Source organism: Benincasa hispida, chromosome 10, assembly GCF_009727055.1.
Source record: "Benincasa hispida cultivar B227 chromosome 10, ASM972705v1, whole genome shotgun sequence".
NCBI classification, from domain to species: Eukaryota; Viridiplantae; Streptophyta; class Magnoliopsida; order Cucurbitales; family Cucurbitaceae; genus Benincasa; species Benincasa hispida.
Genome location: NC_052358.1, coordinates 20,108,673 through 20,180,761, shown reverse-complemented (window position 1 = coordinate 20,180,761; position 72,089 = coordinate 20,108,673). Strand labels below are relative to the sequence as shown.

Genomic DNA, 72,089 nt, shown 5'->3' with positions numbered 1-72,089 from the left:
CTCTCTCAGTTGAATGTGTGTGCTTGACTTAAAGGAGCAGAGTACATGACGTTCTTGAAGTCGAAGTCTTGGAAGAGTCTTTGTATCTTCAGGAGACTTGTATCTTCAAAGAGTGTGCAGCTTCAAGAGTCTAGGAGTCTTCCAATTGTTTCCCCTTCTCTCTGGGATTTCTCCTCTACTTATAGAGTTCTTTAGTGGGCTTCGTGGGCTTGGGCTTGGCTGGTCCACGGGCCTGGCCCCTAAGCCCAAATAGTTAGTCTTAGACCTACTTTGGCTTTTTGGCCAAATTAAGCCTATTTTTGGGCTCGACTGGATTTAACCCAAATAAGTATATCAAATTGGGTCACATTAATCTTATTCGATTCAAAGACCATGATGAAACCACATGGCGTCATCGAAATTTATCTTCAACTTCAATTCGGGACACATGTCAATTCCTAATTGTTCCAAAATTTAATATTTTGGAATTTTATCATTAATTTAGTAAATGACTTGGAAATTTGTGATTGATCCAAAATTTCTCATTCAACAGTATGATCATAAAAAAATAGTTATTCTTCCTAAAGCTCGTTATGAGTTGATGCATTTGAGGCTACAAGATTTTAAATCAGTAAGTGATTACAATTCCGAATTATTTAAAATCAATTCAAAATTTTTGTTATACGGAGAGAAAATTATTGATGTTGGTATGTTAGAGAAGACATTTTCTACATTTCATGTCTCGAATATGCTCTTGCAGCAACAATACCGAGAGAAAGGTTTTAAACAATATTCTGAACTAAAAAGGTTTTAAACAATATTCTGAACTAAAATTATGACTTCTTGTGGCCGAAAAAAATAACGAGTTATTGATGAAGAACCACGAATCTCTACCAACTGAAACAACACCATTTCCTGAAGTGGATGCTGTCAATGTTAATAATCATGGTCGAGGTTGAGGTCGTGGCAGAGGAAGAAATGATTATTATTTTTGTGGTGGTCGTTCTGATCATTCAAATTTCAAAATAACCACACAAAATGATGATCACAAAGGAAAAGCTCCACAAGATAAGAGTCAAAGAGTGTTGGAAATAAATGCTTCCCATCGGAATGACTGGGCATTGGTCACATACCTATCGTACGTCAAAAAACTTAGTTTACTCTATCAAGCCTCTCTGAAGAAAAAACAGAAAAATGTGGAAGCAAATTTTGCATACCAGGATAAATTTGGATTTGGAAAACTTCTTTAGATCTCCTGAAGAGAAGATTGGCATAGTTGATGGAACTTCAAGTGTTTCTTTTGACTTTGAGAATATCTAAACTTAATGTTTTTGTTTTCTTTTATCTATCAACATGGTTTTTCTTAATAACTTTTGTATATTTTAAGTGTTGTTTTTCTTATTATAATTATTTTCTTTTAATGAAGAAACATGAATCATTCTCATTTGTTGGGTGATTAAAAAATGAGCAAAGAAGATCTATATCTAGCAGACAGTGTAACTACACACACAATACTTACAAATAGAAAATACTTTTCCAAAATGATAATGCTGAAAGCAAAAGTAAATACAATATCAGGTTCTGCAAACTTGATCAAAGGTTTTGGAGAAATAAACATTACTTTGCCTAGAGGAACAAAACTTATATTTGATAATGCATTGTTCTTAGTCAATCAAAGAGAAATCTTCTAAGTTTTAAAGATATACGTCGAAGTGGTTATCATATTGAGACCGATAATAAAAATAATATGGAATATCTATATATTACCTCTATTGTCTCAAATGAAAAACGTATATTGGAAAAGTTTCATGCTTTATCTTCTTGACTGTTTTATACTTACATACGAGTAATTGAAACATATACAACAATGAACCCGAAGTTCATAAATCCAGATATATTTGCTATTTGGCATGATGATTGGGCCAACCAGGGTCTATAATAATGAGAAGAATTATTGAGAACTCAAGTGAACACTCATTGAAGAGCAAGAAGATTCTTCAATCTAATGAATTATCATGTGATGTTTGCTCTCAAGGCAAATTAATAATTAAATGATCACCAGCTAAAGTGGGAACTGAATCACTTTCATTTTTAGAACGAATTCATGGTGATATATATGGATCTATTAACCCACAATGTGGACCGTTTAGATATTTTATAGTATTAATAAATTCATCAAGTAGATAGTCACACATGTGCTTATTATCAAATCGAAATCTTGCATTTGCAAGATTACTTGTTCAAATAATTAAGTTAAGAGCACAATTTCCTGATTATACAATTAAGACCATTCATCTTGATAATGTTAGTGAATTTACATCCCAAGTTTTTTATAATTATTGTATATAGGATAAATGTTGAACATTCTGTAGCTCATGTTTATTTACAAAATGGTTTAACAAAATCATTCATAAGATGTTTGCAATTAATTGCAAGACCACTACTTATGAAAGCTAAGCTTCCTTTATCTGTATGGGGATATGCTATTTTGCATGCAACATCACTTATACGCATTACGCCAGTAGCTTATTATAAATACTCACCATTACAATTAGCTTATGGTCATGAGTCAAATATTTATTAGCTAATAATACAAGACCATATATTGCATTTTCAGTAAATTTATTAGATAGATATAGTTCTTCTCCTACAAAAAACATTGGAACATAATTAAGCATATACTTCATTATCTCCGAGAAACAATCTATATGAGTTTGTTTTATTCAAATAAATCAAATTTTTACCTAGTTATGCATATTCTGGATATTTATCTAATCCACACAAAGCTAGATCTCAAACAGGTTATCTTGTAGAAGAATTGCTATATCATGGTAATCGATGGGACAGACCATAACAACTACTTCCTTAAATCATGCTGAAATTCTTGCAATACATGAGGCTAGTCGAGAATGTGTATGGCTAAGATCAATGACTCAACACATTCTTGAAACATGTGGCTTGTCTTCTAATAAAAATCTTCCAATATTTTACAAAGACAACATAACTTGCATAACCCAACTCAAAGAATGATATATTAAAGGAGGTAGAACAAAGTATATCTCACTGAAGCTTTTCTACACTCATAATCTTGAAGAAAATGACGACATTACTATACAACAAATTTGTTCGAAGGATAACCTGGTAGACTTATTTATAAAGGCATTATCAACCGCAACTTTTGAAAAATTGGTGCACAACATTGGAATGCAACGACTCAGAGATCTTAAGTGATGTTTTCACGAGCGGGAGTAAATATATTGTATTCTTTTAGGAGTATATATTATATGAAATATGTACTCTTTTTCCTTCATTAGGGTTTTTTTTCCATTGAATTTTTCCTAGTAAGGTTTTAACAAGGCATATTTCATATGTATATTGGCATCTAAGAAGGAGTATTTTAAATGTATTATAAATATTATATAAATAAATAGATGCCCATTGCTTAGTGTCCTAAAAGTCATGTGTCAATCTTCTTGTTGCTCATGTGCCTTGTAGTTATTCATGCTCGGTGTCCATATAAGACCACATTCTAATTGTCACTTTGCCTGTAAATAATGACATTTGATGGATCTTAAAAGCACATACATTGGTGAGAAATCCACTTCAAATTTTAACTAAATTTTCATAATTTTAATTATTATATTATATTATATTATATTTATTATTATATTATATTTTCTCTATATCCATTGTGTTCCTCAAATTTACAATATTTTGAAATAATTCAATTTTAAATTTTAAAAAATATTGAAAAAAAGACTAATTCATACTAGTGAGTTTGGGAGTTATTTCAATTAAAACATCAAACTAATAATTGTTTAATTTAAATTACTTTTTAGAATGTATCAATTTAAATTATAATTTTTCATAAGTAAATCAAATTATAACCTTAATTAGTAACTAATTGGAATATAAGTTCAAATTCTATCAAATATGTATTCAGCCTAAATTCTTTATCTTAATTAGTAATATAATTAAATTTTCATTAAATATGACGTGGATTTCTCTCTCTCTCTTTTTATGTGTAAATTTTAGTATTTAGATATGAAACAAAAACCGGACTTTTAATATTAATATTGTTGTTTTCAAAACTTATTAGAGAAATATTGTTATTTTGGGAGTTCGAGGCTAGAGGTCGAACGTTGAGAACCCGACTAATGTGGAGGTCAAACGTTGAGAACTCGACAAACAAAGAAAAACTTGGAAACAATACATAGGCTGAAACTTCAACCCTCGACAAGGGAAATCTCGCGAATCTCGCTTAGATTGTCGAAGGTTGAAGTTTCGACACACATCCACCCTCGACAAGGGACAGAAATCTCACTAATTTTGTATATTAAGTTGCCGAAGGTTGAAGACACATGTCGAAACTTCAACCTCGACAAGGAACATAAGTAGGCTGAAGCATATTAAGGAGAGAGCGAGATTCAAAGCGAGATAGTAGGAAAGAGCGAGATGTTGAGCGAGATTTTAGGAGGAAGCGAGATTCAGAGCGAGAATGTTGGAGAGAGCGAGATTTAGAGAGCGAGAATGTAATATAGTATAATAATCTAATATATTCAATTATAGTCTAATGATTATTCAATTATAGTATGATTATTAGCTCTTTTTTCTCATTAGTGAAGACTATCTCTTTTTTTATATATATTTCTATGGAAAGTTCAAATAAAGTGAAGACTATCGCTCTCTCCTAAGATTTCACTCTCTCAATCTCGCTCTCTCCTAAGATCTCGCTCTCTCTCAATATCTCGCTCTCTCTGTTATTGTTGTTATTTTTCCATTAATGATTACTAGCTTTTTTTCTCATTGGTCATGTATATATGGAAAGTAATGATTACAATCTCTCTCTATCTATGGAAAGTAAATAAATTTATTGTATATTCAATTTTTTTTATTATAAAGTTGTACATTTTTCTTTTATTTAACTTGTACATTATTATTTTAATTAACTTGTACATTATTCTTTTATTTTAATTAAGTTGTACATTATTCTTTTAATTAACTTGTACATTAATAATTAATTTGTACATTATTCTTTTAATTAACTTGTACATTAAAAATTAACTTGTACATTATTCTTTTAATTAAGTTGTACATTATTCTTTTAATTAACTTTTACATTATTCTTTTAATTAACTTTTACATTATTCGTTTAATTAAGTTGTACATTATTCTTCTAATTAAGTTGTACATTTTCTTAATTGAGAAATAAACATTTTTTTTTTCAGATCATGGCTTTAAACCCAAGACCTGTTGATCCCGATGTTTTGTACAACCAGTCCATTCATTGATCGTTTGTTGTATGGCGAGATCATACTACTGGAGAAATATCTTGCAGGCGTCGAGAGGTAGTTCTCTAGTGCACTATCCCGCTCCACCCTCGAATACTACCGCTACTGCGCACATCTGGATTCTATGAGGTTGCCATATTAGGATTTATTCAGTTGGACTGGCATCTGATCACAGCCTTGGTCGAGAGATGGAGGCCCGAGATGCATACATTCCATATTTCTGTTGGAGAGTGCACTATCACTCTATAAGACATAGAAGTGTTGTTGGGGTTACCTGTTGACGGTGAGTCGGTCACCAAAGTGATGTACGATGACTGGTTAGAAGTTTGTCAACTGTACCTCGGTGCGACCCCACCTGCCGACAAGATTAAAGGATCGAGGTTAAGTTTAATATGGTTAGGAACACAATTTCGTGAGCTCACAGATGATGCAGACGAGGAAACCGTCATAAGATATGCGCGAGCATATATACTACAAATGATGGGTGGAAGTCTGTTTTCAGATAAATCAATTCATTTTGTTCACTTGATGTTCCTGCCACTGTTAACTAACCTCCATGATACAGGGCGGTATTCGTGGGATGGAGCATGCTTGTTTAAAGCCTCCCATTATATTCACATACAAAAGGAGGGACAAAAAGGTAAAAACACCACAAGAGTTAGTTAGAGAGATAGTGAAGTATGAGAATATGGGAAAAAAGGGCAATTCTGTTGAGGATCCGTTGGGGGGTGGGACTACAAGGGGATTAAATAAATTGGAAGAGAAAGAGAAAGAAGACAGAGAAAATATTTTGTGTGCAAAGAAGTTCGTCTTTCCAGGAATGGATCCAGCACCTCTCGAATTGAAGGTTGGAAGCTACTGTTCTTAGTTTTCGAATTTTTCCCACTGAGTATTTTAGTTTTCTCTCCGGTTTGGTTATATTTCTTTTCATCTGTAATTCTGGGTTGAGAGGATTGATTTTCGGTAAATAAATAAAGATTGGAAGAAGTGTTGATTGCCATTATTTCTTTCTTTGTTTTTATTTACTTGTTCTTTCGATCTGGGAGAAGGGTAGGAAGAATCTGGGCTTAACAATTTGGTATCAGAGCCGCAACCCTGAGGAAAACGCGCACCATGGCCCAAAAATAATTAGAAGAGAGGATGGAGGCTACGGAGAAGGAAATGGTAGGGCTGAAGGATCTCTTTGTCGGCCTGTGCAAGAACTTGGAGAAGCTGACCAAGGAGGTTAGAGAGAATAACATGGCTCGAAAGAACGAAGAATCAATGCGAACTGAAGGAAGCAATCTCAAGTCGAAAGGAAAGACAGAGGAAGTCGAATCTTCTCATATTCCCAGCAGAGGCAGCTTGGACAGAGGTAAGTATAAACGTTTGGAAATGCCCTTGTTTGCAGGTGACAACCCGGAATCGTGGGTCTATCGAGCAGAGCATTTCTTTGAAATTCATGAGCTCTCTGATGCTGAGAAGGTGAAGGTGGTTGTGATTAGCTTTGCCCATGATGAAGTTGATTGGTTCCGATGGAGTAACAACCGGAGGGCCATTACTACATGGGAAGAGCTGAAGCATAGGTTATTTGAACACTACCGGAGGGTTGGAGAAGGAAGCTTATGTGCGAGGTTATTGAAAATTCGACAAGAGGGTTCATACCAAGAATATGTAAAAAAATTCGTCAACTATTCTGCTACATTGCCGGACTTATCAGAGGAAGTACTGAAGGATGCATTCTTGAACGGGTTAGAATCAGAGCTGCAAGCTGAAGTGGTTAGCTGGAATCCCAAAAATCTTGACGAATTTATGAAGGAAGCCCAATTGGTGAATGACCAGAACATCGCACTCAAGCTGGCCTTGAAAGAGTTGGACCGCAATGGGCTAAAACCAGAAGATGGGCCAAATGAACAGAGGGGAATCTAGTAATAAAAGTCAGGGAAAGCCTATGGACAAATCAACCATGAAACAAATCGCATTACCCATGAAGCCGTTAGTTCCCATTCCTGCAAAATAGAATCTTCCCATCAAGAAGGAGGTCCTAATGAAGAGACTAAGTGGCCTCGAATTCAAAGAACGACTTGATAAAAGACTTTGTTTCCATTGTAATGAAAAGTATGCCCCGGAACACTGCTGTAAGTTCAAAGAAAATAGACAACTCATGCTATTTATAGCCAATGAAGAGGAGGAAATGGAGGAAAAGAAGTTAATCAAAGGAGAAGGACCGGTGGAATTGAAGTATGGTGAAGTACAAGAAAAGGTGGAACTATCGTTGAACTCCCTACTTGGTTTTTCAGCAAAGGGAACAATGAAACTCAAGGGAAAAAACAGGGACAAGGAAGTGGTAGTCCTCATTGATTCGGGAGCTACTCACAACTTTATCCATCAAGAAACGGTTAGGGAGCTGGAATTACCATTGGAACAACAGAAGAGGTTTCGGGTGGTGATAGGAAATGGAAGTGAAATTAAGGGAAAGGGTATTTGCAAGGGGGTAGAGCTCACACTTCCAAATTTAATGGTGAAGGCTGATTTCTTGGCTATAGAGTTAGGAAGGATGAATTTAGTTCTTGGAATGCCCTGGCTATGTACCACTGAGTTCATGGGAATCCACTGGCCTTCATTAACAATAGCTTTTTGGTCGAATGGAGCACCTATCATGTTAAAAGGGGATCCCTCCCTCACTAAGGCTGAAATTTCCTTTAAAATGCTAAGTAAAAAGTGGAATGAGGAAGATATTTGCTTCTTGGTAGATTACCAGCATCTTGAGTTTGAAGACCTTGATGGCACGGAGGAAGGGAGAAAGAAAGAAGACCAACCTGCATTACCTGTCTTGATTCAAGCACTATTAGAGTAGAACCAAGATGTATTCAACTTACCAACTTCACTTCCCCCTAGAAGGGCAGAGATTGAACACTAAATATTGTCTAATTATTTTATAATTCACAGAGATCGAACAACTATAGACTCCATGAGATTGTGAATGATCCGAACCAGGTTCTTGCTATATGTAGTGACAACCAAAGCTATATGGAGGAAATTCATTATATGTACGATATACCTATTGTGCCTCTACCAGTTCCTAAACGTAGAGGACCTATTCGGGAAGAGGATAAGTTTGATGAGGTTGTACATGATGTGGAAGAGTTACCCCCTATGATGCAGACGTAGAGTCAAACTGATTATGCTAGTTCGATGATGCCAGCATTTGGTTCAAGACATTATGACTCAGAGGCTGGTCCTTCGTCTTCATACGTGCATGGACATGGTCGGGGTCGTGGAGAGCATAATGAATATTTATATTATGAAGCGCCTGCAAAGGTACCAGAGCAACATCAAAAAGAACCCGAGCAACCTCAAGTTCGAAATCGATGACGACAACCAGCTCGAAATCAGCGACGTCCACCTTGTAGGACACATTGATTTTTGTTATTATTTTTATATAAATGAGATATTTAATTTTAATTTTTTTTATTTTTATGAGATATTATTTTTTTAATTTATTCTTTTATATATTATGAATAGTAATTATTTTGATATAGAAGCTTTTAAATGTCATTGACATAAATAGTAACATCAGATAGTCTAAATCTAAAAAGTTAGGTAAAAAAAACTTCAATATTCAAATTTACATATTTTAGATAATAATTTGGGGACATAATAAATCAAATCAACACTCAAAACCTTCACATGCAAGTCTATAAATAAGACTGTATTATTGATATAAAGAACAGAAATTTTAATCACAGTAGTGAGGTCAAGATTTTGATGGAGTTTTTTTTTTTTAATTATAAATAATAATAATATCTTTATGATGTCAAGCAACAATCAAAAAGCATAAGAATATGATGAACCAAAAAGATGAAATGGCCTCATCTACGAGCAATAGCAGTTAAATTCTAAAAGATTTATCCAAATGAGTGTGTTTCTAAATGGGTTAGAAAGAATAAGATAACATATCAAGCTGGAAACTCCCAAGTTAAAAAGAAAAAAATTGGAAACTCTCGCTCTCTCTCAAAATCTCGCTCTCTCCGCTCTCGCTCTCTCTCGATTTCTCGCTCTCTTAGATTTCGCTCTCTCCGTTCTCACTCTCTCTCAATTTCTCACTCTCTCCGCTCTCGCTCTCTCTCAATATCCCATTCTCTCTCTTACTCTTCCCTCTTTCGTTCTCTCCGCTCCCGCTCTCACTCTCTCTCAATATCTCGTTCTCTCTGATCTCGCTCTCTTTCTTACTCTTCCCTCTTTCGTTCTCTCCTAATACAAAATTATTTTTAACACATCAAATAATTATGAGTGTTATGAGGAAGGTCTTTCGTTCTCTCCACATCAAATAATTATGATGAAGGTCTCCGGAATATTAAACAGACTCAATAATAATGTTAGGGCAAAGTCGAGGGTTTAAAGTTCGACGTACAAAAATAACGAAAAGGTCGAGCATTCAAAATTCAACCTATTTAAAAAAACCAACAACAATATTTTCCTAAATAGTTTCTAAAAGGACAATATCCTTTTAATTTTCTCAATCAAGTTTTGTACAAAATTAAAATGATTAATGGACAAAAATAACTATTACCAAATATATGCATTATAATTAATTAGATGCACATAAAATTACTTTTGTTTAGTAATTTCTCAAACGAAAACCTACCATAATATAGTATGTATAACATTTTTTGAAGTTGAAGTTAGAAATTGCAACAGTTATCTAAGTTTTAGGTAAAAATTGATATGCCTTTGTCAAGTTCAGATAATTCATGAATTTTTTTTTATTAATGAATTTTGAGATGTGATATATGATATACAATATGATGACTTCATAAAGAGAATCCAACCTGCAAATCAACAAAATCCATTTCTTCTAAATCTCATATAATAATTTAGGGTGTGTGTGGAAATATATATTTTTAAGTGTTCAATTTAAAAAATAAGTTATTTTAGAAGAAATTAGAGTGTTTGACAACCATTCGAAATAGTTTTTCAAATGTATTTAATCAGTTTTTATCAAAAGTATTTAGATAAAAATTAGTTTTTTGAAAAAAAAATCTCAAGTGAATCAAAATAGGCCCTTAATATAAATTTTAAGCATTGGTAAAAGAAAATTAAGGACGTGATTGGAAATTAACTAAAAATCAAAGGTGAACCAAACATTGAATATAATTTAGTGAATAAGACAGTCTTTACTTTTCTAATTAAGCCTGCCAAAATCATTACCATTAATAAGTTGGGACCATTTCAGTCTTATTATTTAGAATTAGACTCCTCGTCCACCAGTAAATTCACGAAATTCAATAGAACGTTTTTCACCCATATGACCAAAGCATGGTAGTTCAGATATATGCAATGAGTCTCTCTTACCACATGTAAATTATTTGTAAGGTCCCGTTTATCAATTCTTAATAAAAATTGATGTTATCATAATGGATCACAATCTTAAAGGTAATTGGATTGTTTTTTATTATGTTTATTTAGAACTATAAATTTGTTACCACTACACTTCAAACGGTTACCATAAATATGACAATGTCATAATTCTCATACTATAAGGGATTGTTTGGTTGGAGGGAAAAGAGGGTGGGAATGGAAATGGGCTTACAAAGTCTACAAAGTCTATGTTTGGTTGGTAGACTTTGTTTATTTATCTTGAAAAAGACATTTCCTAGGCATCTTTTAACCACAAAGTGAAGGAATTACATACCCATTGAGAAGTATGGGTTTTCACTTCTTCCCCTTCCTACCACCATTTTCCCTTAGTTATCTTTAATTCCCACACATGCTATTTCCAGACATTGTTTTCTCATGCACAACCAAACAGTCATCCTTGATTTTCAGTACTTTAATTCCTGAACATTGAAAAAACTTCAATTCAAACGGCTCCTAACAGTAATCATAACAGTAACATCAACATAATTTTTTAATGTAATTGGATAAAATATCCTTTACTCATCAATGATAAGATCATCTCTTAAGTGTCGGTCAGAATACAAATAAACAACATCAAACATAATAATCAAATGGAATCCACCTTTTAGATAACCATTGATTTAGTACGATTCCCTTAGGGTAAACACAACTCCGTATTGCCAACACTCGTACCCTTCACAAATCAGTCAAGAAAGGCTTCAGCTCAACTTGAACAAACAGGCCCAATAAGTAATTTTAATTCATTGATTAATCAAGTAATTTCATCCACTTTACTTTTGTAAACCATGAAAATAGAGATCCCATAAAAATCTCATCTCCATCTCATGGAACGAACAAACATTTAGAACTTGCACTTGCTGATGCAATCACAATCAACCAAGATACTAGAATGAGATAATTTCTTATTGCTGAATCAGAAATAGAACATGAATTCATAAAATCAGACATCAATAACTTTGTTTCTGTATTGGGATTTAGATAAGGTGTCACTTCCTGCTTTGAAGGGGGAGGCTATAGACAAAGCAAGAGACTGGGGGCTTACTACTCACAGTTTCCATGTACTGTGTACATTTTTTTTATAATCTTTTTTTGTTTCTAAGATACAGTTTTTTCTTATTACAGGCTAACTGTGCATTTAATATAACCTGATAAATCTAATTTCATGAGTGAGGCCACTAACCTCTCTCTTCCATCTCTATTACACACAAAGCAGCCGAGCCGACGGCCACCTTCCTCTGAGTTCTTGTTTCATCCATCCATGGCTTTTGCATCTGTATTGAGGAAGGATTACTTGCCAAAGCATCCGTCACTGATCAACTTATACATTTTATTAGTACATCTTCGTCATGCTAAATTGACCGGCAACCACCTTTCTGTGAGCAACCGATGTAGCGGTGGCTGTTGTTGCACTAAGTCCACCATATTGGGCGGCTTTGGCCTGTAGAAAGTTTGCATCGATGGATATTTGGTCCTTGAGTTCGACCTTGTTCACTCCAGCACGGGTCATGTAAAAGGGGTTTGAGTCGATGCTGATGGCTATATCTGATCCTAATTTGGAAGCCATGCCACATTGGGATGATTGCTTAGCAGCCCTTAAAGAAATATCAAGTTTCGTTTCTGCTGCAGATCTTTCTTGATTTCCAGCAATGGGTTTTTGGTGGTAGTGATATGCGGGAGGAAGAATGGCACCTCTGATCAACGTTCTTGGATCATATGGTTCCTTCACTAGCCTCCCATTCTCGTCTGCTATAACTGGTCCAACCACTCTTCCAGGCTTAGCTGCTGAAGTGAAACGGTCGAGGAATCAGTAAATCAAATCTGATGTTGGTAATGTCAAACATATAAAGACAAGAAAAGTTGCACACGTACCAAAAGGGATTTTTTGTTGAGCCTGCATGTTCCTCGATATATTTGTTAGCCGGCCTTCACTATCTCGAGAATTCTTGCCGTATGCCTCTTCGGAGATCTTCCCATCTTGGAGGGGTATATTGTTTACTTGGTCCTTAGAATAGACTGGGTTCGAGTGTACAACTGTTGACCTGGTTTTATCAAACGTCCATGTATGTACATCAATGATCAAACAAAGGAAACACAAACAACCATGTTGTACATTATAATTGTTACAAAACAATAATCCAGAAGTCAATGAAGTCTGAGCAGCAAAAGCACACTCTTTCCAGAAATAAAACATCAACCAAATCACGGTACAAAAAGGGATGGCATGTGTTTAGCACGGTGTGGTTGGAATAAGACTAATACATTAGTGAAGGGTATTCAAATGAATTGTGATGGCACGTGTTTAGGATGGTACTTGTTGAGATCCATCACCCACCAGGGTATAACGTCCATTCAGCATTTCGTTTTATGTTTGCATTTATAGAACACATGATCCATACAAAACCACACATCCTGAATTTTTAATACTAGCTAATCGATATAGATATTCCCAACAGCATCAAAGGTATTGTGCTATGTTGATGAAATGCTTTGTTTTTTTTTCACTAAGGGGGCGTGCAAAAAATTCTCTTGAGATCATATTTTACCTTGGAAGCGATACATGCTTTCTATCAAGAGGAATTACTGGCGCACTTTTACCACCATTTTCCTCCAGATGTGCAAACTGCTTTCTAAATTGGTCCACAGCACTGCACATACATTTGCAATAAATCATTAGTTGCGTGAATACTAAGTAAGAAGTACTTTAGAGGGAACCCCCCCAAAGAAAAAATAATTATTATGATCATTTGAACCTTGGATATAGAAAATTTGTTCTCTCAGTCCCATTCATGTAGTCTTTTAGTAGTTGAGGATGATATTCTAGTATCTCCCGGAAGATTAGCTCTTGAATGTCTTCTTTCGTGACCCTACGCCTCTCAAATTCAAATTCCATCTTTGTGATTGGCTGACAGGAAGGTTCCCTCTCAATTTTTGCCAATCCCTTGAAGTATGGATCAGCCAGTGCCTGACAGGAAAACCGGGCTAATGTTTCAACTTTCCCCAATATAACCATAAAAATCACTTTCCAAATAAGCGTATTCAAGAACGTCCAGCAAGGTAAAAGCTCATGCGTTGGCATTATGAGAGAAAGTACAATAGAAGTAAAACGATGATGAACTTTATAGGAAAATGCAATACCTCTTCCGCAGTTGGTCTATCTTTTGGATCGAAAGCAAGCAATCTTTCTAATAGCCTCAGCGCTAAAGGATCTGCATTTGGGAACTTTTGAGAAAATGGCACCGGCTGCTTTTTCCTCATAGTAGTTAAATATCTTCTGGCCTTGTCATTACGTACCTAAATTCAATAGAAGAACATTGTTAACTACAGAACATCATTGCACAACTATAATCGTGAATGGATATGGAAGAAAAGATATTTTGGATAAAAACCAAGGAATCTTTGACAATATAGTGCTGAGAATTGAATATTTTGCCTACCCTGGAGATTGTATCTAATGAAGGAGTTCCAAGGAGATCCGTCATCAAATCGAGCTGATGAACAACATTTTTACCAGGAAAAAGTGGCTTCCCCATTAATACTTCAGCAAATATGCAGCCAATACTCCATATATCAATTGCAGGTGTATACTGTAAATAAATAACAAATGATGAGTTCTAAAGAAGAATAAACGTCAAATTAACTCCAAAAATAAAAATGATAGAAGTGATGCTAATCCTCAGGAAGAAGAATAAAAGAGTTTAAAGACAGAAACCAAGTCGCCAGTAATAAATTAATAAATATTTGAACATTTAACAAGAAAAACATTGAATAGTGGTCTCACTTTTCATAAATGAACTGCAATTCTATGTACAACACCTGTACTCAAAAGGAGAATATCCAAACATTACCAATCCCACGGCCGTCTTCTAAGAAATAACCCACATACTAATTACAATACAGAGTTCCAACCCACAGCTGTCTTGGTATATATATTTCATCAAAGAAGCTACAAAAATGTTAATTTCCACTCCCAAAGGATATTACACGATTATATTAGCATAGCATGTTACGGACTTTCATACAAACTCTTCCATAGCAATGACCATACACAAATGAAGTAAATCAAGCAACATTCACACATGCAAAATATCCACTAGGCAAGTGGCAGTCTTGGCAGTCTTGTCTAGTCAATTACAGAAAAGAAACTTTAGATGAAGCATACCTTGGAGAAAAATGAACCACATAACTCTGGAGCTCGATACCATCTTGTAGCAACATAATCCTATGTTTCAATCAAATACAAAAGCCTTTTAGTTTTATTATTCAAACCAGGACAAAATAAATTATATTAAAAGTGTGGTAAATCTTTGATAAAATGACATACCGTCCAGAAAATTGTTGTTGGTGTGTCACTGAACGCAACTCTTGCCAATCCAAAATCACAAATTTTAAGTTTACAATTTGCATTTGCTAATATATTCTTTGGTTTTAAATCACGATGGTAGACATTAGCTGCAAAATGAAGCTTTGAGTCAGATGTGACCACCATAAGATCTTATGAAACCTTAAAACAGTCACAGTTCTCGAGTGTCATGGTAAAAAGAAAAAAAAGGTCAATCATGGAAGGAAACGAAGTAAAGAAACATATAAAGAAGATGAAAGCAATTAGCTTAAGACAGTAAGATCAAAACAACATTATAATGGTATCTTACATACAGTAAGCCCGCCCATTTTCAGTTATGCTAAGATTTTAGAAAGTCAACCCATATAGTAAAGTACCAAACAAATCAAAGCATGACAAGCACCTGTATGGATATATTTTAATGCACGAAGAAGTTGGTAAAGGAAAAACTGATAATGTTCTCGAGTCAGATCGTCGTTTGCTTTAATAACTTGGTGGAGATCCGATTCCATCAGCTCAAAAACAACGTAGATGTCTTTGAAATCCCTCCTTGAAGGTGGCAGCATAATGTGTTTAATTTCAACAATATCAGGATGGCGAAGAAGTCTAAGCAGCTTTATCTCACGAAGAATTCTAACCGCGTCAGATATATGCTCAAAAATATTATGTATCTTCTTTATTGCAACCTTGTCACCGGTGCGCGTGTCAATTGCAGAACAGACAACCCCATAGCTTCCTTTCCCGATTACTTCCTGAATTTTGTATCTACTGGCATCGCCATAATCAGAAAAGAACTCCACTTCGGTTGAATTCTGTTGCATAAACTGATTAGATAAGAATACCCCACTGTTTGGAAAATGCAATATACACTATAGTCTAGCCATGATGAATAAAGTCACAGAAAAGAAGGGAAAAGCTCATGTTTTCTACAACAGGACATTTGTAACGGTTACTTTCCACCATGAAACACCAAACCCCAAGCCAGAATCCAGAATGGTACAAATCAATTAACGAATTCGCTCATTTTGACCGTGATCAATCAACGAAATTAAAGATATTATGAGAAGTTCAATTACATTCCCAATTAAAGCAGCTAAAACAGATCATATTTACCCAGTTAACATGTCAATTGCACATCTGAATTCGGACAAACATCATGACTTCATCTAAATGTGATTTAACAGAAATCATAGAGATGAATAAACAACTAACTAAAGTTCATCCTTCTCTCAGAATCTACAAATCTTGCAAAAACCCACAAACTGAAACACCAAAAGCCTTCTCGTAACAAGAAACAAAAGGGGTTTCAAGTTTCATCAATCAGCTAGTCCAGAGAGAGAATCACCTTTTTGCCTTGATCTTGCTGCATTCTGGGCAAAATGGTGGGGGAAGTCCAAATTTCTGAAGCAAGAACAGTTTCAAAAGATTTTGAAAAAGGAAATACAGTCACTAACGGACCAAGCAGAAACCGATTGGTTCTCAAAAACTCAGCCACATTTGTGCTGCTGTTGCCCGTCTACCTACCGGATCACAAGTCCAGAAGCCCAGTTTTCCATCAACCTTCCCCAATCCTCCATCAAACCAAAACCCAATAAACCTAAAGCAAATCGACGACCCCCCTTCTATTTTTACACACAGAATACCAATGACACCTAGAAATCTACACCTCCTGTAACAGTCGACGGAAAATAGTCAATACAGATCTAGAAAAACAAAAATTATCTTCCAAATTCCACCACCTCGTATACCCAAATCTATCTGAATCCAAAGAAAAAAACTCAATCCCCTCAATCTCAAATTCCCTTAAAACTTATAGCGGCGAAATAACTCGGAATCGACCGATGAAATGGAAGCTCCAAGATCTGCACCGCACCGACAAAAAAAATGGGAAGAGAGAAAGAAGAAAGAGAGAGGAAATCCAGAAAGGAAATGGGAGGAGGAAAATCCGGAGGTGTAGAGAGGAATAAATCTAGCAGTAATGGAGGATATATGGAGGCTGGCCGATTTTTTTCTTTTTTCCTCTTTAATTTTAAATTTTTCAATTTCGAAAAAAAATAATTAATTTTGTAAGGACTAAATTTAATTTTAAAAAATTACACTTTTTTCAGAAAATTTTTTTTAAAAAAAATTAAAACTACACTTAAACCTTTATGTTTCATATTATTATCACACCATTTTAGTTCTCGATTTTTTTTTCTAAATGTATCACACATTTTTAATGATAATTTTGAAATGTTATGTATTATAAATATATTTAAAAATAGAGTATTTTGTAAGTAATCTTTTATTATTATTATTATTTTGTTCCCGTTAATTTCAATATTACGAAAGGCACGCACCATGCATGTTGAAAGGGGAAAAGGAAATGGGAGGGCATGATAGTAATATGAGGAGAAAGTGGGGTTATTTGGGAAGAATGGGTGTTTTCTTTTCTTTTCTTTTCTTTTTATTATTTATTTTTCTTTTTAATTTTTGAGTGAGAAGGGAGATTCTATAGTGCGATTCCATTGAGGTACCTGTGGATGTTCCCAGATTTAGGTGCAGATGGGGTTGGGGAAGTGGGCCCGCGTTATTGCCACGTCATTGTGACACGTGTTCTATTTCTAAATAATAGTCGTTGCTCAGTCCTTCATTCTGGGCCCACTTTGAACGTTCAGCTGTCATACACTTTCTCTACTCCCAACTCCTAGCAAAATATTTTGTTAACCAACAAAAAACTATATATTATTTCTTCATATTCTCTAATTAATTTCATCAACAATGCCAATAACAATAACGTCTTGCAATTAATTAAATTAAAAGAATTATCCACAAATGTAAGAGAATAATTATCAATTATTTTAAAATAAAGTCACATTTATTTGTGAAAAATGTAATAAATTTCAAGAAGTCATTTGATTTGTTTACTTGTGTTGATGACGAAATAAAATGTGGAGCACACTTCCAAATTTATAATCAAAAAATGCAATTCAATTTAAGCGTGGGAGATGATCAATTCAATTAAATTTAAAAAATATGTGAGATTTACTAGTCGATATCGTCAGCGTTACCATTATTGTACTATTACAAAACATGAGAATTGTGAATCTATCATATTTACTGTTGTCATTATCGTACTGTTACATTTAAGGGTCAAAACGATAATAGTGACGATAAATATGGCAGTTACATAACTTTTAAGTAAAATGCAATACAAAATTAATATAATTACATTTGCGATTCTGGTCATTGTGATTAGTCTATCAATAGAATTCATTACAAATACATGAATTCTCGTAACAAATTGGTAAACGTGAGCTAAGAATAATATATATATATATTAGACTGCATTTATTTGTCACTGTCCACTCTTATCACACAACAAATATCTTTTAAAAAATTATAGTTGGATTGATGGACGAACACAGACTACACATGAGATTGATATAACCAACGTACACATACACTAAACATTTTTCATTATTTCATTTTAAGACAAAAAAAGAAGAAGAATAAGTAAAATTAATAATACAATATTATAATTCGGTTGAACTAATTCTAGAAATCCACATTAAAATGAACATAATTCATTTGACATTAAGTATGTATGGTGTACTTCAAAATCAGAGTTTCTATCCTCCACTTCACATATTATTGATTAAAAAAAATCTTCAATTCCAACTATTCAATCCTCGATTCTCAATGACAATCATTAAAAAATTCAATTTAAGAAAAAATTAATATATATCTCGAAAAAAAAGAGGGTGGGGGGGCTTCCAAAAGGGTACGTTTAAGTAAACTGGACACGTGAAGCATATGTTTAGACTTTAGAGGCAATAAAGGCAGGAGGCCATTAATATATTTCTGTTACGTGTAAAAATACCCAATAATATAACATCTATTAAATCTCAACCCTGAAAAAAAAAGAAGAAGAAAAAAATACTAAAGTATGAAGTCTGCAACTGTCAGAAAAATGTAATATAATCCAAACGAAACAAATTTAATCATTTTAAATTTATTCCCGCATTGTCGGTAGCAAAAAGGAAATAATTATTATTATTATTATAATAATTAATAAGTAAAAGTGAATATATATATTATGTATATTTTGTCAAATAATATATTTTTTTTATTATTATTATTGACAAAGATGTTGAAGAAGAAGCATCCGTAGATAGAAACCAGCTAGCTGCAACACCTAATTCTAAACGTTGACGTTTCATCCAACGTGTTAATGGGCTTACTAATTAATTAACCTTACAATATCAACGCTCTTTAATTAACATTTAATTAATATTAGTAGTTAGTTTATTGGTGAGATACTTTTGCAGTTTTAAAGCTAATTGCCGACAGGTTTAGTATTGTTTAACTCTCTCTCTTTTTTTTTTTCTTCCGTTAATTTACATTAATAATTGTCCCTATGGATAATTAATTTTAAAAATAAAAAAATAAAAAAAAACTAACAAGGGTTTTGAGAATAAAGTTTAAATAGTTGGAGTTATTTATAATAATGTCTTGGTGGGAGTTTTGTAATTGGCATTTTGAATATTTATTTAGGAAGTTTTTATTTTGTATATTTATTTATCTATTTTGTATGGTAGGTTAATAGATGTTTTTTATTTCATTTATTAATTAATATTTCATAGCCATGACTATGAGATCTCTATTGAATCAAATCAGAAGTCCTGTTAGGTGGAGTTTAATGTCATCTCAAAAATTCTATGAAATTGTCAAGTCATATTTATTTTCAAGAGGAATATTTCAACTGATTAACTATACGATGTGCAGGGGTTGGAAGATTAAATATTTGTGAAATTTCATAAAGACCCATATATAGTGGTTCCAAAAATTCAATCAATTTTATAAGATACATTTTGTGGAGGAAAGACCTATCGTTACTACGAACTAAAAACACAATCCACGAAAAAAGAAATCCACTATATAAAAAATGTTACAACCACGTAGTATAATTATTTTTCACGATTCCAATTAAAAAACACTCACTCAAAACTTCTGTACCACTTATAACTTTTTCACTTCCAAACTAGAAAATACAATAATAGAAATTAACTAAAATTAACACACATGAATGTAAAATGTTTCTAACTGGGACAATGGAAAATTGAAATCATAGGCTTCTTTGATAGTACTTAGAGTTTATCACTTCCTTGAATCTGTCAGATGTGGGACAACCACTTTTCTAACAAATACATATTTGTAATTGACGGCGTTTCTAATAGGTTGTCAAAATTCAATTGTTTTTCAATAAACTTGTATTTCCTTACCATTAAATAGCCATTTTACTCTACTTAATAACAATTTTTAATCAATCCATCCAACCCACATACTAAAATAAATTAAATTAAGATTTCGCAATTATTTGGAGAGCTATCGATTTATTCTGAAAATTGTGTGAGGAATGATCTATTTAGGAATATGACTAATTGATAGCTATGCCTATGTTCAAATGGCAAGTTAACATTATTTTTATTGAGGGAAAAAAATGCCTATTATAAACTCTTTTTGTATATAATATTTTACTTTTTAAAAAAAAACAATCCATTTATATTGGGGAACTTAAAAATGGTATATTATTTTAAACCTCAAACTCATAATATTTCTATCGGTTAAAATTTTAAGGTCCGATTTGATAATAAATTATATATTATTTGGTAACAATTTGATTTTTTAGTTTTTGTTTCTTTTTTAAAAAAAATAATTAAATATATAGACACTATTTCTACATCCAAATTTATTTATTTGTTATTTGTTTTTTTTACTAATTATTTTTTAAAAAAAATCAGGCAAATTTTGAAAAATAGTTTTTAAAAAACTTGTTTTTGTTTTTAGAATTTAGCTAAGAATTCAACAATTATACTTAAGAAACATGCAAAACATGGTAAAAATGATTAAGAAAATAGGCTTAATTTAAAATAAAATAAAAGTGAAATTGTTACCAAATGGGACTTTAACTTTTCAAAGTTAAGATTAATTATAAGCATCACTTTGTCTATAATTCTCTTTATGTTGTTATTTACCGTTTACATAAATATTAATTTCAAACCTCAAACCAATTTTTTGAAAAACTATTGAAAAAAAGAGAGAGCAAAAAACAAAAAATTGTAATTGTTTTCAAAATTTGGAATCGGCTGAAACTACAAATCTTTCACTTAAGTAAGATGAAAATAATCTCAATTGTTAAAACTAAAAATCAAGGTTTTTTTTTTAAAAGGTCTTGTCTAATAACTATTTGGGTTTTTTTTTAATAATAATAAATAAATCTATAAACATCACTTTCATCTATTGATTATGGTTTATATGTTTAGAAGTGTTTCAACATGAAAGCCAAAATTCTAAAATTATAAAGAATAATTTTCAATTTTGTTTTTGTTTTTGGAAAATTAGATAAAAAATTAAAATATTTATATAGAAAATATGAAAACACAGATAATAAATTATGAGAACCAGCACAGTTTTAAAAAACGATTGGTTTTTGGTTTTTTATTTTTGGTTTTCAACTTTTTGTTTTTTAAAAACAAGCTTACTTGATATCCAATTGAGTTTTATATTTCTTCAAATTTAAAAACATTTTTAAAATGTTAAAAAATTCAAAAAATATGAAACTTTTTGATATAAAGGATAAATATTTTTAAATATTCTTTATATTTAAAAGGCCATTTTTTATTTTTTGAAAATACATAGCTTTTTATTTCAAGAAATATAGGGGTGTTTAAGCCCTAAATTCAAGTGAGTAGTGTGAGTTATTTAGCTTATTATAGCCCACTGAATATTTGATGCTCCAATTATAATAGTTGATATTTTTAACTATTATAATATACAATTAACTGCAATATTATTATTTCAAATATTGTTTTTCATGTTTACCATTTGTTACCGTATTTATTATTTTTTACACATCCTCTCTTATTATTTTTATTAGAGTGTTACCATCATCTACTAATAATCAAAATAGTTTGCACCCAAATACAGATTACTATAACATAGACTAAAGTAGTATGCACTTGAAATATGTACCATTATAATCTACGTAATATTATGTAAGGATACACGAGTACCCATTGCGGAAAAGATTGCCTAATTTTAATTTTACATAGCGCGCAAATAATATATGTAATGGAAAAAAAATACACATGATCAATTAAGCATACATACATACATGCATGCATGCATACACACACATACATGTTAAGAAGAAGAAAATATTCGAAAAATGTACCCTTGAAGACTAGTCTCTTCATGTATTCCTCTCCAAAAACTTCGAGCACGAACAATAAAAAACACAGCGGCAAGTGTTAAGAACAACAGACACCACCACCTAGAGACTTCGATATTCTCGGGTAGAAAATCGTAGAGAGTTTGTGGGCTTTTTTGAATAATTTGGAGAGTGAATGATTTTGTTTTGAGAGAATAAAATATTTTTCCAAAATTTTCAACAACTTCAATATTTCCAACACCTTACAAACCCAACACATTTTGGAATATTTATAATAGTGCAAGTGAAAGATGAAAAAACATTTCTTTTCATCCTTCGAGTAATAACTAGGGAATTTATTGAAAAAAATAAAACGATTATGTAATTAAACAATATAATTAAATAAAACTAATTTTTATTTAATTCTATATACACTTTAATTTAATGTTATGCATGTGTATATATACACATAAATATTTAATATGAATCAAATTCATATTGAGACTGTTTTTTTTTTTTCCTCTTAAATTATATCTCATTTAATTTTATATAAATAATTATATTTATTGATTTAAACAATTCAAATTAATCTGAATTAATTTTATTCTCATTTTATTCGAGCTAACGATGAGACCTTATGGACTTATAGTTTGAAGCTAATGGTGTTCAATTAATTAATCAAATTGTTTTATTAAATTAATCAATTTCCCTTAATTGTTAATCACTCTGACTAAGAGTTACACTATTCGCATTACATATATATTTATGTATCCATTGGATATAATCAATCAACGGTACATTGATCCTTCACAAATTGCTGATAAGTATAGTTGGGCCAAAATTACCGCTTTGCCCTTGTAACATTTAACTCTTTAAGTACCACTGGTTTCTCTAATAAACAATAAGTCATAATCCAACTATAACCAAACCTCTCTCAGGCCAATAGTGGGTGTGACGCTACATTGTTCAAGTCTCTAAATCAGCTCGTAAGAGAGCAATTTATCTACAATCTCTAACTATAGAGGAGGATTGAATTTATTCTCATGTAGTTGTGTTCTCAGCTCCTTAATTAGACAAATCTTCAAAATGGTAGGCATATTGAGTCGGCAAAATTAGTCACTCTCACCTATATAAATCAAATGACCGCCTTCATAAGCAGATGAAATTCGTCACCTATGTGCAAGTCTCATTTATCAACAAGAGAGACTATACATTTTGTGATCCGGTCTTATACAAACTCTTTGTATAAAACACTCCTGCTCACATATATACACAAAAATGATCAGGATCATATTATTTGTAGCATTTTACAACAATTGTAACAACTACAAAACAAACCGTGTATTCATAGTATCGCCAAGATAAGGTACCCAACCCCATTCATTTACTAAAGACCATTTAAGTTATCATTTAAACACAATCTATCTATATGTCTATACATACATGTTTAAGTTTCAGAAAATAACCATAAATATTAGTTTATTGATTTTTGTGGATAAATACAACTAAATGATAAATAAAATACATATTTATTTTATTAGATAAATAAATTATTTGTACAATATAATTACAACTACAATTTCTATAAGACTTGGGACATAAATCCCAACATATCATAACTTTAACTCCTAAACTCTAATAATCAATTCAGATCCAAATTAAAGATTCCAATAATGATAATAAAAGTTGAAGTTTGGTTGTGTGTGTTTACTGGTAAACACATGTCTAAATTTGAATCCTAAGATCTCCAATGATTTTTCCTTCTATTTCCTTTCTAATAACTATTTTCATAAAAAAAAAAAAAAAAAAAAAAGGAAAATATATATACCCTTTAATTTCTCATCAATTCCCATTTTTCATTTTAACAACATTATCTCAATGCTTTTCTAAAATAATTAAAAAGAACTCAAAGTTAAATTTATTGAAAAGTATGAATAAAATTAATTTAAAAATATAAATTTTCGTGACAAAAATATATATATATATTTTTAAATAAATGACACCATCTTAATAAAACAATATGAAAGTGTGACTATTTGAATTTTTACAAGTAGTCAATCGATATGTAGTTTTATTGTCGATTTTAAAACCGATACAAAACATAAAGAATTACTCCAATTCTCATATCTCTAATTTCATCTATTATATATAAAATTACTCAAACATTGTAACGTTCGTTGAAAATGTTGCATTCATATGTTATTAATCCGTCCTATGTTGCTAAAAGCAACCATATTTCAAATGGCCTCCAATATGTGTTATTGACCATGAGATCCATGATTCGAATCTCTCTATCTCTGAAAGATTCGACAACAAAATTAAGTTGGTTAATGATATTTGATTTGAAAAAAAAAAGAACAATCAAGTTTTACACGAGCACAAACTTTTACTTCACTAATAAAAGAATTCCATCATATAAACATATGCTTCAATAATAATAATCAAACCCATGATGCCATTGTCAATTATATTATAAACAGTATTTTCAACTACTTTAGAGGCATGTATATTTAATAACCCATGCTTGGTGTTGCCTCTCTTTTCCTTGCATCTTTTGATATGTTTGGAATTCAAATATTTCATTATTGGTCACTAGATAGTGCTTTTCTTCTCCAAAATGTTAAACAGCATTTTTTTAATATATGTAACTTACTTTTAAAAAGACCTAAAAAAAATAAATAAAAAGTTATTACCAAACAAAGTACAAAAAAACAGTAAACATGCCTAACATACATATTGCGAGATATCTACTCATCCATTTTAAGTTGGTACTTGTATTGAAAACTATTTAATATCATTGAACATAAAAGGACAAAATATACATTTTTCTTTTAGGCAAAATATACATTATTTCGGAAATTAAATCTCTTAAAATTGGTATAATAATTGTGTAATGAGGAATCAAACCTTCAACTTTTAGAGAACAAGATCACGTCAATTACCATTTAGTTAAACTCACTTTGACTAAAATTGTTTTATTAATCATGAAATGATTTATTTGACAAGATTTATAATAAAATATATATTGAGAATGTGTTTTCAAAACATGGATTTAATAGGGTTTTTGACATTGAAACATAAATTTGTAAGACATCACTTGGTAACGATTTTGTTTTTTGTTTTTGAAATTTTTTCTTGTTTTCTCACACAATTTTTTTAATCATATTTTTCATCTTTCATAATCTAAAACACTTAAATTCTCAGTAAATTGTTATCATAAATAGCTTAAAAGTTTAAATTTCGTGTTTAATAGACATCTAAACTGTGATTTCTTACGAAAATACAAAAACATATATTTTTTTTTTTGTTATTCACCAACAATTGATATGTTGACAAAGAAAATATAAATTCTCAAAATTTCTCATCTTCAATCAATATAAATATTATTCTTTTAGATTTATTAAATATAAAATTAAAAAAACTTGAGACTTATTGTATACCATTCTAAAAATTATAGTAATGAATTATAAATTAACAGCCATGAAAATAAACCAAACAGCCCTAAAAGCTTTTTTTATTTTCAAATGGCTTTGTTGTATAAAGGGAAGGCAGAAGACAACAATGGTGAGTGGAAGATTTTCCAATGGGAACATAACAAAAAGCATAGAGAAGTAACACTTGGTATTATAAAATATATGAATGAACAAATATAATCATAATATAAGTAAAAATAATATATATAATTAAAACATATAATAACAATATATTGATACTTTTTGGCCTTATTGTGGATATTCCACTCAGCAATCATTATATGCACAGACCATAGGCCTAGAAAATGACAACCATTGGATTTGACCAATAAACAACATTAAAATTATAATAATAATAGTGAACCATCTTAAATTTTTCCTCATTAAAAAGTAAACTAATCATCTCAAGAAAAAAGAAAAGTAAATTAATAAAAACAACAGTTGAAGTGGGACCACCAATTATGAATTATTGAAGCTTTAGTCCCTTTTATTTTGAAGAAATTGGATCTTATAATTGGAAGGAATTTAGAATTCTTTCTATGACTTATAACTAGAATTCAGTCTTCATGGTTCAATAAATCCATCATGAACAGTATTTATTATAGGAATTATTTAGGATGAATTCATCAAATTATGGAGATTATTTATTAGATTTTATCAAATTTTAAAAATTAATTTTTTTTTTCAAATTATAGGAATTAAATTTACCATTTAACCAAAAATACAAAAGAGAAGCTAAGGAATAAGTAAGATTTCTTATACTACAGTAGTATGGGCAATTTTTCATCTAATCTCTACTTATTATGTGTCATGTCAACGCGCTTTTAAAAATATGATGGACTACTGACATTAATGTGAGGTTCATAAATATTTATGAAGACAAGTTTTTAGTGTGAATTAAAGGAATATAGTATTATATCTCCTAGTGAATAAGGAATAGGTAAGATTTTTTATACTACATTAGTATGAGCAATTTTTCATCTAACCTCTACTTATTATGTGTCACGTCAACGCGCTTTTAAAAATAGAGTGGGACCACTAACATTAATGTGAGTTTCATAAATATTTATGAAGATAAGTTTTTAGTGTGAATCAAAGGAATATGATAGTGAATAAGGAATTTCATGATTATCAATTATTTTATGGTAATTAAACTTTCCTTTCATTATTGTTACTCGATTAATTAAATATCATTTACCATAATTGGCCCATTTATCCAACCTAAATGACCGTTTTTTTTCCCTCTAGAAAACCATATTTGGAATCAGTTGGAAATTTTAATAGGATGGTAATTAATTAGAATATACTAATTGGAAATTTTCTTTAATGAAATTAGGGAAGTTAAGATTGAATACTTAATTGATATGAACTCTAAAACCCTAGACTTTTTTTTTAAAGATACTCCATTATTTTCTTAAGAAAGAGGCAGACACATGATCATATTCGTTGATAGCCTTATGATATCCTTGATAATTGTGTTTTTTAGACGTGTTCTGATGGGTGGTTACTCTCTCGATAGGATACAGAGGTTGACCAAAATTTTAAATTTAACGTCTGAAATCATCTGTGACAAAAGATTTAGAGAGTAGCTTAGTATATTATTCTCTATCATTTTTTATAGGAATGTAACATTTTATGTACGTAATGTTTCTTTGCCACTCCTTCGAGTAATTTTTCAGGTTATTTGGTCCGATATGTTTTCATATTGTTCTTTATAGCTTGGAGCTTCTATTAAAGAGATTCATGTTGACTCTTTCCTTTGGGACTTGTTATTTTTAGTTTTGTTTCTTGAGGTTATCTGACCTTAAGGATAAGTTTAGATGATTTTCTCTTGTTCTCATCGTTTAACTTTTATGATTGTATTTAGTTAGTACTTTGATTTCAAACTATGAGATGTGCTTTGTTATTATAATTTGTTTTTATTGTAAACGAAGTTTGTGAGATTAAGATATAAATGTTAAAAGTAACTCTTGATAAAACTATAAAAGTTTATACAGCAAACAAGAATCAAAAGTCCAAATACTTTAAACCCGAGAAAGAATATATTGGGAAAGTTTGTTGATTAGAAATTAGTAAAGGTGTTCGACAAATTGGATGATCTGGATAAATCGATCCAATTTATACGTTTTGGATTGAGTTATTAACTTAGTTGTGTGGAGTTCAAATAAATAAAAATTTTGTGGATTGAGTTGGTTTATGTATTAACTAAAATAGCTTAAACCAACCCGAAACCAATTGTTAACTTTAATATATACATAAATTTATTTAAGTTTTTTTTTTGGGATAATTTACTCTCTAATGACTCCTAAAAATAGTCTTTTAGTACTTTGGAAAGAAAAAATCATATAACTTGAAATTATGTTTAAATCTTAATTCAATATATGAAAATAATTAAAATAATTTTTTTTATATAACATCTTACTTATTTTTAAAACATGAATTTAAATAAAGAACACGGTTAATCTGAACCAACCGAATCCATATGTTTCATAGTTGAATTGGATTGAGTTCATTTTTTAATAAAAGTCATTCAAGTTGAAGAAATTAACAAATTGAACAATTGAATTTAGTCTAAGTCCTAACTCAATTCAACCACCAACATCCAATGAATTAGAATGAAGGAATTAAAAAATAATAAATAAATAAAATCAAAGGTATTTATTAGAATAAAGAATTGATATGAAGGCAGAGCCAAAAACGGAGAGAGGAGGACGCATTGACGAATTTGCCCTTCCCCTACCTGTGGTGGCGAAAAAGATAAAAGGGGTGATGAAGGAATATACTTGGCTTCCTCTTTGGCTTTGCTTGTGTGTGGCCACTGTAGGTCCACGTGCCCACGTGGACGGGATTTTCTGAATGTGAAGCTGTGGACGTGGAATAGGAAGGGCCCACACGAGGATGTGTCGGTTCGGTTCTACCTAATGGACAAAACCCCAACTCTCCAGCTCATCTCATCTTAAATCTGGTCCTTCCAGGTTTCTAAATATCATTTAAGTCGTTATAATGTGATTGACAATTTTATATAATAAAACGTAGATTGAAAAAATATTTTTAATTTATAAATTCATATGAAAATAACAACTTCGTCTTTATATTTTAGTTGAATCTAGCTTCTTTTTTATATTTTCAGATTCGTTGACTTTAATGAATATGTGTTTGGCAGACAACTTGAATTTTATTTTATAAAACTGTTTTTCGAATTTTATGATCCAAACAGTATATTGAAAACAACATTTTGATGTCTTCATTATATCTAGAATTTTAATTTTGAAATTTAAAATGCAAAACTATATTAAATTAAGTTTAAGATATCTAGAAATATAATATATGTTATGTTATAAACTCAATTCAATTCTTAAAAAATCAATATATTTATTATGTATTGTATTATAAATTAGGTTAAATTTTAAATTTCAGTCCTTATGGTTTGAATTGAGTTAGAAGTTAGTCCATATGGTTTTAACATTTAGATTTTAGTTTATATAGTTTGATATAATTTCAAATATAGTCTCTGTGATTTGTTAAATCTTTTTAAATAGTCCCTACAATAGGGGCTACTTATGAAGCTTTTATCAAACTATAGAGTAAATTTTAATTAACCCTAAGATCTAAATTCTAACTTCTTCCAAATTATAAGGAGAACAATTTCAATTTATCTTATAAATTACATGATACTACAAAATAAAAAATTTATAAGCTTTTTTAAAAATATAAATCATGTTCATAAATAAATTTATAATTAGTTTATTATCAACTAATATTTAGTGGATAATTACAATTAGTTTGCAATTGTTTAAATTATAATTCAAATTTATGAATTTTGCTACCAAATGCACATATAAAAATATAAAATACAACTTTATTTTTATTTAATCTCATATTTGTAAATTTTCACTTTTAGATTATCTATCAGATAGATTTTTAGCCATTAAACTTTGATAAGCAATGATTTAGTCTCGTGACTTTATAATTTGTAACAATTTAGTTTTTATCGTGAAAAATATTGATATGATTTAATGAAACTTATTATACTTGTAGACGGATAATACTGATTTAGAATTAAATTTACAAAAATTAAAAAAAACCAAAGGTGTTTTTAAACTTTAGATGAAAAAAAAAAAAAAAAAAACCCTACAAAAATACTTCAAATTTATGTATAGTTATTATTTTATTATTTTTTTATTTTTTTATTTTTTTAAAAAACAAATATCTAGTTGTTATTAAAGAGCACATAGATTCAAATATACATCCAACTATTACGAGACAAGAATAGACAACCCACATTGAATATCTTTTTTTAGTTTAATTTCCATCACGTTCCTCTGCATATACTTGTACTTGTAGTTAGGAAATTTTAGTTATATGTTAAATTAAGAATGGAATTTGAGATTATATCTATTTTGTCTATCAATTTGAACCTATTATATCTATTTCGTCTATAAACTTTCAAAGAAGTTCATTAAGACATCGTTTGATAATAATTTTTATTTTTATTTTTGGTTTTTAAAAAGTACGCATATTTTTTCTATTTTGTTTTATGTTATTTGCATATTTTAAGTATAATGGTTTAATTATTAGTCAAACTAAAAAAAGATGAAATTTTTTTAAAGACCATGGCTTCCTCTGGTAACAATTTTATTTTTATTTTCATTTTTAAAAATTAAACCTATAGACACTATTTTCACCTTCAATTTTTTTCATTTGTTATCTAATTTTACCAACCGTTCAATAAATGAAGCCAATTTTTTAAAACTAAAAAAAGTTGCTTTCAAAAAGTTGTTTTTATTTTTTGAATTTGGTAAAGAATTCAACCATTATACTAAACAAAAATGCAAATCATTATAAGAAATAAGAAAGAAATAGACTTGATTTCAAAAAACAAAAAATAAATGATGAAATGGTTACCAAACGGAACTTACTTTTCTTAGTTTTAAAAATTTTGCTTTGTTTTTTAAATCATGGATAAAAAGTAAATAACAGATGAAAAAAAATGGAAGTAGAAGCAGCGTCTATAGACTTAATTTTTAAAAGCAAAAACAAAAAATCAAATAGGTATCAAACGAGCATTAAATATTAACGTTCAATTTTGTGTCTTCTTTAAGTATAAAAAGTGTCAACTATGTTTTTAAATTTAATTATGCATCAAATAGATTTTTGAATTTGTATTTATGTGATTAATAGGTATTAATCTATTTAATATTTTTTTAAAATGAGCTTAGTTCAATAGTCAATCAAATCCAAAAGATCGAATGTTCAATCCTCCACCTGTAACAAGAGATCGAATGTTCAATTCTCCGCATGTAATTGTTGTACTATTTTTTTTTTTTTTTTATTTACTGACATTAAATTAAAAGCTGGAAAGTAATATTTTCGTAGGGCCTAACACTTGATGGGAGTGAGACAGACTGGGCGCATATGACCATGTCCATGTCCACACAGATTTGGGCCAAAATCTTGCTTTTCTTTTGGACTTTGATGGATGCTTTAAAAGCCCATTAAGGCCCATTCCTGAGCTCCGAGAGATGGTCTACTCTTAAAAGAGCGGATTCGATTTTATCGATTTTGGACTAATAAATAATCAAACCAAACTAATCGATTTTTTAAGAAAGGGATCTAAATTAATAGATTAGTTTTTATTTGGTTTGAGTTATTATCAATTTAGTTCTTTTTTTAAAAAAAAAAAAAAAAAAACTTTTTTCCTAACAATTTTTTATTTTTATTTCCCCTTTTTGTTTTGAACATATCATTTTTGCTATTTTCAAATTAAAATTGATTTTTTTAATAGATTGAAATTAGACATTTTTGTTTTTTTTTTTTCTCGACATTTTTCTAAATGATAAACATACACCATAATAATTATTTTTTTATCTAAACAATAAATATACATGCATTATATGATAATTTAAATACTAAAACATACCTAATATTAGAGTTTATTTTTAACTGATCGAAACCAACAATTTTTTGTTTTCTCCAAATTACAAACTAAAGATATATACAATGTTATTTTAAAAAGAAAACCAAACTAAACCTATAGATTAGTTTGATTTTTTAGTTTTCGATTTTTGTTGCACTCCTATCTGTAATGCATTATGTCGGCCGAATTATGAATTGAATTTGTTTTCCTCTAAGGTGTAGCAGAATTAAAAATTTCTCCCTCATCTTTTCAAACTTTATAAATCATTATCCTTCTCATTAGTCATTACAATTTAAAATGACAATTTTAGTCCTTAAAATTTAAATAAAAGATATTTTAATTTTGAATTTTAAGAAATGACCAGTATATTAAATTCACGTAAGTTGATCAACAAAAATATAAGGTGACATTGCTTTTTTAAGTTGGCAATATTGGTTTACTAATTTCTTTCGAAATTCAGGTCCATTACGATTTATATATAAATGTAAACCTATTACAATTACAGTGAATTGAAATACGGATTAGTAAATGTGGCCGTAAATCATAGTCGGAGAAAAAGGATAAAGAATAAAGAATGATTAGTAAAAAAAAAAGGAAGATGAATATTGCACACCATTTAATATCTTTACAACCAAAAACATCCCATTGAAGCACCATATAATTCCATGTTCCATAAACATTGGAAAGAAAAAGAGTAGTCAAGTGTCTCAAGTCCACTAACTATAGATACAAAAAGTGTTCGTTTGTTTTGTGGTATGGAAGACTATAAATGTGTGGAGTTATTTTTGTGTAAGAAAAACAATGTACAAAAATGGTGGAGAGTTCTAGAAGTTTCTAAAAAGCAATTATAAGAAGAAAGAGATTTGTAAAGAAGAGGAAGGAGGAGGAATAATATTGGGAAGAAGGAAATTCGAGTGCGGCGGCGGAGGAGGTGGAGGGGCCGGAAGGAACAGCACCGAACACGGTGGAGCCGCTTGAATTTGTCGTGTTCAAGACCGATGAACTTGTACTGCAAATCAATGCAACATCTCAACAAATATAATTTTATTTCATCAATTTTATCTGGATCCTAAATTTTTTAAAACGTTTGTTTTAGTCTCTAAATTTTTTAAAATATTTATTTTATTCTATATTATTAAAATTTTGTTAACTCTTCATAAATATGGAGAAGCTTGTATTTTTATGACAAACTCTAAACGTATCAAGTAAGATGAAGGTGAAGTAAAATGCCAACAACCAATACACTAAAATACTAAAAGACCAAAATTTTGAACTAAAAATATCTTTTAAATTCTTCAACTTTGCCATCTTATTCAAAATTGGAGCTCTAGATTTTTTTTCTTTACGTAACTAACTTCTTTGATAACTTAGTCACCCAAAAATACATGTCACATTGTTATTTTGTTAAAATGTTAACAAAATCTTAATATATCATGGACCAAAATAAGCATTTTTTTAAAAGTTCAAGGACAAAGATAATATTTTTAAAAGTTTAGGGACAAAAGGAAAAAACAATATTCAAAGTTCAGGAACTAAAACAAACAGTTTTTAAAGTTTAGAGACCAAAATATAATAATATTCAAAGTTTATGGACCAAAATAATATTTAAACCTATATTTTTTTACGACAGTTTAAATGCTACTTTGATTCTCTATTTATGATTTTAGTCTCTACTTTTAAAATGTTCATTTTGATCATTATATTTTCAACTTTAGTTCATTTTATTCTATGTACTTTTAAGAAGTGACAATTTTTGTCTCTTAGAAATAGGAAAACGGGACTAGTATAGTTACTTTTTGAAAATATATAGTGATAAAAAAAAATATATTTATATTTTAGAAATATATGAATAAAAATAAATAAAGTTAAAAAATATTTGGATTAAAATGAATATTTTGAAAGTATAAAATAAAAAATATATGACCAAAGTATATTTAAACCTTATATTAATTGGTTGCAGGGGTTCACCTTGTTGATGGGTACTCGCACGTGCCACTGCCTGAGAAAACATTTATGACAAAAGAAACATTTTCACATTTAGTACTCACCTAAAGCAATACTTCAATTCAAGGACATATATATGCATATATACGGCTCAATTGTCAAAGAGAGAGAGAAAAAAATATGAATTTGGTCATTTTTTTTTTTTAACAATATCTTTATTATTTTAAAATTTATGATATTATCTTTCACATTTTATAGATGTTTCAAAACTATTATTATAATAAAATAATTTAGAATTTTGGATAGCGACCGAGACCTGAAATGAGGATGACGTGATCGAAAAAAAAAGTGAAAAACAATAAAAATTGCATGAAGGATTATTTGCATCAATTTAATTCTAAGCATTAAAATGAAAAACATTACATGTATTATAGGTAAATATGAAAGCTAAACATTATACCATTAACTTTAAAATTCTCCTTAAAGTATTTAGGTCCCAACTCAATAACTTATGTTATGTGTCAATACCATCTAATTTTAAGTTCTAATTCAAAGTTTTCTAAAAGATTAAGAATAATATTGTAATTTAAGAAAGAACAAAGGTTTTTTTTTAAACAAGTGGGAAAGCTTGACCTACATAAATTCAATTATTCAAATATACTTTACATGTAAGAGAAAAAAAGACAAACCATTTTAAATAGGTAAAAAAGTCGTGTCCTAAATCTTATATCAGGTGATTGATTGGTTGTGAATGTTTTGGAATTAGTTAAATGTTTTAGATGTCTTTTTTAAAATATAAATATGTACTAAGTCTTAAAAGTGAGCAAACTCAACTGACATATAAACGTGTTAGTGATTACGAGTTTTGTGATTCGAATCCCTCTATTAAAAAACCAAATCTTTATTCCTTATCGTTTGGTTACTTTTTCAATTAAAATTCTCTATTCCTTGAAATTTTTTAATCTAGACTCTATACTGATAAATGTTAAAATAAGTTGATAATAACTATATGAAATAATAATTAAAGAATAATTACATTTCACTTCTTTGAGTGCTAGTAAAAAAGAACTTACTTTTAAAATTAAAATAATGTGGTGTAAATTGGGGAAAAAACATTAATTTAGTTTAGCATAAAAAAACAATTAAAAACTAAAATAAAAGGATTAGGCAAAATGGCCAATCACTCACTCAATTCATTTTGATTCTGCTTCTCGAATTCAGAAGAAAAACCCTAAACCCTAATTAGAGAAAGCAAGAAGAAAAGCTCGAAAGGGAACTTACTAGGATTGGTGCTGGTGATCATGGCAGTGCCTCCAAAATTACAGCTATTCGGAAGCGGATTCTTCTGATAATAGCTATTGAACGCATAAGAAGCATGGTCTCGAACCGAATTAGGGTTGTAGCAGTTTCCGCCGGCTTGAATCGACGAGCAATCGGCGCCGCCCATGCCGCAGGCGTAGTCCAGAGCTAATTGCAGCGCCGCCTGCGACGCACTTACACTCGCAATGCACCAGCTGGAGCCACCGCTCGCGGTGGTTGTTGCCGGTGTAAAGCTCGGGGTTGTCATGGCGGGGGAGACGGTGTCGGGGTTCGAACTGGTAGGGTTTATGATGGGCATGGTTGGGATGTTGACTGTTGGGACTGTCGTTATTGGAGTCGTGATGTCCTTTTGATTGCTTGAAGATTTTCTGAATTGCTGCCCCTGTTTTTGAGTGGGATCTGTTCTTGATGAACCTGATTTCAAATTGGGGGAAAAGGAAAGGTACACACAAGACAACAAATCTAATTTTAGTTCTCTTTGTCGATGAATTGAGATTCTTTGTTTTGTTTCTTGTAATGTGTGTGATATATTTGCTTTCTGGCTATGCATCATTGAAATGTTGAAGAAATTGAACAATTAGTCAAAAGTGAAAGATTCTGATTTTGATAAAGAAGAATGGAAAAGCATTCAAAATTCCAAACTCCACAACATGTAAACCCATAAAAGAAGCTACCCAAGAATAAGACAGAATAATAAGAACTACTTTTATAGCTTTATTTAGAACGAAAACAAATACTCCCACAGTAACAAACAAACAAACAAACAAACAAACAAACATCTGGGTTTGAATGGATTGGTTCATTGATTCAAGAAAAACAAGAAGATACCCATATTAGAAGATATGAAGAAGATATTAGAGAAGAGAAGGCCTTAGTTCTCACCTGGGCTAAAACAGTGAATGAATAGGAATAGAATTAGAGTGCTACAAATGAACCTCCCATCCATTCGCAGAGACTCTCTCTGTTCTTCCTCCAAAATCTTTCCTCTGACTGTGCAGTTCTTGCCGGAACTTGGCCGGTTGTTGATCGGATTTCTATAGGTGGGTGTCTCTGAGACAGAAACACAGAGGGATCAAGAAGAACTGAATATGAATTGTGAGTGGAAAGAAAGGGATTTTTGGAACTTGATGCGGTGAGAGAACATTAGAAATGACAGTAAAGATTTGATTAAATATGAGAACAGGGGAGGGACGCGAGTGGATGATTCGAAGGAAAAGGAGATAGCGGAAGAGGTTAGGAAAAGAAAAATAAAAGAAAAATGGCAGATTATTTTGGAATTTATGTTGGGTATGTTGGGGTGTGGTGGCAAGTGATCTATGCAATGATGGTGCTGATGTGAATCAATATTTTTGCTTTTCCTTTTTCTTCTCCTCCTTCTTTTACTGTTTTCTGTTTTACTGTAGGGCAGTGAATTTGATGGATTTTGGATTCTTTAATTGAATGAGTTTGTAATATAATGTAATCTAAAATCTACGTTAAACTCATTCCGTTTTCACAATTTTCAACTCAACTCTCTTTTCTTCCATTATTTCCACCTTCTATTACTCCCGCTTGAGTTACTTAAACCTAATCGATTTGAATTGACCTTTAGACTAAATACTCTTTAAACAATTTTAAATTCATTCTAAATAGACCTTTAGTCTACTTTAAATTTGACTTAGAATGCTCTAATAAATACATAAACTTTAATTTTCAATAATTTATTAATCACAAAATTATCATATCAATGACATATTGTCTTTTTTTTAAAAAAAGTTTACCCATTAAAACTGAACTAAATTTCGAAAACTAAATTTGTAATTTAATATTTTAAACTTTTATCTTTTTTTTTTTTTTTAAAAAAATTTAAATTCAGAGCTGTTTGATGCACGATAAAACCAGAGAGTTGAGATGATAATTATTATTTAGAGAGTTATATTGTCTGTGTTTGGTGTGCAAAATTGAGTTGGTAATTATTGTCTGAGTTAAGTTGGGGTATCTGGTGCTGTTTTTGTAAATGAAATTGATTTTGTCTTTCTTTCTTTTCTTTTTTTTTTCTTTTTTTTTTTTTTTATTGTTGATTTTAATTTTCAACTCTACACATATTTTTCTAACTTTTCTAAGATTAAAAAAAAAAAATACTTCCAATTCTTTTCCATTCTCAAGACATAACAAATTCTCTACAGAATATTCATATACATAATACAAAATTTTGAATTCAATTTTTTAGACACTCAAATAGAAGTTATTATTCCATTAAAGAACCCAACTCAATTATTAATTATCGTAAAAATTAAAAAGAACTGAAAGGATTAGTGCCATCAAATGAAACTATTGACATTGTTTTAGATAGAATGGATGACAATTAAATGTTAATTTTTTTTTTTTAAAAAAAACCAAACTCTTACTAAAGGGGATTTTGTACGGACCCAAAAATTGGGTCGAAAATGTCAAATGACCCAATTTTTGAAAAAAATGTCAAATGACCATTTGCTGATGTCAAATTCAGGTGAAATTACCAAAATATACTCGCATGCGCATGGAAAAGTATCTCGCTCTCGCCTCGTCTCCCTCTTTCTCTCTCTCTCTTTCTCTCTCTCGCTCTCTTTCTCTTTCTCGCTCTCTCTCTTTCTTTTTCTGTCTCTCGCTTTCCTTCTCTCTCGGTCTCGATCTTGCTCTCTTTCGGTCTCGGTCTCGGTCTTTCTCGATTTCAGTCTCGGTCTCGTTCTTTCTCGGTTTCGGTCTCTCTCTCGCTTTCTTTAGTTTTAACAACTTTGGTTTTGCTGAAGTTGGCCAGAGAAAAATCGCAAGCATCATCGACAGAACAAGAATAAAGAATAAAAATTTTTCGTTGAGTTCGTCTGAGGAAGTAAAAAGGAGAAAAAAGAAAAAAAAAAGCTGAAGGTTACGCTAGAGAAGAAGAAAAGAGCAGGAGAGAAATAAATGTAGAGGACAAATTTGTAACTTCACTTATCTATGATATCCATAGAAGGTCCTTTGATATTTTTTTAAAATTTTGGGCTCAATTTGAGGCATCCATACAAATATTCTCAATTTAAATCATAAAATCAATTATTAGATAGTCTTTTTTGACCAATTTGTGAAATATGGATTTATTTTTTTAAAATCGATGAAATGATTTTAGAAATATTGATGTCTATTTTTTCTACTATGCTGCATCAGTGTATAAACTTTTTTTTTTTTTTTAAAAAAAAAAAAAAAAAACTTGAGCCATAATTTTAGATTCCACTATTTCATTAGAATTATGTAACATTTAAAAACAATAAGAGGGATAGGTTGTTTAAAACATATCGTTGAACTTTTGTTTTGTGAAATGACAATAGGACGTCGTATGTAATATTTTTTAGATCTAAGAAAAAAAATGAAATAAAAGAAGAATAATTAGATCTAAAAAAATAGTTATAGAAAGAAAATTAAAAAAGAGAAAGGAGGAGTTGAGAAAGAAAAGTGAAAATAAAACCCATACGAGCCAAACAGAGAAAGAAAAGAGAAAATAAGAAAGACGAACCAACCACAAAAGAAGAGAGAAGATGAGAGAAGGTGAGCAAATGTGAAGAGAGCATGGGAGAGAGAGAAACGACAAAGTAATTAAGGGTGTTGGGAGAGTAATGAAAACGCGTTGGAGAACGAGTGAGAGTGAGAGTGATAAAATGGTGGGCAATTAAACCCATTGTTTTATTTTTTATCAGTGGTTGTCGAAGTTGGGTACACGAAGGTGGTAGACAGGGTATGTCGTCGAAATTGTTTGTGCGAAGGTAGTCCATTGGAGTTAGTCGTTAGAGTTGTTGTCGGAGGTGGTTGTCGGAATGTCATCGGAGGTGGTTGTCAGAGTTGGCCACTTGAAGATAGTCATTAGAGTATGTCGTCGGAGTTGGCCACCCAAAGATGGTCATCAAAGTATGTTACCAATGGAGATTGATGGGTGGAACCATTAGAAACATTGGATGGAGAGAGAATTAGGAAAAGTTGGAGTGAATTAATAAAATAACCAATTCAAACCTACCAACATTTAAAGTTTGTTGTCAAACATTGAGTTGGTAAAAAATACCACCTCAATCCAACTTAATAATTTATCTAAAAACAATACATCACAGGTATAGAACCTCAGTCAAACTCATACCAAATTATTTAAATAATTAAATGGGGTCGAGAGATACATCAACCATTTATTTTTACAATGTATGTCTCAACCATTTCCATTTTTTTTTCCTCCCATACAACTAGAGTACTATTTTTCTCCCGAGGTAGGATTTAAATTTTATTCAAGTTCATGAGTTAAATACTTTATTCAGTTTCTTTGATAGCAATATTTCTTAATGATTGCCATAATTATTAAATCAATCTCCCAATTGGTGAAATCTGCATCAAAACTCAACAACATTTCAGTCTCCTAACATATTTAGAAATTAAACCTTTTCTCGTTCCTTATTCATTTATAACAAATCTTTGGTTATGATTGTTCAAAGATATGATGAAAAGACAAACAAAAATGATTATGGTTACATCTGAATTCTCATAATAATAAAACATCAAATTAATTAATGATAGATTAAGAGATGAAGTTAAAAGGCTAGAGTTAGTTATAATTGTAATTCAATCAATATCTTGTTAAACCAAAGAAGGTTAAAAAAGAAAGAGAAGAATAATATTTTAAAAAGAATTAGATCAAAAAAAAAAAAAAAAAAAAAAAAAAAAAAAAAAGTAAAAGCAAAGGGTAGAAAAAGGCCATTCTTTCAGTGCTTCCACATCTCTTTCAAGGCATAAACTTGAATCTTGGGTTGATTATTGGGCAAGGATATATGGTTGGTTTACCTACTCTTTTCTAATATTTAATTTTATTTTTTCATAGAAAAAGATATTGTTGTTGTTATTATTATTATTATTATTATTTCCTATGGACTATGGTTAGAGATGCTGTCATTTTCACTTTAATTTAACATATTGCAAAGTGATGAAGTATGGTCATATGGTTATTGTGCTAATAGTTCAAACTAAGAATTTGGTTATTCTTTTGTCCTTATCAATTTTGTCCAATTTCAACCTTTTCATTTAATCTTAAAATATTAAATTAGTGCTCACTTTATTTATTTGAAAACCATGTCATGGAGTCATTTTGAAGTCTTCTTTTGGGTCTACAAATCATGTACATTATATAGTCTAGAGCAAGGAGAGATGTATAATGAATATATGAATGTCCTAGTTTATTGTATTTATTTACCATATTTCCATTGTTTTGGATTATGATATTATGTAAAACTAACCAACTTGAGTTTTAGTTAGAGTTTGTTGAGTTTTATGCAGACTCATAGATAGTAAATGTTATCAATTGACCATCATCAACAAAGAGTTATTGATGTTAATTTAATAAATGTTATTGATTGTGTTGTATTCTATTTTTTTCTTAATAACCCTAAATTTAATAAACTAACATGCAATGTTGTCTTATGAGTCTTGAACTGTATGTGGAGACATATAAGGATCAATGTTCAAGAAACAGCCTAAAGGGTCTATAGTATAGAGATAAGGTTGGGTATTTTATCTTCACTATGGGTACGACCCACTTTGTATTTGATACAAACACAATGATCCAACACGTTCATGTAGGCGACACGCGAGTGAGGTATCCTATGCAATGAGTTTGCATAAGATCGAACCGTGAAATAGTAACCACTAGATGTAATGCTGTTAATTAGTTTGGTTCCTATTTCAATTGAATGACCTAGGCAACTTAGTCTTAATCTTGAGTGTACTACGAATTTCTGTTCACTTTGTATGGGTGGACGTGGCCAGTTTACCGACTTAATAAACTTACCATTTTGGGGACAAGATCGAGTAAGGAGATAAGAACATAATAATACAAGATGAAATTTACTCCTTCTCGACTTCCGGGTAAGTAGATGAGTGTTCTCTTAAGTGGTGTATTTGGGATTTGAACAAAAAGTCCTACCTTCTCATTGGCCCGAGAGGGGTTTCTATTTATTGGTCGGACCATAAATAGATTGTTCATTAGAGGAGCATTGAAACTTAAGGATACAAAGGTGTAACTTAAGGGTAAAATGGTAATTTGACGCAATTGGTGTTATGGACACTTGTGAAGGACTAACTTGCTGTTATTGATCTATATCAATGGACACAAAAATATATATACAATGAGAGGAGTGCAATTGTGGATATTTAATAGAGTGTATCACAGTTAACGAATATGATTAATTTGATTAATGAGTTTAACCCATTAATCTCATATCATTGGAGCTTCTGATCTGCAGGTCCACCATATCCTCTCGTTAGCTCATTAAAGGATATTAAAGAGGAATGATTTGAATTGTTCAAAAGAAAATTGTATATTAATGTGATTAATATGTAATTGATTATGGATGTGATCTATAATTTAAATTAAGTTGGAGAGAAATATTTAATTAAAGTGAATTAGATTCATAAAACATTAATCAATTAAATTAATAGAGAGGTGATGCATATAAACCTACGATGTTTATTTATGTTAATTAAATATATACGTTAAATTTGATTTAATGTATTGGTGGCTATTTAATTAATGTGCTAATTAATGAGCACAAGGTAAATTGGGAAAGATTTAGAGAAGGGTTGACCCTTCCCATGGGAAAGACTTGGAGAATGGTTAACACTTCCTATATAAATTCTTCCTTATGGTCCTTTTAGACTAAGAATTGATTTTTGGTGAGATTTATCCTGGCCAGTAACCACCAAAACACAAATCATTTCATTAAAAATTCTATCTATCTCTTCCAGTTAGTTGGATACCACTCATTCTTCTATTGGAATCCTTGAGAATAACCTTGTTATTCTCGTGGTTGTGTTCAAGTTCGATGTAGAAGAAGTTTGTGGCAAGATTAAGATGATTTTTTGTAGAGCTCGGGAATCTTTAGAGGTAAGAATGGTTCTCTTTTAGTTTCCCTTCTCCAAAGCATGTTATTTCATATGTTTATCATTCTTATGTTTTGTTTGTTTAACACTGTTTTTGTTTATTAAAAAATCAATTTTCAAGATGTAAGGCATTCACACGCTTTCGCTCGGGTTTTTATACCTACACATGGAAAATGAATTCAAAATTTAAAAAATATAGAACTAACAAAAAAAAAAAAAAAGTGTTATCTTGAATACTTTGAATAAAATAAAATGTGGGATTCCAATATTGTTTTGTTGTGGACTGTGCTTTGGACCCATTTCATTTAAGATAGTACTCAATCTATGTATCTATATAATCAAGCCTACATTCCTCACATTTCCTTGATTTTTCTTATTATTTCTTAATTTATTTGAAAACTAACTTTGATATTATTTTCTGTTTTAAAATTCACGGCGGGCCCACATTCATATTTCTGTCTAGACTTTTTCTAGAAGTAACGATTAGCACAGAGATTTTATTGATTATATAAATTATGCATATTAAACTTTATTAGTTTCTCTTTCCTCACATATCTTTTACAAAAAAACACAGTTACAAAAATGTATTATTATTTAAATATCTACATGTAAAGATCGAAAGGAGGCTATCCAAAGGCCTATGACTTATACGTATGTTAAATATATTCTTCCCTATTTTTTTTTATTATTATATGTTAAATGGAATAATTTCTTTTTTATCATATGCATGATGGAGATTGGATATCTGATCTTGAAGTCAATAATATAAAATCTATGCCAATTGAGTACATATTTATGAGTGATTTTTAACTTATTAAAATCATTTTATCACGTTTAAAATTACTCTCAAATACGTCTTTAATCGCTCAAAATTAATTTACTATTTAATTTTATACTTTTAAATGTAATTTTTATTTTACAAAACTGGTTATAAATCACTATAAGCATGCTTCATAATAATGATGTTAATAATCACAAAAAATGTTTTTTAACTTTTTTAGAATCATTCACAAATATGTCCTAATCAAGATAAGGTTGATTTTAGCGCCAAATCGTTTTTATTATCGTATTTTTGGGGCTTTTAAGACGAAAAATGCTTACTATATAAAAGGAAAAAACGAAATATAAATATAAATGATCCAATCCGAGGCCCAAAGGCTGGACTATCATCAAGCCCAAATACATTTTTAGGCCGAACAATTTTGTAGTGCCTTTGGGCCGAAAAGCCCATAAATTTATGTTATTGTTTAGAGGTTTTATAAGAAGCTGTGTTTGGCCATATATTTTCATAAATGTCTTTAAATTTGATTTTTTTAAAAAAAAATGTTATTTTTGACATCTTTGTCCTTTTTTTATATTTATTTATATTCATTTTTCATATATATTTTTTCTATTTTTGAAGCTACTTTAAATGGAGAGAGAATTTATTATAAAGAGAGAAAATGCATTTAATATAGTTTTTCTCATTTATCAATTGAAAAGAGAAAATATATATTTTTTATATGTATTTTCCAATTTGGAAAAAAACACATTTAATGAATTTTTTTTTATATTTGTGTTGGTTTTCACATATCAATTTATTGGTTTTTTACGGATTAATGGTTATTTTAAATATACCTTAGAATATTTTTTTAGATATTTGAAAATATTCTAACCAATATATGAAATATACTATGGTTTATAAATTAGAGATGAATTCAATGCTCGACATAAATCACAGTATAAACAAATATATGAAATATATCACAGTATATAAATCTTCATAAATTTTACTTACACCATAGTATATATATCATTATACAATAAGTCTAAATAAAAAAAAAATATATGTTTCTATCAAATAAACGGATACATATACCATAATATATATCAAATTTCCTACAAAAGCTTAAAAAAAAATACATATATATATCACAGTATATATACAACATAGGAAAAAAATAAAGTTTATCTTCATATGGAGTTTATAATACATAACCCTTCATCTTCATCTCTTCTTCTTCAGCCATGACCGTCATGGATCTCTCTTTCTGTCGTCGTCAATCAGATTTGCTTGACTCGTCATGTTGTCGACCAAATCTACTCAATCCATCATCGTCGATTTGTCCCACGCCGTCCGCGCCATCGATTCGTCCCAAGTCGTTTGTGTCGCCTCGTGCTGAGCCATCACTTCGCCCTACGCCGTCGTCTACCGCCTGCAACTCACACCACCGGAAGGAGAAAAGAGAGGTAGGGGGAAGGAGAAAAATATAGAGGAAGAAGGAGAAGAAATGAGTGGTAATTATGGGGGGAGAGAGAAATATTATATATATATATATATATATATATAACGTAGGTGAGAACTAAATTGTAAATAGCCACTGATATTAATTAAAATAGGGAGACCTATAGTTTTTTTTTTTTTTTTTAAATGAAATGTTCAAGACATTAATATAATATGTGGATATTATCTAGGTCTTTTATGTAGAAATCTCTATTTTTTAAGTACCATATTTTAAATTACATATTTGGGATTTTTGTAGCTAGTGCTTAAAATTAAGGATAATTGTTTTAAATAGTAAAATTGTTGTAAATATTTTAACTAAAGAAAATTTATTATTGTCTATCACGACTATATTTATAAATAAATTGGCTTATTTTTCTATTCCGAAAACAATCCTAAAACTAAATCAGCTGTGAAGTAAATGAATGGTGTTTGAAAGTTGGGTTATAATGTTTGTTAAATTAATATTAAATTATTGCAAAATTTTTATAATAACAGAAAAGGACATTTATTTAACTTCAACATTTTTATAAGAAGACAGTGTAAATTTTTTATATAATTTGAATTACAAAATAGATTTTATACTTTTAATAATTTGACAAAATATCAAGAAAAATACAATTGCTATAAAAAAAATAAATAAATAAAATTGTGAAACAATTGAAACAAATGCTCAAAAGCAACACTAATTAAACAATTGTAAAACACAAGAGACACTATTGTACTAATATCTAATAATGATAACTAGGTTCCAATAATGTTAAGTAATCCCAAGAAAAATTTGTGATCCTTTTGCACAAGAAAAAATTTACATTCAAACACTTTTTTAATATAAAAATTAATCGAGAAAAAATGATTATTAATCAACTTTTAACAATTCTCTATAGTGATAGATATAATGTATCGAGGCAATTGATACAAAGTAGTTCATGTACGAAGGTTAGAGGTTTGAAACTCCACCTTCATATTAGTGAAAGAAAAGAAAAATGAGGAAACCATCACATTAAAAAAATTAAACATAGTATTGAAAAAAAATTGAAAATATTTTTTGTTAAAATTTTAATATAAACTAATTAACCTACTGCACTAACATCAAAATGAAATACTTTCAATCTATAAATTTATATTTAAATTTCGTAGTAAAAGATTTAAAATAATGCACGATTTATATGTTTTCAAGACATACATCTCACTTTATCAGGTGAAATTTTTCAAATAATATATATAGTATAAAAGTTTCGTGTCAGAAAAAAATTATTCTATTTTTGTCAATAATTTACTTTTGTAATTTGTTTGAACATTTTTGAAATTGATTTGATGTTTGTTTATATACTATTATAAATGTGAAGTGTGAAGTAGTAATTCAAATATTCGAAGTATCTTTTTTTTTAAGACCCAATTGCATCTTTTGTTTCATAATTTTTTTAAAAATTCTTTTGGAATTAAATTGCTGTGTGAAATATTGTTCTTATATATGTGTATGCATGCATGATTGTTCAAACTTTGGTAAATTTGATGTGATATTTCTTTGATAATTGTGGTTAAAGTAAAAAGTTCATGTGATGTGCTTTTTTGTGTGAATCATTGTCAAAAGCACAGTAATTATTTGGATGTATTTCCATCTTTTTAGAAGAAAAGTGGCATATATTGATTGGGAATGAATTTTGGAATATAGAATTTTTATGGAGGAAAGAAATGAGATTTCAAGTGAGTTCGAGGTGATTTTGAAATGGTTAAAAAACCATTTTAAATTAATTTTTATTAAATATTTAAAATTTTCTTATTGTTTGGTTTTATATTTTTAGATGTTACTTATGTACCATTAAAATTGATTTTTAACATGATGGAAGTGATTTAACCATTTTACAAAATCACTACAACAAAATTGAGTTTCTATGATAAGAAACTCAACTTTTCTAATTTGGCTCCTCATATTCTCTAATTATTCCTTAGTCTTAACTCTCATTTGGACTCTTCTTTGGTTACAATAAATGTAAACCTAAGAAATGAGTGGATACTTTTAGCTACTAAATTAGGGTCGTATTGATTATAAAATGATTCCTTCATTCATTGATTTCTTTTACTACTTCGATTTCTCTCCGTTAATGTAATTTATGATTTGCTTCTCATTTTCACAAAGCATATTCTAAAAACAAAAACTATTTTTTAAGGATTCATTTTGTTAACGTTCTTGTTTCTTGTTTTTATTTTTTAAGGAATAAATTTGTTTAATAACTGTTCCCATATTTTGTTTTCGAAATTTGAAAAACGTTTCTGAAATGAGTCAAATGTAAGAATCTATCACCAATTTCATTTCTATTTTATTTAATTTGGTTACTTCAAGTAATAAAAAAAACGGCTTAGCAGAGTGGCAAAGGGGCATCCCAGGCGCATCATAGTCTTGAGTTTGATTCCCAGCTAAGATAGTCTTTTCATTTCATTTTATTTTTTAAAATAAATGATTATCAAACAAGTTTTTGTTTTTGTTTCCATTTTTTTTCAAGAAACATAAATAGTTATCAAGTATATTCCTGTTTCTAGTTCCTAAAAAATCAGAAACATGAAACAAGAAACAATAAATAGGTAACAAGAAACGAGAAACGAGAAACAAATGGGCCCTTAGTTTTCAAAAATTGGCATAGTTTTTGAAAAAAATTGATAAAAAAAAAAAATAACAAAGTAAGAAATTTAGAGGTGAAAGAAGTGCTCGTAAGTTTAATTTTAAAAAAAAATTATCAAGAACCTTAGGGCTCATTTGATAACATTCATGTTTTCTGTTTCTTGGTTCCCATTTCCCATTTCCTGTTTCCTGTTTCCTGTTTCTTGTTTTTTCTTTTTTGATAACAATAAACATGAATATATTTGATAACTATTTATTTTCCATTTTTCTTGAAAAAGAAAAAAAAAACAGCAGAATCAGAAACTTGTTTGATAATTATTTATTGTTTATTTTTTTTAACAATATAATATATATATGTCATACATTTAACATAAAAAAAATATATTATCAAAAGTTTATGTCATTTAATAAAAGTAAGTCTCGATGACAATTAAATATAATAACAAAGTTGTATCTTATCATTCATATGTTACTCAAATTTGATTGACATTGTCATCTCTAACTCGAGCCATTTGTCTTAAATGATGTCGAGTCAAATATAACTTAATTATACTATAATGTAAATGTCATGATTGTAAAATATTAAAGTAAAGTTAAATGAATGTCTTAATCAACAAAATTTATATATTGTAAAATTTTACCTCATTCATATACACTAAAAATATTAGAATTAAAATAATATAAATCTAAATATTGGAGAATTTTAAAATTCAAAATTAAAATGAAACATAAATATAGCAGAATTATTTTTGTTAATAGAAAAGTTAATAAAGCAAATAAATAAAATATAAAAGATGGAAATAAATATAAAAAAATAATAAAAATGCACCTCTTAAGAGTTGAAATTTGAAATACAAAAAATTAATATATATATTGAAAATAAGATAATATATAAATCTAAATATCAGATAATTCTAAAATTTAAAATAAAAATAAAATATAAATATTGCAGAATTATTTTTGTAAATAGCAAAATTAATAGAGAGAATAAATTAAATATAAAAGAAAAGAAACAAAATAAAACTGCTCAACTTTGGGAGTTGAACCAAAAGGTGAATATAGCAGAATTATTTTTGTAAATAGTAAAATTAATAAATAAAATAAATAAAATATAAAGGATGCAAATAAATATAAAATAAAAACAAAAAAATATAATAAAAGTGCACTTATTGGAAGTTGAAATTTGAGATATAAAAAATTAATATAAATTAAAATAATATATAAATTTAAATATATGAGAATTTTAAAATTAAAAAGTTAATATAAATATAAATATAGCCTAATTATATTTGTAAATATAAAAATTAATAAATAAAATATAAAAATAGAAATCATTATAAAAGAAAAAAGGCAAATAAAAATGCCCTTCGGAGTTGAACACACAACCCGAAGGATAGCTTAGGCTACCAACAAACAAAGAATGAGTTTTGATAAATAAAAGAGACAATATTCTATACAAAATAGAAACAAAACAGGATAAACTATTTTTTTTTTTTTTTAGTTCCTCGAAATTTGCTTTTTTTAATGAACGTTTATCAAATTTTAGAAAAAAAAAACAGTAATAATTGTCAAATAAGTCTATTTCTTAAAAAATGAGAAACAAAATCAGAAAACAAAAGATGAGAGCGTTATCAAACAGGCCCTAAATTATCAAACTTTTAGGAGGCGTTTGTGGTAAAGAGTATCCTAAGATTATAGTAACCATCTTAAATACTATTTCAAAATTCTCGATTAACTAACGTCGACATTATTTCAAAACCCTAATTACTACAATATTTACTATTTCCTATAGTTTTTATTATTTTACACATTTTTTTTATTCTTTGCTACAGTGTTTACTATTTCATTTTCAAACTAAAATAGTTTACACTTCAAACACATACTATTATAATCCAAACTAAAATAATCTACACCTAAACACAAACTATTATAATTCAACTATAATAACCAACTTTTTACCCCAAACGCATTATCTCTAACAAGTCTTTAAATTTTAAAAGTTAAAAGTATAAATTTTGTTTTAACGCCTTCTTAAGATTATCTCCGACAAGTCTTCAAATTTTAAAAGTTAAAAGTATAAATTTTGTTTTTTTTGTTGGCAAATGTATTGTAATTAAAGTATGGGCTGAGGGAATCAAATCTTAGAAGTCAGACTACGAGATTGATAGTATGATCACTATGTCTTTTGTTGACAATTCCATATATTTTTTAAAATAACTGCAACAAACATTAAATTGAAGTTAGAAACCTTAGTAAATTATTTCTGATGTACGAATATCTGTTAGACACAATTTTAAAAACTCAATTTAGGTAAAACATAAAATAATTTTAATAAGAAGAATGAATTAACAGAGATTTGTTAGGGAAGAAGAGAAATCATAAATGGGCCCACTTGAAACGACGTCGAACAAGACTTCAAAGCCAATTTTTTCATCAACACCATTTCTCCCTCAATCCATCATATTTCTTTTTGTTCCCCCTCAAAAGTACAACAATTTGCAAAAAACACCCTACATTATAAGATTTATAATTCTATAGCACTACCATATATAAGATTAATGTGAATAATGTTTCTTAATTACAAATAATAACTACGATTAACGTTATGTTACAAGATGTTTACTACTTGGACTACGAGATTTGTGTCTATTTGATTCATGAACTTTGAAAAGTGTTTCATAAGTTCACGAACTTTTGATTTTGTGTTCAACAAGTCTGTGAATTTTAAATAATATCTAATAGGTTCTGAAATATATAAGAGTGTATTTGAATTAACTTTTTAAGTGTTTAATTTTGAAAATAAGTCGTTTTAGAAAAAATTAAATTGTTTGGCAACCATTCAAAATAACTTTTGAAACACTTTCAAAGTTCATTTTAAACATTTTTTAAAATAAAAAATGTTTAAATAAAAATGATTGTGTCCAATGGACTCATAAATTCTTAATTTTGTATCTAAATAGGCCATTATTCTATTCGACATGTTTTATATTTACAGATCTACTAGACATAAGATTAAAATTTTAGGATTTTATCAAACGTAAAATTTGAACTTACATATAACGCATTAATTAATGTATAAGATTATGAATACGTTAGGTATTTGTTAGAAATTTAAGAACCTATTAGAAACTTGATAGTATAAAGACTAAAGATACATAAATCTCAAAATTCAAGGACTAAATTTGAAACTTAATATATGAATAGTTTAGTATTAAATTATATACTCAACTATCCATGAATTATAATAAACATCAAATAAAATATTTTATTTTAAAGTTGATGAACATATAAAACACAACGTTAAAGTTCAAAAACTTATAAGACACTTTTTTTAGAATTTAAAGATCTATTACACACAAAATTAATTTTTTTAAAACTTATTTTACATTTGCAAAGTTGGAGGAACTATCATATATAATTAAGAACCAAATTTATAAATTTACCTTCTAAAGTTAAATTACAAGTTTCATTCATGAATTTTTAAATTTGTGTCTAAAAAATCTTTAGAATTAAAAAAATTTCTAATAAAATTTTTTTCAATACCTCTTGAACTTTTATCTATTATCTAATAGATTCTTGAAAAAAATAATGTCCCTGGAATTTTACTATCGTGTCTAATAGGTTCTTAACATATTTAAATTTTTTTTAAAATAATTAATTTATTACTCCATAAATTTATGTCAAACAAACTTCTAAACTTTCGTTTTTGTTTCCAATAAATTCCTTTTTTTTTTAATTAAATGTTAGCTAGGTCACCCAGCAAATGAAGAATTGAAAATTAATGCATCTACTTATTATAAGATTGAAAGTTTAAAGATAGATTAAACAATTTTTAAAGTTGAGAAACCTACGAAAAATGAAATAGAAGAATAAGAAACGTATTTAATATTTTTTAAAGTTTAAGAATTAAATAGACATAAAGTTGTAAAATGATGGGGTTAGAGTTGTAATTTAAGTTGAATTATATTTGGTTGAAGTGACCTTAATATGGGAGTGAGGGAGCATATGAAGCTTTGAAGGACGCACCCACAGACATAAAAAACTTCCCTCCATGGCTTCAAAAGGTGATATTGACATCCTCCTAACTCATTATTTTCAGCCCACAATACTTGTAAATTTTGTCACCAATCTTCTCATTATTTTTCTTCTCAAAATTATCTTTTTACTTATTCGAATCTCATTTCATAACTATCTAGATTTCATTAAATATTTAATTTTTAAAAAGAGAGTATCGATTTATATTTACTTTTATTTTTTTTCTTCGAAAAATTCATTTTTATTTAAATATTTTTAATAAAAACTAATTGAAATATACTTGAAAAGTTATTTTGAGTGGTTGCCAAAGCTCTAATTTCTTCCAAAGTGACTTATTTTTCAATTAAAACATTTGAAAATATATTCCATACACACTCGAAGTATATTTACTCTCGATTTCTTTCAATAGTTTCTTTTTTTATCTTTCTTATATAGAAGAGATGAATTCTTAGTCAAATTTCAAATAAATAAATAACTAATTTTTATTTAGTTTTCAAATCTTGACTTAGTTCTTGAAAACATCGTAAGAAAAAATATAGCTAAGCAAGAAATTTAGAGGTGAAAGAAGTGTTTGTAGATTTAATTTTTTAAAACTAAAAATCGGAAACTAAATGGTTATTATACAAGGATTTAGTTTTTTTGTTTTTTGTTTTCAAAAATTAAGCCGACAAATATCACTTCCATCTATTAGTTTCAATATTTTGTTATTTACATTTTAAGGGTGTTTTCAAAATCAAATCCAAATCTTGAAGGAAAAAATAGTTTTCAAAAACTTGTTTTTGTTTTTGAAAATTGGCTAAAAAATTCAAACGTTTGGATAGAATATCAAAACCATGAATAAGAAATTGTGAGAAAATAAACCTAATTTTCAAAAACAAAAAACCAAATGATTATCAAACAAATTCTTAAATTTTAGAAATATGTACATTTTATTCCTAAAAATTCAATCTTATTGCTAAATATGCTTGAAAGATCTATATTTTAGTTTTCTACATCGATTAGATATCTATATTTTAGTTTTCTACATCGATTAGATTTTCTATTACTTTAAAAATTCACCTGGCATTTTAAATTAAAAAATAAAAAAAATATTTCTTCTCCCCTCCCCCACCATCGTTCCACTTCATTTTCATCTCTTTTTCTACAACTAACACATCCCTTGTTAGAGGAAATGCCACTAGTTAGAATTTTGTTAAAAAGAAAAAAGAAAAAAGAAAACCTAAAATGATATCAAAATTTTAAATAATGAAAAAAATCTAATTAAGGTTAAAAATGAGAAATAGACTTTTTAAACCTATTTTATAGAGAAATTAAAATTTAAGGAATCAAATAAACCTATTTCTTCGATTGGTCAAGATATACATCTTCAATCAGGATTTCTGATCAATTAGAAAAATAATAGAATAGAAATGTTGACTTTTAAGGGTGTTAATGTAATATCTTATCAAGAATATGACATAAGTTCATATTATATAAAGCAGTGAGCTAGTTCAATAAAGTGGTGTTTTGATTATATCAATTTGTTTGATTAAGAGACTTTATATTGTTTAATTAATTAACAATTATTATAAGGTTCTGACATGAAATGTAATGTCTTAGGGAAAAAGACCAATGAGCAATGGTATAATATAAAGATTCCCTTTTGGTATTATTATTATTATTATTATTATTACTTTTTTAAAAAACAAACTCACTTTAGTGGTTGGATGCCTGTTTTGAAGACTGCATCTTTCTCTGACTTTGAAATTTTTACTCACACAAACATTATCTTTTTATTATGTCACATTGAATTGTTTTTACAATTTTGATCATTCTTGTTTAGTTTAATTTTTAATATATATATATTTTTAATTATTATCCTTCAAGTTTCAATTCCCTATACATTCAAAATATTCCCTAATGAAATGTTGTGAGGTTTCATTCTATAATACATATAAAATGATTCCTTTGACAATATTTAATAAATTTAAATTCATGCCATTTATTTATTTATTTATATGGTGCAGTATTGAAATTTAAATCTCTTAAACTTTGATCATTGTATTTATTTAGCCTCAAAATTTAAAGAGTTTCATTTATCTCATTTGTAATCTTTAGGTTATTAAAGTAGCCTTTATTCACAAAGTATTGATTAACACGATACACGATCGAGTAGATGGATGTTAAAAAAAAAGTAGGTAGTTGACCACAACATTTGATAGTGATATAATTATGGGCTAAGACTAAATGGTATATTTACACATGTTGCTAAATTTATTTTATTTATTATCAGTTTATTTTAGTCCAACGGCTTGGATCACTTTTTCGAATGTATATGTCTAAACCAATCGACGGATTGACAATCTTTTGAATTTCAAAATCAACCATTTGTTCACGTTTTTTTTTCTTAGACCCTAATTTTTAGCATTCAAATCACTCAAAAGTTTCTTTTTCCTCAATCTAATAACTTATGATATATTTATAAGTTAAATGGGTATGGAAAAAAAACCAAACTTAGATGAAAATGCTCATAAATGCATGACGTGAAAAAAAGCCTATATTAGATTGAAAATATGAAATTTTTAAAAATAAAAAAAGAAAACTATTTACTCAAAATAACAAAATTTTATAGAGGTTCTATCAGTATCCATCAGAATTCTATCACTGATGGACGCCGATAAAAGTTTATCAATGTGTATCAATATTTTTTTATATTTCTATAAATAGTTTGACATTTTTTTTATTTGTAAAAATTTTCCTCGAAAATATTTAAATCCACACATCAAATTAGGTAGTTTATAGAAACTATTTATTTATATAGTATTATTATTATAATATATGTCACAAACCTAACTTATAACTGCCCCCAATTGACTAAAATTCTGTCACCATTGGAAAGTTGCCGTTTGCAGGCAAGAAAACTTTTTCCTCCCCTATTATTATTATTAAAAAGAAGGCAAGTAAACATAGTTTTAGTTTTTAGTTTTACATATGTAAATATACAAAAATGTAAAAATAAAATTGAATATATTGATATATAATAAAGTCCTAAAAGTAGACAAAAATAAAAAGTCAACAATGTCAAGCTCTTCCACAGCTGGTTTGTTGATTTTCTTTCTTCACATCCCATGTGGGCATCTCTTTTATGGTGACTTCCCCATCAAAAGTCTCTACTTTTTTCTTTTTTTTTTTCTTTTTTTTTTCTTTTTAATTATTACATCCATATCAATCACCCCCACATTGGACATATTATTATTGTTATTGTTATTCTATATCCCTATCTTCTTATATTATTCTATGCATTCTTCATTTTTCTTCAATCATCATGATCATACTATATACCATATGTTTCTATTATTTTCTCTCCCCTTTACCCATTTCTTCTTTTCAAATTAATTAATTCATCTTATGTTTCTATCTACATCAATCACCAAAAAGCTACATTATATTCTTCTCCTACTATATCTATATAACCCTAAATTTGTATGGTTTCTTTTTTTAAGCTATACTCAAAATTAGGTCGTGTATTACAAGTAATTAAACAACATGAAACAACGACATAGATCGATCTAACTATGATATTCATATAGAAGAGATACATGACGTTTATATAAGTTGATTCATATCATTTCAACACTTTCAATTTCATATTAGGTCATCCATGCGTATAATTGGGTCCTTTTTCATGTAGTAATTAATCAAAATTTGGTCTCCTTAGCGTTTGTACTTTTTCTTAGTACATAGTTATTCCTTATTCATTTCCTCCACTAATTCATTACCTTAAATGAGTGCTGTTTTGTAAGAGTGGAAGATAGTGCACTACTTGAAAAGAATCTAGCTAAAAAACCCTTTTTCATGACTTTTCTTTTCCTTCTTTTTTTTTCCCTCCAAATTCCTAGCTAACTAATACTCCACCTCATAGCTCGAGTCTTGAAAGAATGACAGATATCAATAAAATGGAACCAAATTATTTACCCATTTGAAAATTTGTAAGAAAGAAGAGAAGATCTCAAATTAATAATAGTTTAGCATTATGAAATAATCTAAAGTTTAAAAGTTCAAATAGTATCTGTGCACATATTGTTACTCAATCGACAATCAAAGATAAACAAAAAAATCAAATAATAAAAAATCAATATAGAGATTTATGTTAATAGTGTGTTAGCTATGTTTACAGGTAGAGGGAGAGAGTAGTGTATTATTAGAGAAAAAATATTAGATTATATGATTGGAGAGTTTATATAACGCATTTCTCTAAACCCTAGAAAACATTCCAACACTCATCACTCTCACCGTACGCATGCCAAACCCCACCGACCTACCTCTGCATGCAACGTCTCACCTCTACTCGCACATGCCAAGCCCCATCAACACACCCATATACATAAACACTCAACAAGGACAATAAATTAAAAGAGTCACATAGCCACAAACTCATAGGAAATGATGAGCAAATAAAAGTTGGGAAAAAAGTACAAAAATGTAAGGAAGAATGCAGAGAATTGCAGTCCTAAAGATTCAAGGAATGATTCAAATTCGATCAAAATCGAATCTATAAGCGTGATGGAGGAACAGTGTTTATTATTAGTTTGTAATTTGTATGTTCTTTTGTTCCTTACAAATTATAAACTTTGAAGGAAGGATTCAAGGATTTTTTTTTCCCTTGAAAAATAAAATTTTAACTTAAAAAAGAAACAAAGAAAGAATGTGATGGACGTCTTGGTGCATTATAGGTAATGACACAGCGAAATGGGCAGTGACACATCTCTGCCTAACTCTGATATTTTAGTATTTAAAAGCAGAAAATTTTGACCCCTAAACCATATTCTTATTCCATTATTCATAACATGATTATGACTTCTCTTGGCTAAAATATCAATTGATAGCGATTAAAATTATTGAAATATTCTCCGTTTCATGTAAAAATCGGATGGAAATAGTATATATAGTGTTACAACCTAAATAGTCAACAAGTAAAGAATAAAGAAATAGGAAATTGAAACATAAATTTATATAGTTCACTAACAATACATGTGCATGGAAAGAGTCGAAGAGAAAATTTTATTATCTTGAAGCACGTGGAGATTAAAAGGATTTATTTATGACATTTCTTAAACCTTAAGTGAGATTTCGTTCTTGGTCATACAAAATTTTAGAAAATACATTAAGGTAAATTGAAGTTCTAAGAAAAGTTTTAAAAATCATTGGAATTTTATGACTAATTGTTTCATGTTTACATTAAAAATATGTAGTACTTTTGATATCTCTGATGATTTGGTTGGTGTGTATTAATTAGTTACACCCATTTTAAATTATTTCTAAAGCAAAATGGAAGTTCAATTTAAAATTGAGTACAAACCATGCATTTGACTCCAATGAAGTTCTTTTTCTTAATATCTCCATTAATTAATTAAATAAAATGAAAATAAAACAGTGTTATATTTTATTTCTTTTTGAAAAAATCACATTTAGAAATTAAGAAGTAGATCTAGTAAGCAAAAATCCACCATTCAATTTAAGACATATCTCTAACTCCATCTTCTCTATGTGTATAATAGAACAAAGATCTAAGGCAAAGTTCACTTTTTTACACACACCCAAAACAGAAAAGAAATAGAAAAGAAAGAAGAAGAAGCAAAATTGAAGGATCTAAATTCAGCTTCTTTTCATCTCTTCCTAGTTTGTATTCCCACTGATCTTTCTAATTTTCCTTTTTTTTTTTCCAATGTCAAATGAAGATCATCATCATCATGAGGAGGAGGAGAATCCTTATTACCCAAACTTTGATCCTTTCACTCACAACTTCCATCCTCACAAACCCTTTGAAGCTCCTCCTTTGACAAGCCCTTATTATGAAGCTTTTGATATCATTCCTTCTAGTGTGGGCTTTTACTCTGATTTCTTACATGTATCAGCTGAATATGGCTACAACAACAACCTCCTCGAGATGTCGTGCTCGTCGTCCGAAGTTATTTCTCCGATTGATGATGCTTCGAAGAAGTCGTTGGGACTTAGAGATCAGTCGGTAGTGACCGGTGAGCACCCGTCGACACCGAATTGTTCCTCGACCACGTGTTCGTCCGATGAGGCTGCCGCGGGTGGTGGTGAGTCTTCCAAGAGTGGGGAGGTGAAAGGGTTTGATGATAAAAATGGAGAAAATAGCAAGAAAGTGTAGGTCTCTTCTCTCTAGCTACTACTCCCTTTCATGGTTAATTTATGCAAAATATTCAATCATCAAAAAAAAGAAAAAAGGGTTTGCTGATGATGTTCTTATTTTTTGTTTTATCCTTTCTTCTTCCTTCTTGAGAGGGAATTAATTCATAAGAAAAATCGAAAGGGATCAACACTATTAGTGATTTTTGTGAGATCTGAGTATAGAAGAAAATTTATGGGGGGTAATATTTATAGAAAAAATAACAATAAATTGAGAAAAAAAAAGTTAGGGTTTTTATTAGATATGAAGAAGTAGTATCTCCAAACAAATTGATACTGAGCTTTTCAAAAAAAAAAAAAAAAAAATGATAATGAGAGGAGTATAGTTCAGGTATCCTTTTGCTTGATCTTGAACTTTTTCAACTTTTGTTTTTTTGACCAAATGTCTGTTCGGCTCTTTTTATGGATTATGATATCATATATTTCATCTTGAGAAGATAAGTTGAGTATTTTAGAATGAAAAAATTAAGAGAATTCACAATTTTTATAAAATACATCGACTGCTTCTCTCATCGTCAAATGATTTTGAGATGAAATCTCTCGTGTTATTTATATAGTATGTATAATTATCGTACAGGGATGGCGGAAAAAAGAAGGAGAAAAGAGAAAAAGGGCCACGATTTGCCTTCATGACAAAAACTGAAATTGATAATCTTGAAGATGGATATAGATGGAGAAAATATGGTCAGAAAGCAGTCAAAAACAGCCCTTTTCCAAGGTTAATCTCATTTCATTTCTCTCAAGTTCTCACTCTTTTAACCTGATTAAAAATTAAAACCTAGTTAGGTAAAAAAATAAAAAGAAAATATTTGGTTAACTATATATATATATATATATTTCTATTTCATTTTTGTACAAAAGTAGCTAATTATTGTATTTGAATCAACATAAACTTGGGCACAGCTTAAAACAAATAATCACAGATTATGATAACCCCACAAGGGTTGTATATAACATAATCTATGTGTGTGGAAGAATAGTACTAATTGAGATATTGTAACCCTAGAAATATTTATATGGATTTTCTACTCTTTTTAGTTTCAATGCACTTTTAGATTTAAATAGAACTTACAAGTTTGTTCTAGTTTTAATCTCTAAACTTTCAAGCTAAATTGGTTTATTTTTTGGTTTCTAAGCTTTTAGCTTGTCCATTATAGTCGATGAAAGTTTTAGAAATAACAATTTTGATTTTGATTTTCTAAAATTTTAACAAAGTTAATAGTGGGTGGTTTTAAGTTTGCATAGTATAAGTTAATATAAGCATGATTTTAAGTTAAATAGGTTAGAGATGAACTTCGAACGAAATGGAGGTTTAATTCAAATAAATAAGTAACATAATAATAACCATAGTGAATCTTTTTATACAGGAACTTAGGGAAAAAATAAATATTTTAAAAGTCCAACAATTAAAATAGAACAAACGTAATAGTTTGAAAGCCCAAAATAGAAACGAACACTAGGGACTAAAATGAGATTAATCTAAACCTCTACTTTTCATATTTTTCAGGTTTGCAATTTTTCTCATTATTTCCCACTATGATTTAATACACTAAACATAAATTACAAATGTGTTACGGCTAAAATCATCACTTGATTAAAAAATTTTAACCATTTAATAATAATTTTGTCTTTAATTTTCTATTAAAAAATTTATGTTTACTTTCGTAGTTATTTTCACATTTTTTTTAAACACTTAATTTTTTTTTTTTTATCAAGTTTCAAAAGTGAAAATTATATTTTTTTAAATTTCCAAAACTTTTTTGGAAACATATAACAAAAGAAACATTTAGATAAAAGTAGTGTGTTTAATTAGAGAAAATTATTTTAAATGACAAAACTGCTGAAAGTATTCACAAATAAGAGTAGAATATCACAATCTATCTACGATAGACCATATAAACTACTATCTATGTCTATCATAACAATATAGATTACTATCTGTGTCTATCATGACATAGAAGTCTATCACAGTTTGACACAGATAGACCTAGTTTATCGCGGTCTATTACAAATAGATAGTAAAATTTTGCTATATTTATAAATATTTTTTTTCATTTTTCTATATTTGAAAATAACCTTTTAATAAATTTAATTTTCAAAAACAAAAAACAAAAAATTCCAACGGTTACGGAACAGGATCTAAGCTTATAGATTTCGGGTTTTCTTTTTTTGGGTGCAGAAGTTATTATAAATGCACAAGTCAAAATTGCAGTGTGAAAAAAAGAGTAGAAAGATCATCAGAAGATCCATGTTTTGTTATAACAACATATGAAGGCAAACACAACCATTATTGTCCAATTATACTTCGAGGCCACAATGCCACCGGAGTTTTGCCGCCGTCGGTTTCACCGCCGTACCTTCCGGGATTAGCTCCGGCGAACTTCTTGTCCGGCGAGTTCTATGAAAATCTGAACCAACAACAATATTATGATCAGGTTCCTGATCAGTATGGGCTGTTGCAAGATTTGGTTAATCCATCATTTAATAATTCAAAGCAACACCCATCAAATTAATTAAATAATTAATCTCTTTCTTAATTATTATATATAAATGTAATTGACATTATAATTAATTAGCTTTAGTGCATCTTGTAATTTCTCCTTTCTTGCCCCTAATACTCTAATTTGTTCTTAAGAGTGCCATTGTTAATTAATTGTGATCAACCGAATGATGAACCATATTTATTTCAACTTTTCGATTTCAAAAATGTATCATGATTTATTTTAACAAATTACTTTATTTCTTAAAAGCAAACCCATCGAAAAGACATTATATTGGTGGTTGGACAATTATACCAACTAAATATATCAAGATAAATATTATCGTCGTCTAAACAACTCTATCGTCGACTTCTCCGTTCACTCTATCTTCGCCGCCTCCCACTACATCAAATTCCCAAATTAGTACTCCGTCATAGTCACTGTCGCAACAATTTCCTCCTTTGAACCCATCAAATTTTGTAACTACCACCTCATTTCATCTTCCGACTTTTTCGTCGCATTGAAAATCGTCGCAGTAGTCACCCCAAATAACTATTACATACGTGTAGATTTTAAAATTATATCTAACCAAGACTATGAATCTACATTCCATTAGTTTTCTAATAAAATAGCTACATTCCATTTTTTTCCCCTATACATATATATATAGGAGCAATAGGGAAGGATCATAAGCAATGAATTAGATTTTTTTTTAGAATTTAATTTCAGAGTAATTATCAATTTAAACCCATTAATTTTAGAAGATGTATCAATTTAAAAACTCAAAATTAATAATTATATCAATTTAAATCATAAACTAATAATTGTATCATTGTTTTTATAAGTCTATCAATTTAAATCCTAAACTTTCATAATAATTATCAATTTAAACCTTCCATTATGTTTTATTTGGCTACACTTATGAAAATTCATGATCTAAATTGATATACTTATGAAAGTTTAGGGTTTAAATTGATACACTTGAATGTTTAGAGTTTAAATTGATATAATTATTAGTTTGATATTTGAATTGATATAATTATAGTTTAGAGTTTAAATTGATACAACTCTCAAAATTCAAAGATATAAACCGACCTTTGCCCATAATTTTATTTGAAATATTAAGTAGGATGAGAAGATTTTATATGGTACCCGCAATGATGTAGTCAAGCCCACTATTATTATTATTATTATGTGAAAATGAAGGTTTTATTAGAAGTGGGAGAATCCTTGTATATAAGATGCTTATTTCATATTTTATTTTCAATAATTTATAAAGTGACGATGTTATTCGTAAAATCATTGCATGGAAATTATTTGAAGTTTAAATATAATCCCTTTTTAAGCAATTTTTAGAGAATTCTATGTGTATCTAATATATGAATATTGAGAAGCTTTAGTAGTAAAATATAAGAAATAATATATCATATACGAAATATAAAATGATAGTAACCAAATCATAATTATATCATTAAACTAATGCATTTATATACATTGTATCCACATTAGGAATTATGATGATATCAACATATTAAATGCATATAATATAATGTAATTCCAAATACCCTTTTTTTAAAAAAAGAAAACTTCCATTTCTTAATCTTATAAAACATAAAATAACAAACAAAATGCTATAATCAAAGGGGAAAAGGAAAAGAAAACGACCAATATTTATATTATGAAAAAACATGCTACAAGAATAAGATTATCATATGCGGACCGTTGATTAATTTGGACAATTAAAAAAGAAAAAAAAAGTCAAAGTTTGAAGAGCTTGAAATTCAAAGAGTGGTCAGTGGGGGACTTGGCATTTATGATGATTGTGTCAAATTAGATTCTCTGCAAACACACATTTTTGTGTAACCCAAGATTTCAATTCTTTCTTTTCAACTTATTTCTTATTTCTTTTCCCATTATACTTGAAATTCTAAAGAATTCATAATCATAAAAAAGAGAAAATCTCCGACTTTCAAAATATTATATTTTTAATCTTTGAATTTTGAGTTTGATTTTATTTTGATCATAGGTTTCAAAAGGTTACAATTTTATTCTGAGATTTGAGTTTTATTTCAATTTAGTCAATAATTTTAAAAAATTACTTCTCAATCATGTTCAGCTTCTAATGTACATTGTTGTTAAAACATTTAAATCCTAAGGTCTCTTAGTAGTTCAATTATTAAACTTTCTTCTTGTTATAAGGGTGTAGTTTTCGAGATTGAAAATTGAAAGAAGGGGAATTAAGAGAGTATTGAGGAATAAAGGGAAAATAAGGAAGTGTTCACTCATAAATTGAAGTAAATGAAAAAAATGGAGATAATAACGATTTCTGTTTATATACTAACAATAAAAGTATTTTTGAATTTCTTTTTAAATTTAAGAATATTAATGAAAATTTTAAAAGTTAGGAAAATTTTTTAAACAAAAATTAACGAACAGTACGGGTATTTTTTAATTATTTTTTGTTTAAGAGAAATGATTTTTGCAATGGTGCTTATAGAAAAATCAATTTTTATTTAAAAAACATTGTTTGTAAAAAATTATTTCAAACACAGTCAATTTAATCCAAAAAGAAAAAATGGCAATAAACACAGCCAGAAACATGAAAAGTGAGAGATGGAGGCAAAAGGTTGAAAATGAAGTAATGATGGGGATTAATTGATTTCCCCAACAACAAACTTTGAAAATTGAGGTTGCCTCTGACCAATGGCAAATGTAGACTCCATAACTATTTTCTTTTCTTTCTTTTGCTTCACAAAGGCATTAGCTTCACTTTTACTAATCAATCAAACACTCCCATTCCTTTCATCATCCATCATCATCAACCAGTAGTAGTACTTGAAATTCACATGTTTTCTACTTTTTCACTCATTACTCCTCAATTTCTCCGTTTCACAACAACAGGTTTTCCTCGTCTCGGAAAGTGATTGTCTCATATCAACCAAGATATGTTGATGCTTTTGCTGCACAAGAAAGCAAGTCGATATTGATCGTAGAAAGATGAAAAGCAAGGAATTTGTAATGATATCCAAAACATAGGAAAAGACAATTCTACTTTTTCACTCGTTACTCAATTTCTCCATTTCGTAACAACGGGTTTTCCTGGTCTTCGAAAGTGATGACCTCATACCAATGAAGATATATCGATATGCTTTTGCAGCACAAGAACGCATGTCAATATTGATCGTAGAAAGACGAGAACCAAGGAATGTGTAATGACATCCAAAACATGGTAATGAACAAAGCAAAACCAACCAGTATATCAAGCAGAAACTCATTCTCTTTTTAACAAAAGAAATGAATAAGAGGAGTTGAGTCATGGTCGCCATGCACAGAACAGCAGCAATCAAAGAGATGCTCAAAAAGGAGGTGAAAAAAGTGAAAAAAAAGAGAAGAAGAAATTACAATAATGTAAATTAAAGCCAAACCAGCTCGGCCATGTCCGGTGGTCCTTCAGACAAGCCTGTACAATCTCTCTCCCTTTCTCTCTCAATCTCTCTGTCTCTCTCAGACCTTTTGTTATTGTGTGAGGAAAATGAAAAATGGCCCTTTTGTTGGGCCTCTCCCTTTTCCATCACTATTTCATAACTCTAGGACTAAGCCTGAAATGAGCAAACAGCAGAAGCTAGACCACCATCAATTCAAACTTCTCTCTAGAAAAAACAACTTTTTTTTTCCTGGTAGACATGAACATGAGAGGTGCAATAATTTACTATGCTCATGCTTTTGTCAGTTCTATTCATGGCTTGTCTCTGATTTATGGTTCTCGGACGGCCCATCCGTCTGCTCTGAACCTGATATTTCTTTCATTGACTCGATCTCCAAGCTTATCGATCGGCTTTTTCGATTTCTTCTATCCTGCAAAGTTATATGTATAAAGATGAACTTTCTACCAGCATCTTTGAACCATTAGCAAATGCCCTACTGCTAAATCAAATTGGTTTCTGAACCATGACTGTTTAGGATGCAGTTTTGTATGATGAAGAAATGAAACATATTGAGATGATATAGTGTAACATAATACTGTATTGATGTAAACTCGAATAACTCAGGTATCGTGGCAGAACTCTCATCTTTCAAGTATTTTGACTGTGTAACTAAGAAAGCTCGATGACATAGCTGCCAACACAGCTATAGCAAAACAGGACCACCTTAAAGTATATACATCTAACAAGTTCCAGCAGAAGTGTCCAAAAACGTGGTCACAGTAAAGACTTGAATGCACTTGCACAAAAATTTAAAAGCCATTGTCCTATACTAAAATATTCTCTTTAAATGACTATGAAACAAAAATTTGGGAAAAGGAGTTAGATAACTGCAAAATTTTCACATGGGAAATCAGAGAAACTTGAATCACATTGTACCCAATGCATTAGACAAGACTTTTGCTTTTAGTGAAATTGAACAGGTGATGCCTAGCTAGACTGGAAGCATGTTCTTTTAAAGAAAATCATTATTGTAGAGCCAGCCAATTAATATCAATGAAATGCTTGAAGTTTAGACAAATCACAATGGACAACAATCGATGATGCAGTAACAGAACAAGATAACGATTTACATACCTCGTGGAGTGGAAATTCATCGGCTTCAAGCATTCTTACAACTTGACTCATCTTGGGTCTTTTGATTGATTCAGGATCAATACACCTAAGTGCAACAAGAAGGGCACGTTTCAAAGCACGAGTAGTTGGCTTGATCTCAAGGTTCATGTCCACAACTTCTTCTGCTCGCCTTGTTGCTACCATCATCTTTAGCCACTCAACCAGATTAACCTGACAAAAACGCAATTTACAAGGTTCAACAAGCAATCGATTGGAGGTAGTGACCAATGATGAACCAGGTAGAATACTTTATGAAATGAGTGTAGTATCCAAAAATATAGCTAGAAAAGCTATTTCGATTATAATTGGAGATTGATTGAAAAGCAAGGATATAGGCTCGTGAAACTAACAAAGGTTACGTAGAAAATACCTAGGAGCACGAGATAACTCTCTCTAAAGAACTCAACAAAATAGCCACATATCAAATATGCAAAAATAGAAATTCCAGCAAAGATAAGCAAAGTTTACCAAGAGATTGACACGAACATGCACAACCATCAAGTTGGGATAGAGTAAAATTCGATTTAATAATAATAACTACCTCATTAGAAGGACGTGCATAATCCACAGGGTCCCTCCCTGTAATTGCTTCTAGCAGGAGAACCCCGAAGCTATAGATGTCACTCTTTTCATTCAACAAGCCCGTATTTGCATATTCTGGTGCCACATACCTGAAATATAAAAAGGATAAATTTTTACTACGGGTCCTGATAAGAGACGGAACAATCTCAATGAAATGAGCTCCATTCATACCCAAATGTTCCCATAACTCTAGTTGTGATGTGACTCTCTCCAGAGCCCAAGAGTTTGGCTAATCCGAAATCAGAAACTTTGGCATTGAACTCATCATCAATCAAAATGTTGCTTGATTTTATATCTCTGTGAACAACTTTTGGTTCGATTGCTTCGTGTAAATATGCAAGCCTGCATAAAGTTAATATGTTTGCATCTCTGTTAATTAAGCCTTTGAGTTTGAGCTAATTGTTGGCTATATTCATGTTGTCTTATGTATGTTAGTTCCTAATGCACCAAGCACACAGCAACTGAGAAGAAATCAATTCCAGAACATATTACTACTAGGACTTTTTGCAATTGATGTGCTATGTTTTAAAGACTTACGCCTTAGCAGTGCCAAGAAGCACCTTCATGCGAGCCTCCCAAGTAAGCGTGCCGTGTTGGCACATGGCTCCATGTAGCCACTGTTCTAGATTGCCATTGTTCACATATTCATACACTAGCATCCTACATGAAGAAATGAGGTAAAGACAAGTTCTCATAGCCTTCAGAGCAATAAGCAAATTTCAGAAAACATAGACAAAAGGAACAATAAAATACGACTTGTGAAAGCATGTATATATAACTTAACAAGACCCAAAAAGGGTTCTGGTGATTTTTTAATCGAGATTAAATATAGATGATGATGAATTTTTTCGTACCTGTGAACTCCTTCTATGCAATAACCCAGCAGTCGGACAAGATTCTTATGCCGAACGTGGCCAATAGCCTCCACTTCAACTCTAAATTCTTTCTCTGCCTGACCCCTAAAAATGCATTTCAAATCATAAAGCAAGTTTTCCAAAAGCACCATGTTAGAAAAGAACAAGATGGTTCTTTGAATAGTAAATCCTTACAGATTATTGAGTAGTTTTTTCACTGCAACCTCAGTGCCATTGATGAGTCTGCCCTTATACACAACCCCATATCCCCCTTCCCCAAGAATATTTTCAGTAGAAAAACGATTAGTTGCAAGCTCCAGATCCCTGAGAGTGAACCAGTGGCCCCACCCAAGATGTGAAATTTCTGGCAAGCCAACTAGAGGAGACGGTGGCACAATTCCTCCATATCCTCCATACGACCTCGAAGCCTGCTTCCGAGCATTTCCAGAGCTTCCTTCTTCCCCTGATTGTGAATTGCCTGCTTTTTCATGTTGGTAAGTGGAGCTGCATTGGCTATTGTTATCAGGTTCACTTGATTTCGTTACAGCCATAACTTCTGAATTTTCATCATTTCTTTTGACATCAACCGAAAGAAGTCTATTTTCAGGGTGGTCATTGGGAGTTTGAATCCCAACCTGATCTATCCTGATATCTTTTGAAAAATTAGGTATTTGGGAAATAGGGAATTTGTCCACAGATCTCTTAGATTTTTTTCTAAACAGGATCCACATAGATAACAAACCAAGAATCAAAACTATAAATGCACCAATGCAAATACAGATCAAAACCCATAATGACAAGCCCCAAAATGAAGTCTTCTTGGATAAATGATCATTCAATGAACTCCCAGACGCCATATCTGATCCACTGTTTACTAAAGTTCCAAGCCAAAGGAAACTTCAAGTTCAAGCTCTTAACAAATTTCAACACATGCCCATCTGGAAATTCAGGTATGAGATAAGGATTAAGGACCTGACAATAGAGAATCAACCAAACATCAGCAACTTTTTTAATAAGAACAAGCAGTTCCATTGATATGAAAGAGATTACAGAAGAAATACTCCAACTCAGGGACTATTATAAAGGAAGTGGAAGAGTTGAGAAATTCTTTGACCAAGAACTCCAAGGTGAAGCAACAAAAACCATTATACCCCATGTCTCACTGAGATCTTTACAAGCATCATCAATTGTTGACTTCTTTTCATTGAACATAATTTTAGGTCATCAACTCTTGTCCAATTTGTCATACAAAAGGGAACTAAGCTGAAAATAAAACAATGAGGAGATTATCTCCATCTGGATAGACTATTGAAGTTGAACCATAACAAAACTCTACCATACAAAATCCCAAATAACAGTTCAGAAACCTAATTTCTAAAACAACCAATAGTGAAGTTCAAATTTCAGGTGTAGACAAAAGACAGAAAGACCCAAAAAAAAAAAAACATGTAAAAACACAATTCCTCGATCCAAACAAGAGACAAGGGCAATGTAATTCGTGTAACACAGAGGGATTTAAAGAACAAGGGATTTACCTCATGTAGTAATCGAAGATAGACCCAGATTTGCCCCTTCCACCAGGAACCCGGAAAGGGAAATAAAGCGAATCGTGTTTAGCCAATGGAGACCCAAAAAGCATTGGAGGGATATGCCAAAATGTTGTCTGAAATAACTCAAACCCAACAAATCCAAAGCCCCAAAAAGATATAGTAAAGGAGTAATTAACAAGTAGGGATAGTGGGCCAAAGAGAAATTCTGAGAATGATAAAATAGAAGACGGAAGAAGAGAAGAAGCACAGACAAAAACAAAAATCTAATCCTTAGAGAGAGAAAGGGGTAGAAGAACAAAGAAGGAAGGGGAGAAAGAGAGAGAGGAATTGAATAAGATAATTGGAAAGGATTTAAAGGGTCAGAAAAGAAAAGGTGGATGAAAATGGTTGGTGGGTATTGTAAGGCAAAGCGTCAAGTACAAAGGGACCTCTTGCAAGCTGGAAAGGAAGCTTGGTTTGCAATGGAGGAAACCACAGAGAGGAAAAACAGTAAAGGAAACGCAAAAAAGAAGCGAACAAGAATAGGACATTCATAACATAAATACGAGCAAAGCAAAGCAAAACAAAGCAATATACGAAGAAGAAGAAGAAGAAGAAGAAGACGAAGAAGAAGAAGAAGAAGAAAGTAAAGTTGTGAAAGAGTCAAAAACTAATCAAAGCCAAATACTGAATTCTCAATCCAATTCAATCTCAAGTCCCCAAAACTCCAAATTCAAAGCCTTTAAGCCGGGTCGAATCGGGTCTTTGCTGAAAAGCAAAATGGGGACACTGATCTAACACCGTTAAGAGCAGGGCATTGGAATGATCTTGATCGTTAATGGCATTAATTCGACAACTGGCTTGTAATCATTTGGAGCAAAAGGAAAAGCCATAACCAAAAAAACGGTGAAAGTAAAAGGCAAGACTGCAGACCAAAAGAAACTAATACGCACTCATCACCAACAAAACAAATAATCAATATCAAAATTTCATATTAATCTTGAAAATGAGGGAGAAAAACCCAGAATTTGATGCTTGATTCTTTAGAAAGTTTTGATTTTTTTCAGATTGAAGATATGGGTAATTTGATGGGTTGAATAGAAAAGAAAATCAAGGAGACAATTGGGTCAACTCAATTTGTTTTGGAACTGGGAATTGATTTTTCTTTTTTCTTTTTGCATTTATTGTTTGGGGATTTTCAAAGTAAAAAAAGAAAAAAACATTGAACAATCCATCAATTATAGCGGCAATTAAAGGGAAAGCCGGCGTGAGAATTGGAATGGACTCAACCTTTTGCAAAACTCAAAATTCTTATTTTCTTGTCAAAATCATTCGTATTCATATTTATTCATAATAACTATGTAATGACGACATGTCGTTTTAATCAGACCGATGCATGATGAATAATCGACATGCCGACTCTATCAACACTATGACTGCACTTTCTCAACTCTCAAGTACTTTTTTCTCTCTGTTTAGTTTAAGAAATTTGCTTCTTTTTAGTTTATGTATTATTGAAATGTATGTTTTAGTCAATGTATTTTTTAAAAATGGCCTATTTTGATCTTTTATTTTTATTTCCATCTCATTTATCTTACTCAAAATTTGACTCAACATTTCATTCACTCAATTTCTTAACTGAGTTTTGTTAGGTATAAAATCTGGGTTAAAAATTACGATAAAGACTAAAGTGATAACTTTTTAAAATTATACTAACTAAAATATAAGTTTTGAAAGTATATATGCTAAAATAAACAAAAGTATATGAGGCCGATTTGTTCCACTGGAATGAGATTTTGTTTATTTAGGGCATGTTTGTTATACTGGAATGGGATGAGTTTGACATGGAATGTAATAAAAAACCAATGTTCGGATTGAGCATTTTGGATCCTATTTGTAATACCAAACTCAATCCATTCTAACAGTTTTCAACCAAACCATTTTTCTCACCGTTTTCATGTTTCACGATCCCATTTTCGTTATGTCCTCGATATATCACGCATTTCAATGCTCCTTTGAATCCCAATAATCATGATTACATTTCAACTTCCCAAACAACCCATAATATAAAGATCAAAATGAACACTAAGAAACTACATGGACTGAAATAGTATTTAAACAAACAATAACTTAGTCTTTGAACTTTAATTTATAACAACTTAATCTTATACTTGTAAATTTGTAACAATTTAATTCATAAATATTAGTATCTGACAATTTAGTTTTGTACTTTTAAATTTGTAATAGTTTACTCTCTATTGTGAAAATCTCCTCAAGTTATTCCAGAACATTTTGGTCTTTGTCATTCATAAATATATTTGGATTTTAATCCGTTTATTAATAAATATATGGTAGGATTGTGAAAAATCTCCTCAAGTTATTCTAGAACACTTTGGTCTTTGTCATTCATAAATATATTTGGATTTTAATCCATTTATTAATAAATATATGGTAGGAGTGAATTAAAACATAATTCAATGGATAAAGACATCAATTAATTTTATTGGACCAATCCTTTACCTCTGCTTGTTGAACTGAAAAAGTATATACATAGGATAATAAATCTTATAAAGTTCAACGGTATTTTTCATGTTAGGAATTAAATCGTAAAAAAATAATATATAAAAACTTAATTATTATATGCTAAAATTTAAGGACAAACTTGTAATGAAAAAAAAAAAAAAAAAAAACAAAGCTTAGGAACTAAATCTTTATAATTTTTTTTTTATTTTTCTAATTTTTTTGTTTTTATTTAAAAAATAGAGATATTTTTAAACGTTACAAGATTTGAGTATTGGGAAGGTTTTATTTGAAAAATGGTTCGATTAGGTGTTAAGGGATTGTGATAATATGGTTTCATTTCACATTCCTTCGAAACTTATTCTCATTTTTCACAAAAAAANAAAAAAAAAAAAATCCAATAAATATCCTACTTACAAGGTTTAAAATTAGATTGAACATAATTTAAATTTTGATTAAATAATGGATTTACTTTGGTTTTTAAGTTGCCTGAAAATGCAAATAGCAACTAATTTCCTTTAACTTTACTCAATGTCTAGTTTATGAAAAAACCACTTCATCTTTTCTTTTCCCATTTCATCTAAATTAAACTACAAATTCCTTTGGCACTTTTTTTTGTTCTCTATTTTCTTTTATATATAAAATACTAACCCTTTGAACTAATTTTGGTTGCTCCTAAGAAATGTTTTTTTTTAGGCAAACAAGTATAAAGCTAGATAAAAAAATCAAGTCTCCTCATCCTAAATGATAGGAAGAATATATACAATTTGGAGAAGGATATAGACCAACGAACAACTCTGAGAAGAAGCCAAAAAGGGTAGGACATGGGTTGCTTTATTCCCCTTACAAACAAAATTGCCCACAAAAGAAATGTCATCGATAAAGTTATAAATATCAAATAATGACAACTCCACCCCATTTATGAGATTAATGACCTCAAGAGCATTCTACTCGACAACAAGCGACGGGTTGGACTCGATTCATTCCTTATAAATAGCATTCAAACCCTCAACAATGGTCTCAACTTCCAAAAGATTGATGTTTCTCTTTCTTTGAGTGAATTTACAACCGCACAACAAGGTCACACCAGTATGATCACGAACAATCCAACCAAGCCCCCTCTTCCCTCCTGAAACTAAGTCGTATCAGTATTAAGTTTTCAACAATCGACTGAATGAGGGACCCAACAAATAACGGCACGATTAGAAGAAGAAAGAAGAGAAGAAAAGTTATCACCATAATTAGTAGAGTGATATTGTTATTTCTAATGTTAATACGTTTTTTTTATTAAAAAAAATTGTTAAAACATTACTTTTATTTTGCATTAAAAAATTATTTTATTCATTAACATTATCATTTTTTTAATTCAACGATAGACAAGGAGGAGATTAGAAAATCTCTTGGTCAAAAGTATATACACTATATCAATTTAATTTATATTCATGTTGGTCTTTAACATTGATTTAATATAAATTTTGTAGAAAATTTGGTTTGATTATATCTTTTGTTCGTTTATCTTATAGATAAGGTATTAGTGTAGACAAATATAATTTGAAATCATAAATAGTATATAGGAAGTTGTGTCTTGAAATGGGATCTATTATTGAAATGATTAGGACAAAGAAAGTGATAAAAAGTTATGTTATAGTTGAACAACTAACACCGGTTTGGTAATCATTTTATTTTTTGTTTTTGTTTTTATTTTTTAAGATTAAGCTTATGGACACTACGTCCACCTCCAAGTTTCTTCCTTTGTTATCTACTTTTCATTAATTGTTTAAAAAACTAAACCAAAATTTGAGAACTAAAAAGAGTAGCTTTCAAAAAGTTGTTTTTATTTTTGAAATTTGGCTAAGAATTTGATGCAAATCATTGTAAGAAATGTGGATGAAATAGACTTAATTTTCAAAAACAAAAATAAAAAATCAAATGATTACTAAACGAGGTCTAAAATATAAGATTTCAAAATCTAGAATAAAAGTAGGGTATTGAAAGGTGTAAGGGCACAAACATAATGTCTAAACAAACAAGTATCTAATTGAAAATTTCTTTTAGGAAAGTAGATTTTATCTCCATGACTATATCTTCCCCACACTCAAAATATAAAAATGAAAAATTTATTATTCCCCATTTTCTTTTTTAATCAAGAACAAGCCTTGAAAAATGGTAGAAATGGATAAGATATTGTTGTTGGGAATGTCCTAGAACTCGCAGTTCATGTTAAACATTTTATTTATCAATAATAATAAGTTGTTGATTTTGCATCCTATTATGAAAATCCAATAAACATATCCATGGCTATAGTCTTAATACTGTAACTTTACGCAGTGACATAAATACGATCAAGTTAACAGTGTATAGCTTAAATGGTCTAATAAGTATATGGATGAAATTGGGTATCTCATCCTGGTAACACTATTGGATTAGCTCACTCTATAGTTGTTACAAGAAGTTGTAAAGTACTACAAACGATGTGATCCACAGATCGTTCATGTTGAGACATGTGAGTGGGGGCATCCTATGCAATGAGTTTGCATATAGATAGGACCATGAAAATAGTCACTTTTCTTTATAACGACTGTTTACTGTTAAAACTGACTATTTCATTTATTAAATAACCTAGGTTAACTCGATCTTAATCCTGAGCTAGCTATGAAC

The 72,089-nt window shown here is 29.7% G+C and overlaps 4 protein-coding genes across 6 annotated transcripts; 1 reads left to right on the top strand and 3 right to left on the bottom strand.

The window, feature by feature from the left end:
• Positions 1 to 11,572: 11,572 nt before the first annotated feature.
• On the bottom strand, positions 11,573 to 16,982 carry LOC120088131 (mitogen-activated protein kinase 20-like). Of its 2 annotated transcripts, none has more exons than XM_039045218.1 (10): positions 16,355 to 16,982; positions 15,413 to 15,821; positions 14,992 to 15,119; positions 14,830 to 14,889; positions 14,105 to 14,254; positions 13,806 to 13,961; positions 13,421 to 13,632; positions 13,214 to 13,315; positions 12,540 to 12,709; positions 11,573 to 12,449 (listed from the first exon to the last, which is right to left on the bottom strand). In XM_039045218.1, exons 1-10 carry the CDS (start codon positions 16,376 to 16,378, stop codon positions 12,001 to 12,003), a joined length of 1,860 nt encoding a protein of 619 aa, XP_038901146.1. In that variant the 5' UTR covers positions 16,379 to 16,982; the 3' UTR covers positions 11,573 to 12,000. The 2 variants fall into 2 exon arrangements, with proteins under 2 accessions (XP_038901146.1, XP_038901145.1); XM_039045217.1 differs by having other exon boundaries at positions 11,573 to 12,452; positions 16,355 to 16,981.
• A 15,231-nt stretch (positions 16,983 to 32,213) lies between these two features.
• Positions 32,214 to 36,402, bottom strand: LOC120087895 (PLASMODESMATA CALLOSE-BINDING PROTEIN 3-like). 2 transcript variants are annotated; one of them, XM_039044904.1, is made up of 4 exons: positions 35,738 to 36,402; positions 34,817 to 35,269; positions 33,560 to 33,590; positions 32,214 to 32,600 (listed from the first exon to the last, which is right to left on the bottom strand). In XM_039044904.1, the coding sequence occupies exons 1-4, from the start codon at positions 35,799 to 35,801 to the stop codon at positions 32,426 to 32,428; spliced, it is 723 nt and encodes a 240-aa protein (XP_038900832.1). In that variant the 5' UTR covers positions 35,802 to 36,402; the 3' UTR covers positions 32,214 to 32,425. The 2 variants fall into 2 exon arrangements, with proteins under 2 accessions (XP_038900832.1, XP_038900831.1); XM_039044903.1 differs by lacking the exon at positions 35,738 to 36,402 and having other exon boundaries at positions 34,817 to 35,687.
• A 19,812-nt stretch (positions 36,403 to 56,214) lies between these two features.
• LOC120089236 (probable WRKY transcription factor 56) lies at positions 56,215 to 59,472 on the top strand. Its single transcript, XM_039046653.1, has 3 exons — positions 56,215 to 56,826; positions 57,446 to 57,586; positions 59,048 to 59,472. Exons 1-3 carry the CDS (start codon positions 56,381 to 56,383, stop codon positions 59,379 to 59,381), a joined length of 921 nt encoding a protein of 306 aa, XP_038902581.1. The 5' UTR covers positions 56,215 to 56,380; the 3' UTR covers positions 59,382 to 59,472.
• A 3,133-nt stretch (positions 59,473 to 62,605) lies between these two features.
• LOC120088361 (probable receptor-like protein kinase At2g42960) lies at positions 62,606 to 67,801 on the bottom strand. The gene is made up of 8 exons (XM_039045589.1): positions 66,918 to 67,801; positions 65,578 to 66,354; positions 65,383 to 65,487; positions 65,066 to 65,188; positions 64,700 to 64,870; positions 64,488 to 64,617; positions 63,908 to 64,117; positions 62,606 to 63,203 (listed from the first exon to the last, which is right to left on the bottom strand). Exons 2-8 carry the CDS (start codon positions 66,237 to 66,239, stop codon positions 63,081 to 63,083), a joined length of 1,524 nt encoding a protein of 507 aa, XP_038901517.1. The 5' UTR covers positions 66,240 to 66,354; positions 66,918 to 67,801; the 3' UTR covers positions 62,606 to 63,080.
• Positions 67,802 to 72,089: the final 4,288 nt, after the last annotated feature.

Bases quoted from the DNA above. Each gene is read 5' to 3' on its own strand.
- LOC120088361 (XM_039045589.1), bottom strand. From the start codon at position 66,239: ATGGCGTCTGGGAGTTCATTGAATGATCATTTATCCAAGAAGACTTCA. The intron at 65,189-65,382 runs GTACGAAAAAAT...TTCTTCATGTAG, and splicing joins TGCATAGAAGGAGTTCACAG to GATGCTAGTGTATGAATATG. The intron at 63,204-63,907 runs GTATGTAAATCG...ATAACTTTGCAG, and splicing joins ATGAATTTCCACTCCACGAG to GATAGAAGAAATCGAAAAAG.
- LOC120088131 (XM_039045217.1), bottom strand. From the start codon at position 16,378: ATGCAGCAAGATCAAGGCAAAAAG. The intron at 15,120-15,412 runs GTGCTTGTCATG...TTCATTTTGCAG, and splicing joins ATTAAAATATATCCATACAG to CTAATGTCTACCATCGTGAT. The intron at 14,255-14,829 runs GTATGCTTCATC...ATTTATTTACAG, and splicing joins GTGGTTCATTTTTCTCCAAG to TATACACCTGCAATTGATAT.
- LOC120087895 (XM_039044903.1), bottom strand. From the start codon at position 35,408: ATGATGCATAGCCAGAAAGCAAATATATCACACACATTACAAGAAACA. The intron at 33,591-34,816 runs GTAAGTTCCCTT...ATGTTTTCTCAG, and splicing joins GATCACCAGCACCAATCCTA to GCAGTGGCACGTGCGAGTAC. The intron at 32,601-33,559 runs GTGAACCCCTGC...ATTGATTTGCAG, and splicing joins TGCGAGTACCCATCAACAAG to TACAAGTTCATCGGTCTTGA.
- LOC120089236 (XM_039046653.1), top strand. From the start codon at position 56,381: ATGTCAAATGAAGATCATCATCATCATGAGGAGGAGGAGAATCCTTAT. The intron at 56,827-57,445 runs GTAGGTCTCTTC...ATTATCGTACAG, and splicing joins GGAGAAAATAGCAAGAAAGT to GGATGGCGGAAAAAAGAAGG. The intron at 57,587-59,047 runs GTTAATCTCATT...TTTTGGGTGCAG, and splicing joins AAAAACAGCCCTTTTCCAAG to AAGTTATTATAAATGCACAA.